Below are 61428 nucleotides of genomic sequence, written 5' to 3'. Positions count from 1 at the left end.
TAATAACAAAAATAAAAAAGGAGAGAGGACAAAAATTAATAGTAGCAAGAGAGGATGGAGTGCAGAAGCACTCAGGAGATAATGTACTACAACGAATATAATATATATCCTTTTTATTGCCTAGTGGTAACCACCCCTGAAAGAAACCACTACAAAAACATATGGCTTAAAAAATAAGAAACAGATGAAAGAAGTATGGAATATAACCAAAAAAAGTAAATGAGAGAAAAACAAGGGAAGAACCAAACAAAATACAGAGCTATCAGAAAGCAATATATACAATGGCAATAGGATTAAACTCACCAATAAAAAGATACAGAGTAGCAGAGTGGATCAAAAAATAAATTCCAATTGTACGTTTCCTTCAAAAAACACATCTAGCCTGACCTGTGGTGGCGCAGTGGGGTAAAGCATCGATCTGGAACAATAAAGTCACCGGTTTGAAACCCTGGGCTTGCCTGGTCAAGGAATATATGGGAGTTGATGCTTCCTGCTCCTCCTTCTCTCTCTCTCTCTCCTCTCTGAAAATTGAATAAAGTCTTAAAACTCACACACACACACACACACATCTAAGCTACAAGGATAAAAACAAATTCAAAGTGAAAGGTTGGAAAATGATTCTCCAAGCAAATGCCATCCAAAGAAAAGCAGGTGTAGCCATACTCATATCTAACAATGCTGACTACAAGACAGCAAAGGTAATCAGAGACAAAGATGGTCATTTCATAATTATAAAGGGGACATTGAATCAAGAAGACATAACACTTCTTAATATCTATGCACCAAATCAAGGAGCACCAAAGTAAGACATCTATTAATTGATCTAAAAATAAAAACTGACAGAAATACAGACATACTTGGAGACTTCAATACACTGCTGACGGCTCTAGTTTTTATTTATCTAAACAGAAAATTATTAAAGAAATATGGGCCTTAAACAAAAACACTAGAACAATTGGATATAAGACATCTACAGGACATTTCATCCCAAAACATCAGACTATACATTTTTCTCCAGTGTACATGGAACATTCTCAAGAATTGGCAATATGCTGGGCCACAAAACTAACATCAACAAATTCAGAAAGAATGAAATTATACCAAGCATATTCTCTGACTATAAAGCTTTGAAACTAGAATTCAACTGCAAAAAAAGTAAACAAATCCACAAAAATGTGAAAATTAAACAACATACTTGTAAAAAATGAATGAATCAAAAACGAAATAAAAACAGAGATCAAAAGATATATACAAACAAAAATGACAATACGTCATATCAGAATCTCTGGGATGAAGCAGAAACAGTAACAAGAGGGAAGTTCATATCACTACAGGCTTTTATGAACAAACAAGAGAGAGCCCAAGTAAACAACTTAACATCACATCTTAAGGAGCTAGAAATAGAACAAAGGCAGCCCAAAACCAGCAGAAGAAAGGAGATAATAAAAATCAGAGCAGAAATAAATGAAATAGAGAACAGAAAGACTATAGAAAAAAAATCAATAAAACAAGAAGCTGGTTCTTTGAAAAGATCAACAAAATTGACAAACCCTTGGCAAGACTCACTAAGGAAAAATGTAAAAGAACTCATATAAACAAAATCCAAACGAAAGAAGAGACATTGCCACAGACATCATAGATATACAAAGAATTATCATAGAATACTATAAAAAACTATATGCCACCAAATTGAACAATCTAAAAGAAATGGTTAAATTCCTAGAACAATATAATCTTTCTAGACTGAGTTATGAAGAAGTAGATAGCCTAACAGACCCATAAGCAGGGAGGAAACAGAAACAACTATAAAAAAACCTCCCCAAAAATAAAAGTCCAGGCCCAGACGGCTATACTAGTGAATTCTAACAAACATTCAAAAAACACTTGGTTCCTATTCTACTAAAGTCTTCCAAAACATCTAAGAAGAAGCAATATTTCCAAACACATTTTATGAGGCCAACATAACCCTCATACCAAAACCTGACAAGGACAACACAAAAAAAGAAAACTACAGACCAATATCTCTAATGAATACAGATGCTAAAATCCTAAACAAAATATTAGCAAATAGAATACAACACATTAAAAAATTAATTCATCATGATCAAGTGGGATTCATCCTAGAATCATAGCATGGTTCAACATACGTAAAACGGTTGCCTGACCTGTGGTGGCGCAGTGGATAAAGTGTCAACCTGGAAACAATGAGGTTGCCAGTTCAAAACCCTGGGCTTGCCTGGTCAAGGCACATATGGGAGTTGATGCTTTCTGCTCCTCCCCCCTTCTCTCTCTCTCCCCTCTCTATAATGAATAAATAAAATCTTAAAAAAAAAAAAAAACATACGTAAAATGGTTAACATAATACACCATATCAACTAAACAAAGAAAAACCATATGATCCTATCAATAGATGCGAAAAAAGCATTTGATAAAATACATTTTATATTTAAAACACTCAACAAAATGGGCATAGAAGTAAAATATCTCAACATAATAAAGGCCATTTATGACAAGCCATCACCTAACATCATATTAATTGGCAAAAAACTAAAGACTTTTCCTCTACAATCAGGAACAAGATAAGGCTACCCATTGTCTCCACTCTTATTCAACATAGAGCTGAAAGTTCTAGCCAGCGCAATCAGACAAGAGAAAGAAATAAAAGGCATTCATATTGGGAAAGGTTTCACCTTGCAGATGATATAATCATGTACATCGAAAACCCCAAAGACTCCACAAAAAGACTATTAGAAACAATAAACCAATATACAGTAAGGTCGTAGAATACAAAATTAATATACAGAAGTCTACTGACTTTCTAAATACCAACAATAAAACATCAGAAAACGAACTAAAAAAAAAAATACCTAGCAATAAATATAACAAAGAATGTAAAGAATCTATATAATGAAAACTACAAAGCATTGTTAAGGGAACTCAAAAAAGATGCAATGAAATGAAAAAATATTCCTTGTTCTTGGATAGGAAGAATAAATACAGTCAAAATGACCATATTACTCAAAGCGATATAACAAATTTAATGCAATTCCCATCAAAATTCCAATGACATTTTTTAAAGAAATGGAACAAAAAATCATCAGGTTTATATGGAACTACAAAAACCCCCGAATAGCCAAAGTAATCCTAAGGAAAAAGAACAAAGCTAGGGGCATTACACTACCTGACTTCAAATTATATTATAAAGTCATGATAATCAAAACAGCATGGTATTGGCAGAAAAAAATAGACACTCAGACCAATAGAACAGAATAGAGCCCAGAAATAAAACCACATATATATGGTCAAATCATCTTTGATAAAGGAGCCAAAACAAACAATAGAGAAAAGAAAGCCTTTTCAATAAATGGTACTGGGAAACTGGAGAGCCACATGCAAAAGAATGAAACTCGACTAGTTTGTCGTCCCCTTGTATCAAAATTAGTTCAAAAAGGATCAAAGACCTAAATATAAGTCCTGAAACAATATATTACATAGAACAAAACATAGGTACTAAACTCATGGACCTTGGCCATAAAGAGCATTTTATGAATTTGACTCCAAAGGCAAGGGAAGTGAAGGCAAAGTTAAATAAATGGGACTACATCAGACTAAGAAGCTTTTTGCACAGCAAAAGAAACTGACAACAAGACAAACAGCCAACTAAATGGGAGATGATATTTTCAAACAACAGCTCAGATAAGGGCCTAATATCCAAAATATACATAGAACTCATAAAACTCAACAACAAATAAACAAACAATCCAGTAAAAAAAATGGGGAGAGGACATGAACAGACACTTCTCCCAGGAAGAAACACAAATGGCCAACAGATATATGAAAAGATGCTCATCTTCACTGCTATTAGAGAAATGCAAATCAAAACTATAATGAGATACCACCTTACACTTGTTAGATTAGCTATTATCAACAAGACAGGTAATAATAACAAGTGCTGAAGAGGCTGTGGAGAAAAAGGAACCCTCATCCACTGTTGGTGGAAATGCAAAGTAGTACAACCATTATGGAAGAAAGTATGGTGGTTCTTCAAAAATTAAGAATAGAACTACCATTTGATCCAGCCATTCCTCTACTGGGTATATACCTTCAAAACTAAAAAACACTGGTACGTAAAGACACATGCAGCCACATGTTCACTGCAGCATTGTTCACAGTGGCCAAAACATATAAGCAACCAAAAAGCCCTTCAATAGATGATTGGATAAAGAAGATGTGGTACATATATACTATGGAATACTACTCAGCCATAAAAGATGACATAGGATCATTTACGACATGGATGGACCTTGATAACATTATAGTGAGTGAAATACGTAAATCAGAAAAAACTAAGAACTATATTATTCCATACATAGGTGGGACACAAAACTGAGACTCAGGGACATGGACAAGAATGCGGTGATTACCAGAGGGAAGGGAAGGGAGGAGAGGAAGGGGTGGGGGGAGGGGAGGGGCATTAAAAAAAAAATAAAAGGTGAAGGAGGACAATTTGACTTTGGGTGATGGGTATAAAACATAATCAAATGTCAAAATGATCTGGAGATTTTTTACTGAATTTATGTATCTAATTGATCAATGTCACCCCATTAACCCATTAAAATTGTCTAAATTAAAAAAGAAAAATTGAAGAATTAAATAAAAAGAAAAATCTATAAGGAGTTCATGACCACCAAACCAGTATTACAAGAAACATTAGAGGAATTTCTTTTAACAAGAAAATAAAGGAATATAAATATAATAAAATGTCAACAAATAGGTTCCTATCAATAATCACTTTAAATGTAAATAGATGAAATGCTGAAATAAAAAGACATAGGGTTGATGAAGGGATAAGAAAACAAGATCCATATATATGCTGTTTCCAAGAGACACACCTTAGATTTAGACATATACAAGTCCCTGGCCAGTTGATTTAGTGTACAGAGCATCGGTCCAACATATGGACGTCTGAGGTTCGATTCCCTATCAGGGCACACAAGAAAAGCAACCATCTACTTCTCTCCCTCAACCTCTCCCATAGCCAATGGCTAGATTGGCAACCCTGGATGCTGAGGATAGCTTGGTTGGTCCAAGCCACAGCCTCAGATGCTAAAAATAGCTCAGCTGATTCACGCTCTGCCCCAGAATGGGTTGGATCCCAGTTGGGGTTCATGCAAGAGTCTGTCTCACTATTGTCCCTCCTCTCACTTAAAAAAAAGAAAGAAGATAAAGAGACACACAGACTAAAAGGAGTAAAAATAAAAACCAAAAGAAAATAGCTGGGGGGGGGGGGAGCAATACTTATATCAGATAAAAATAAGACTTTAAAACAAAGGCTACAATAAGAGAAAAAAAACAATGATGAAGGGATCAACATAACAAGATAACATAATCCTTGTAAACATATACTCCCAACTTAGAGGAGTATATAAATATGTAAAGCAAATATTCATTAACATAAAGGGAGAGATGGACAGTAATACAGTCACAGAAGGAAGTTTAACACCCCATTGACAGCCATCGATAGATCTTCCAGACAGAAAATCAAGGAAATAGCATCATTAAATGACAACTAGACCACTGTAAGTTTGATATTTTCAGAGCTTTTCACCTCAAAGCATAGAATATATATTCAAGTGCACATAGAACACTTACCAGAACATATCACGTTAGCCCACAAAAGAAATCTTAATAAATTTAAGGTTGAAATAACATTTTCCCCAACCACAACTGTTTGAAACTAAAAAACTATTTCAAGAATAAAACTGAAAAATATAAACACATGCATACTAAATGGCATGTTATTAAATAATGGATTAACAATGAAATCAAAAAGGAAATAGAAAGATACTTTGAGACAAATGAAAATGAAAACACAACAACCCAAAATCTCTGGGACAAAGCAAAAGAAGTTCTGAGGAAGAAATCCATCATCATACAGGCCTAAATAGAGAAAAAAGAAAACTCGCAAATAAACAATCTAATCTAATTGTATATAGAAAGGATCTAAAAAAGAAACAACAAAGCCTAAAATAAGAAGAAGAAATAACAATCAGAGTAAAAATAAAACAAGTCTACAAAACCAAAAGATCAATGAAACCAATAGCTAGTTCTTTGAAAAAATAAACAAGATTGATAAACCTTTTACCAGACTCATTAAGAAAAAAAGGACCCAAATAACATCAGAAGGAAATGAAACAACTGACACCAGAGAAATACAAAAATGATTATAAGAAAATACTACAAACAACTACATGCCAATAAATGGGACAATCTGGGAAGAAACAGATTCTAGTTATACCATCTTCCAACACTGAATTAGAAGAGTATCTGAACAGACCTATTACAAACAACAAAATCAAAATAGTAATCAAAGCACTACTAACAAAAAAAAGTCCTGCATCAAAGGGCTTCACAGGTGTATTTTACCAAACATTCGAAGAACTAACACCTATTCTTATCAAACTATTCTAAAAATTTGGAGAGGGGGCCCTGGCCGGTTGGCTCAGCGGTAGAGCGTCGGCCTGGTGTGCGGGGGACCCGGGTTCGATTCCCGGCCAGGGCACATAGGAGAAGCGCCCATTTGCTTCTCCACCCCACCCTCCTTCCTCTCTGTCTCTCTCTTCCCCTCCCGCAGCCAAGGCTCCATTGGAGCAAAGATGGCCTGGGCGCTGGGGATGGCTCCTTGGCCTCTGCCCCAGGTGCTAGAGTGGCTCTGGTCGGGGCAGAGCTTCGCCCCTGGTGGGCGTGCCGGGTGGATCCCGGTCAGGTGCATGCGGGAGTCTGTCTCTCCCCATTTCCAGCTTCAGAAAAATACAAAAAAAAAAAAAAAAAAACTTGGAGGGAAGACTCCCAAGTTCATTTTATGTGGCCACCATTACCTGATTCCAAATCCAGATAAAGAAAATTATAGGCCAATATCCCTGATAAACACAGATGCAAATATCCTCAACAAAATATTAGCAAACCAAATCCAGCAATACATAAAGAAATCACACACCATGATAAAGTGGGGTTTATTCCTGGGCTGTAATATTGGTATAATGTCCCTAAATCAAGATATGATACACCACATAAACAAAATGAAAAATATACACCATATGATCATATAATAGATGCAGAAATATCTGCAAAACCTAGTACAGTACCCACTTATGACAAAAACTCTCAGCAAAAAAGGAATAAAGGGAACATACCTCAACTTAATAAAGGTCATAAATGACAAACTCAAAGCTAACATCATACTCGACAGAGAAATGCTAGGAAAATTTCCATTAAGATCAGGAACGAGACAGAAATGTTCACTTTCACCACTTTTGTTTAACTTAGTACTGGAAATCCTAATTACAGCAATCAGACAAGAAAAAAAAATCAAAGGCATCCAAATTGGAAAGGAAAAAGTAAAACTCATTATTTGCAGATGTCATGATGCTATATATAGTCAACCCCACAGATTCAACAAAAAATTACTAGAATAAATTCAGTAAAGAATACAAAAAGATTCAGAAGTTGGTTGCATTTTAATGAACCCAAATGAACTATCAGAAAAAAAACTAAGAAAACAATCCTACTTAAAATTGCATCAAAAAGACAATGAAATACAAATCAATTTAACTGAGGAGATAAAAAAGCCTGTACTTGAAAAATTCTAAGACACTAAAGAAATTGGAGATAGGAATAAATGGAAGCATATACTGTGCTCATACTTAAGAATTAACATTGGTAAAATGTCCATATTATTCAAATCAATCTATAGCAACACAACTCCTACCAAAATATCAACACTTAAAATACACACACACACACACACACACACACGTGCACGCGCGCGCACACACACACACACACACACAAATGGCATTTCTTTTTTTACAGAACAATCCAAAATTTTATATGGAACCACAGAAGATGCAGAATAGCCACGGCAATCTTGAAAAAGAGCAAAGTTGGAGGTATTACACCACCTGGTATCAAGCTAGGCTACAATAATAAAAAAATATCATGGTTCAGGCATAAAAACAGACACATAGATCAGAACAGAATGATAGCCCAGAAATAAACCCATAACTATAAGGTCAAGTAATAGATGACAAAGGAAATAAGAACATACAATGGAGTAAAGACAGTCTACTCAATAAATGGTGTTGGGAATATTGGACAGACACATGCAAAAAAATAAAAGTAACCCATCTTCTTATACCACATAGAATAATAAACTTAAAATGGATTAAAGATGTAATTGTAAAGCTGAAAACAATAAATTCCTAGAATAAAGCATAGTAAAATCTGACATTTCTCTTAGCATTACCTTTTCTGACATATCCTCAGGCAAGAAAATAAAAAAAAAAACCTAAACAAACGAGACTACATCAAACTAAAAAGCTTTTCCAGAGCAAAGAAGCTATAAACAAGATGAAAAGGCATCTACTCAGTGGGACAACATACTCACCAATGGCACATCTTATAAGGACTTAAAATACAAAATTTATAAAGAACTCATATAACTCAATACCCCTCCAAAAAATATATTTAAAAATGGGCCTAGGACCTGAACAGATACTTCTCCAAAGAGAACATATATATGGCTCATAGACATGAAAAGATGCTTAACGTCACTAATCAGAGAAATGCAAATTAGAACTACGAGATATCATACATGTCAGAATTGCTATTTTCAATAAATCAACCATTGGTGAGAATGTGAAGAAAAGGGAATCCTAGTGCACTGTAGTTGGGAATGCAGATTGGTGAAGCCAGTATGGAAAATAGCTTGGAATTTCCCCCCTAAAATTGAAAATGGAACTGCATTATGACACAGTGATTCTACTTGTGTATACATCTGAAGAAATCCAAAACAGTAATTCAAAAGTATATATATATATTTTTTCATTGCAGTGTTATTTACAATAGCCAAGATACAGAAGCACTCAAGTGTCCATCAACAGACTAGTGGATAAAAAAGTTGTGGAATATATAAATATGTATATAGAGTGGAATGCTACTCAACCATAAAAAATAATACAATCTCACCATTTGCAACAGCTTAATGGACCTACAGAATACTTTGCTAAGTGAAGTAAGTCAGATAAATACAAATACCATATGATTTCACTTTTATGTAGAATCTAAAGAACAAACAAAACGGAAACAGACTCAGATAAAGAAAACAGACTGATGGTTACCAGAGGTAAGGGGGTTTTGGAAACTCAGCAAAAAACATGAAGGCATTGAGAAGTACAGATTGGTAGTTACAAAGCAGTACAGCTGCAGAGGTTTTTCAACTTTGGCCCACACTGCATGTGATCCACCAGAAATTTTGTTTGGGTGTTTGAAAGTTAACCATCCTGACATATGAAGATTCAGGGTGGTTAACTCTTTTGCGGACCTGCACAAAATTTCTGGGAAACTAGCAGCTGAAAAACACGTATTTAATCACTATGCTGTACACTAAAAACAAATACAAAATAATCTTGATTGTAAACTGTAACTAAAAAATAAAATTAGGCCCTGACCAGTTGGCTCAGCAGGAGTGCCAACCCCGCGTGTGGAAATCCCAGGTTCGATTACCCGTCAGCACACACAGGAGAAGCAACCATCTGCTTCTCCAACCCTACCCCCTCCCCTTTTTCTCTTCCCCTCCCACAGCCATGGATTGAATGGTTCAAACAATTTTGCCCCAGGCACTGAGAATAGCTTCATGGCCTCACCTCAGGCACTGAAATAGCTCAGTTGCTGATCAATAGATCAGCTGCAGAGCAATGGAGCAGCAGCCACCCTGTAGGGGGTTTGCCAGGGTGATCCCAGTCAGAGAGCATGTGTGAGTCTGTCACTGCCTCCCTACCTCCCACTTAATTTAAAAATAAATAAAATTACTGGCTGAAAACAGAAAAAGAAGCTAACTAGACACCAAACTTAACACCCAAAATACAAAACACAGGTTAACATCTAATTGGACACTTTAGGAAAACTTTCTTCTTATAGTAAGGAAGCTTGAAATGTTTAAATACCCTTAGAACCTAGCACCTTCATTTTAAATGTTAATTTATATTCTATTTTTTCAAAAAGACAGAAGGTAGCTTCTTCAGAAATATTGAATTATATATATAAATATATGGGTGGAATCTTAGCTCTGAGTTACTGCTTTGCAATCTTGGGCAAGTTATTAGCCTCTCTGGGCCTTACTATCAATAAAAATAGAAGGTGGGATATTATATGAGGATGAAATAAGTCAGTATATGATAGCACTAAGTGCCTTTTTACACTAAGTGCTTAATATGATACAATTTTTTATGATTACTACTATCTTAGAAAAATTATTTAGTATTACCAGTTTAGCCTGACCGCAAGCGGTGGTGCAGTGGATAGAGCATTGGACTGGGATGCAGAAGACCCAAGTTCAAGACCCCAAGGTCACCAGCTTGAGCATGGGCTCATCTGGTTTGAGCAAAGCTCACCAGCTTGGACTCAAGGTCACTGTCTCGAGCAAGGGGTTACTCGGTCGGCTGAAGGCCCACGGTCAAGACACATGAGAAAGCAATAAAGGAACAACTAAGGTGTCGCAACAAAAAACTAATGATTGATGCTTCTCATCTCTCTCCGTTCCTGTCTGTCCCTGTCTATCCCCCCCCCCCTCTGTAAAAAATTTTTAAAAAATTAAAAAATCACCAGTTTAACATTTGGTGATTCCTCTTCACCTTAAAAATTCATCGGAGTTTAAAACTTAAAGAGAAAAAAAAAATCCTGCCTGACCAGGTGGTGGCACAGTGGATAAAGCATCAGACTGGGACGCAAAGGACCCAGGTTCAAAAACCCAAGGTCACCAGCTTGAGCACAGGCTCATCTTGTTTGAGCAAGGCTTACACCAGCTTGAGCCCAAGGTTGCTGGCTTGAGCAAGAGGTCACTCAGTCTGCTGCAGTCCCTCGGTCAAGTCACATATGAGAAAGCAATCAATAAACAATTAAGGTGCTGCAACAAAAAAATTGATGCTTCTCATCTCTCTCCCTTCCTGTCTGTCCCTCTCTCTCTCTGTCTCTGTCACACACACACAAAAAAAGAAAGAAAAATCCTTAGGTATTAACTTGCACTACTTACTGATGAATACAAACAAAATGTCACTGAAATGACTTCTATAACCAACTGCTTTAATTAAAGGCAACGCTAATTTAAAATAAACTGTTAGGCTTTATTTTTCAAATAGGTAATTAAAACTACTAATAGTGAATGCATGGAAAAATATTCTGACAGAAAGAACATAAAAGCAGTAAACTGATAGTTTTAAATATCCTTCAAGGCGTTCTCATGTTCCCCCTTCAGAGCAATAAATACAGATTAAATGTGAAATTGTGTGATTTGGTGCACAGCGCAATTATAAATATAATACTATGAAAACAGAAAAGTAGTCACATATTCAAATAATCCAAGTGTTTAGTCAACCTAAGAAAGGCTAGTAATTCAGGTATAACAGAAGAAACTGAAATGCAAAAAAAAGAAAAGAATCTTTCTTAAACTGTTTTCTTATGTGACACTATTTTATAGGCTTGTTACTACTGGAGGAATTGTTAAAATATGTAACTAACTGTAAGAGTTAAGTTAAATTTAAAAAAGTAAATTAGAAAACATACATAAATCCAGGTACAAAGCAAGTATGACAGAAAACCTGAAATTAAAAAGAAAAATCTTGTACCAAAGTAGATCCTAAAATGTTATCAGGTGAATAAATGCTTAGTCATAATATCAACATAACTCTACAGTGGATCATTAGTTCTTACATTAGAAATAGAAGTAAACTTCTAATATAATTGGCCTATGTCAATCATTCCTGTTAAAATATGCAAAAGTAGGCAAAGGAGGTTCCTACAATTCATAAACACAAATCAGTCTTTTACGTTTAACACATAAGAAAACAAACTTGATCCAGACAAGAAAAAAATACAACACATAAGTCGATCTTTACCAATTTATTTTATACAAAACAGTAGCAATGTAGAATATGGGAATTATCTTCTGCTGCCACACACGCAAGTTGTGAATATTTCAAGCCAATGTTTACAGTTTGGAGGGGAAGGCTAAACAATAGCATCAACCATGCTACTGAACATAAGAATATTTTATTGTAAAAGATTAAAAATTAGATAGCAATGTCTTCATAATATTGCTCTCATCATTGAAGACTAAAGAAAAAGTCACTTAAGAATTTAAAAAAGGAAAGGAAGAAACCAAGAGGCTGCTACAACACTGCCATACAGTTAAACCATCATACTTCAATAATTGCATACTTGATAGCAGCATTATTTTTACTGAACCGTGTGCAACTACACTTATAAACATATCAAAGCAAAATATCATGGCAGTTATCAATCAAAATCCAAAAGAAGAAAGCAAACAAAAAATAACTCTAGGATGAACACACTATAGGTAGATGAACATTTACGAAGAATGAATCAATATCTACATTCTTTGACTGTTCCATTCTGCCCCAATAAAAGTATCAACTCAAACTGTCGACTGTGCATTTTTTGGAGGATTTGAGATTTTCCAGTTCTTATTATACTGCATGCTTGGAACAAAGAGGTCATAATAAATCCTTCTACACAATGAACTTTAAGTAGACAGCTGAAAATAAATTTACTACTTGTAAACACACACACAAAAAAAAAATACAAGATTTTTTTTTATCTTTAAACAATCGGTGCTTCCAAAAGCGCATTATCTTCTGTATCGACCTCTCTCCCCTCGGTCTCTGTCCCGATCACATAATCGTTCTCTTTCTCTTTCTCTATCACGTCCTCTATCTCGCTCTCTGTCTCTTCTGTTATCTCTGGGGCGGTCTCGCTCTCGTTCCCGATCTCTTTCACGGGGTCTACTTCTCCGACCGCTGACAACAGCTTGTGTGCGACGAAGAAAATCATCCACCCTCATATCATAATCATGCTAGAAAAGGTAAGAAATTGCTGAGGTATGTCAAAAATTGAATGGAATTTATGAATCCCTACATTGTATTTATTGCCTTGTAGAAAGAATCTAGAGAAACACACTAATGCACTAATTAGCAGAACATAATTCTGACATTTAGAAATAGGACTTCAAAGTTTTGGACTAAACAGATACCTTCAAGAGAGGAATATACCTATCTCCTTAAAAAATAAATCACGTAGTTTCCTACTGTAACTTAAATGACTTTTCCATCCAATCCCTTTAAATAAGATCTAGACCAAAGTAATCATCTACTGACCTTTGACCACACACCAGGACACATCAGTATTTTTTTTTTCTACACCCTACTAACGTCCTTTGATTCTAAAAATTATATGAACCAATCTACCCTCCTAAAGTGAAAATAGGAATTCTCACATTCCAGATTATCTTTCAAACTATAGCATTGCTGATAGCCAACAATTATGAAATTTGATAGACTTTTAAGAAAATAAGCACTTCAAGTAAAATTGTGTGGTCTCTTCCACACAAAATAATATACAAAAGGCTTGAGGAGAACAAGGGTAAGATGAACAACTGCTTAGCTGAGATGCAAGTTGTTATTGTCACTAATTCTAAACTAATTCCTGCTCTAGCTTTCTGTTGGACCATAATATATAGGTCATTATTACAACACAGTTGCATCTTACTATCATGTCACATAACAAGGATCATGTCTGATTGTTTAATTGTTGGTACCAGAGATCCTTATATACAAATATAGGCACCTGATTTTTTAAAAAGTCACTTTGGACCAAAAAGGGTAGGCAAGTACTATTATTATTACTTCTTTTGTAAATCAATCAAAATTATACCTAATTTTTTTCTTTTGGTCAGACTAGCAAAACCATAATGTATTTTCTGGTATGCGGCAGAATTTTAGTTTGTATATGCCATGAGATGAAAAAGGTTGAAAATCGCTGGGATAAGGAAATAAATGTCAACAGATAAAAAGTACCTGAAAGACAGGTTAGGAAACTAGTGGGCAGACTGACCCTCTAAAAAATATGCATGCTCTTTATCTAAGTGGGAAGATAAAAGGAATGATGTTAACAAATACCAGGAGACAACTTTGCTTTAAAAAATGAAAGTACTATTAGGGGGAAAACAATGATTACCATGTAATAAAGTTAGCCTGACTAATATAATATAAACCAAAAAAACTCAAACTAGAGATTGTCTTTAATTCTTCCTCTTCTGAAGTGATCAAAAAAAGCTTTCGTATAAAATTATTAGAACCAGTAACTACTAAAGTACAATTTACTCTTCTGCATTTCTTAACACAGCTGTCATTTGTTAGCATCATCATAAGAATCAGAGATAGAGGTGAAACAATTCCCCTGGTTACTAATTTTTACAGTTTGGTAGAAACAAATAACTAAATGAGAATAAAGATTTATCTGTTAAGTAACTAAATATACACCATCTCTCCTATGAAAATTAACTGAGTCTGTCAGAATATACAAATACAGTGGTACCTTGAGATATGAATAGACCAACATTCAAATATTTTAATATACAAGCTGCAACTCAGTCCATATTTTTGTTCGAGATCCGAGCAAAATTCCGAGATACGAGTCGTGATTCAGGAAGCTGCCATTACTTGGTGCACAGGTCCAATATCGGCAGTTTGATATGAATTGACTGACTTACGAGCTCAGTTACAGAACGAATTAAATTCGTATCTCAAGGTACCACTGTAGCTTATAAATACCTAATTATAGTAATATCAATCATACAATTATAATTGAAAACATCAGTACAGAAAGAAAAATATCCTCGTATACAACACCCCTAGGACATTACTGAAGAGCTGTATGTAGGTGATGTCTCAACTTATACTTTATCCATGAAAGAAATAGTCTCCTTAAATAATCCAAAGGGATTAGCCGTTTTTAACAAAATGTGGTGAATTACTCCAACAAAAGTCTGCAGTAAGAATACAAAAATCTACCACATACCATAATACGGTAGCCTCCATATTTAAATTATCTACAGAATTCTAAGTAGTTCCCTCACATTTTTGCCTTCTTATGCACTTACTACTCGTTTATCTCTGTATCTTGCTTCATGTGGTACTGGATGATGTCCTGAGTAAGGAGGATGAGCTTGAGGAGGTGGAGCATGATGCTGATAGTAAGGATGATGTGGAGGTTGTTCCATTCCAGGATAAGGAGCCTAAAAAGAAGGGAAAAAAGCCCACTTCCATAAGCATGTACCAAATATCCTTTCTCTTACAAACCACCCATCGCAAACAAAAAATTTTGTGTTAGCCGTCTACTACATTTATTTATTTACTTTTATTTAGGGAGAGGAGGGCAGGCAGAGACAGACTCCCACATGGGCCCTGACTGTGATCCACCCAGCAAGCTCACTAGGGCGACTAGAGGGTGATGCTCTCCCCATCTGAGGTGCTTGCTTTGTTGCAACTGGAGTCATGTTTTGTTTTGTTTTTTAGTGCCTGTGGCAGAGACCATAGAGTCGTCCTCAGCACCTGGGGACAACTTGCTCTAATCAAGCCATGGCTGCAGGGGAAGAGGAGGAGAAGAGACAGAGACAGAAACTAGAGGAGAAAGGGTGGAGAAGATGGGCTCTTCTCCTGTGTGCCCTGACTGGGAATTGAACCTAGCCAGGGTACTACCTACTTTGATGATATAAAGGTCCCTCCCATAACAAATTCTAATTATACATCATTTAAGATTTAACATGTTTAAAATAAAATCACTTAAATACTAATAGAAATAACAAACCTTTACATATTATGAACTAGCATTGTCCTATGCACTTTATGTGTCATTTAATTCTCATAGCAACCCTATGAGATAGGTACTATTCTTCTTATTTTAAAAACGGGAAAACAGAGGTACCAACTGGTTAGGTAACTTGCTTAAGATCACATTGCTAATAAAAGGGTGAAGCTAGGACATAACATGAGGCATTCTGGCTCTTTGTGTTTGTGTGTGATAGAGACAGAGAGAGGGTCAGACAGACAAAAAGGGAGAGATTTAAGAAACATCAATTCTTTGTTGTAGCACCATAGTTGTTCATTGATTGCTTTCTCATAAGTGACCTGACGGGAGCGGGGGGACTAGAGCAGAGCAAGTGACCCTTTGCTCAAGCCAGCAACCTTGGGTTTCAAACCAGTGACCCTGTGCTCAAGCTGGCGAGCCTGCGCTCAAGCTGGCGACCTCGGGGTCTGGAATCTGGGTCCTCCACATCCCAGTCTGATGCTCTATCCACTGTGCCACCGCCTGGTCAGGCAGCATTCTGGCTCTTAACCAGACATTTTAACCATAATGTAAAAATCTATTTTAAAAAATCTTGCTTGACCAGGTGGTGGCACAGTGGATAGTGTCGAACTAGGATATGGAGGACCCAAGGTTCCAGACCCTGAGGTTGCCAGGTGGAGCACAGGTTCGCCAGCTTGAGCACAGGGTCACTGGCTTTAGCCCAAGGCCACTGGTTTGAACAAGGGGTCACTTGGTCTGCTGTAGCCCCCCAGTAAAGCACATATGAGAAAGCAATCAATGAACAACTAAGGTGCCAAAACAAAGAACTGATGCTTCTCATCTCTCTCCCTTCCTGTCTGTCCCTATCTGTCCCTCTCTCTGACTCTGTCACAAAAAAAAATCTCCTGGGACCTAATGAACTTTTAAATTGATTATTAATTAAGTGCCAATCAAAGGTTACTTCCCTTATTAGTGCCAAAATGTTATATTTTTTAATGTCATAGAATCTAAAAGGATAAAAAGCTTCATAATTCATCTATCTGTATATATTACCCTAAGTAAAACAAGTCAATGAAGAGTCTACATTACAGGTAGTTAAACTTTATTTTTTTAAAGGGTAAGAAATAAGAACTAGTTCAATTTCCAAGGTTTTTATTAAAGGAATTAAAGCTTCAGTTAGCCTCAATACTTTAAAATGTGCTCTAAGAAGAATATCCAGTTTTTTTGAAAGAAAATATAAAAAATTAGAAATAGTTTAATTAACCTTATTTGATATAGAGAATTTACTAAACACTTGGATCAGGCACTATGCTAAACTTTTTATGTATTTTATAAGTTTAGCTTCTCAAATATCCTATGAGACTGACAATATTCCATTTCATTTTAAGATATACTGGATAGGTATAATATCCAATGTGTTCACCAATGTATACTCAGAGCAAGCACAATGCCTTGAAGAGAGAGTAGGTACTAAATATTAGTCTAATGAGCCAAAGAATGAATGAATGCCTATACCGAGTTTTACATTCAAGGAAAAAAATTTTTAAATTTGACCACACTCAGAACTGAGATGGTAAGGTATATGAACCTAGGCCAAGTCTGTACCACTAGCCACTACAATAAACCATAATCCGTATTAAGTAACCCTATTATTAACACAAATTATTCATTAGTTTTAAGTCTTAAAAACAACATGCAATTATTTATTATCAAAGATAATATATATATATTAAGTCTTTTAATGGGTAACTGTTAACAATCATGTTCCACACAGGCACTCAAAAAATAAATGTAATTACAAATAAAGTTAAATAACTTGCAAAAATAGAATACAAACCATTCCTTGCCAAGGCGGTGGCGGTCCCATGTTATGAAATTCCCTCACATAATCATTGTAGGACTAAAATAAAAGATAATAATGTCAATAACAAATACAAATCAAATCCAGAACTATAAAATAAATCAGGTCCTGATTTTATGCACATTTAATATATGAAATAAAATGCTTACCCCATTTAAAAACACATCTCGGCGCACTCCTGAAAATCGTCTGTTGGGAATAAGATTTGTGAAACTAAATTCGAGTAATTCATAAACTAGTTCCAAGAATGTAATTCAAAACTAAGCAAGAGTGAGCCCAACTTACCTGTCTACTTCCTGGTATCGTGGGTCCTTTAAATACCCTGTTCAAATATCAAGCATTTTAGTAAATCAAATTTATAGTTTTTATTATGGCATTATAATTAAGCCTTCCTTACCACTCATCTCAATTCTTTCCATAAATATAATGATGCTATTAAGTGGCACTATTATTGAATTATACCATTTACAGATCTCCTTCTTAGATTACATGATAATCTAGAACGTTAATAATTTACTGGTATCACAGAATTATAAACTGCTAGAGACGTTTTCACATACATCCTCTGTATCTACACCCCAATTTTTGGTAGACAGAGAATTTTAAGGGCGGAGGAATTATGTTGAGGACACTGTAATAGAGATGACCTATTACCTGAATATACAGTCTTGCTACAACATTCAGATACATTTTTAAAATGCAAACATAAAGGGAAGAAAAAATTGCAAAAATAAAGATGTATACATTTTAAATGAAAAATATTCTTCCCACATTCTTTTAGAAAGGACTCAGCATACTAAAACGTAAAAAAATTTGAATGGCCATGCTACTAGGGAAACTAAATTTCACCCTCTGCAATATCTATCCCATTTTGGAAAAGAATAAGGCTTATCAAGTCACTTGTTATGTAACAGTGATGTAATGCTCACTAATACTAACTTCTAAATTGCCTAATTTTTATAAATATTTAACTGTTTAAAAAATTTATTTTTGTAAATATAGTTTTCCTTTTTTAAATTTGGTTAAGGGAAGTACAAACAAAAAAGCTGGCTTTTAGTTTAAAAAGTATTTCCTAGTCTTCTTTAAAAACATGAAGTCAAAGATTTTTCTGTAGAAAAATGCAGCATAATTTCAACTTCCAATCAAAGCTATATACCATACCACATGAAATATTGAACATAGGTAATAAAGGGATAAAAAGTATAAAGAATGTAAGATTTTTGTTTTCCCTAACTACACCTAACCTTGTGCATTAATTATAAATTAGCAATTTTAGGTAATTAACAGATTTGTGATAATGAGTCACACTAGAATAGCTTAGTCAACCTTAATAAAGGATGAAATACTAGGTGAGGACTACTGGCAATTTCCTGAAGTTTAAGTAGTTATTGTCCTGGTTTTCTCGTTCTTTAAACTACAGTTACAACAGAAGTTTCTGTGTTGTTGTTGTTTACTAATTTTAAGTCAAATATCTGCAGGATTATAAAATATTAACCTGGTCTCTGGTGAAACTCAGGGGCATAGTCAATCCTTGGTTTCTTTCTGCTGTTATGAATATCATAATCTTCTGGTCGACGCCTACACAAATTAGACATATTAGAAATTAAACCAAAAACTGCTAGGAGAACAAACAGCAAAGCAAGAGTTTCTGACAGAAATAAGTACAGAGAATTACCCATTATTTACTTTAAAATAACACCAGAATTTGTGGTAAGCAAATAATCCTAAAGCTTCTAAATTTTTTCCCCTCAAATTATTATAAATGAATCTTTAAACTGTATTGCTGGAAAAAGGTAGTCTCTGCAATCCTCATGCTATGATGAGACAGTTGGAAAGAGTAATCTGCTCAAAATACATAAATCACATTATAGTGTTCTAAACAAAAGTGAATGAGCCACCTTCGGGCTAACAGAAATATCGACTTTAACAATTAATATACTTTCCCAAATAAAGTCTCCGTTCAGGTGAAAAAGAAAAAAATAATCTACTATCATTATACAATAGGTAATTTTAAACTGCATATATTTAAACTTACTAATGTCATTTTAGGATAAGTCTCAACAAAATTAAGAATTGCTTATTTTTTCTTCTGCTTTGCACAAAATTATACTTTCACATCATCATACAGAAAATTTAATACTTATTAAAAGTGACTTTACAGGAAAGTTTTGCAAATTTTAATACGATAAATAATATAGTTCTGTATTTAATAACATTCAGGAATTAAGGCAATTTCTTTCATAGTGCCTTAAAATAAAACTGGCAAATGGGGCAAAGTTTTAACAGAGTTCATAAAAGGGGTTCAAAGTGTATTCTTTAGAAGGTGAAATTTTACTCTCTGCACAGTATTGCTCTTTACTGTCTTCCATATCTTAATGGTTAATCTAATAAATCATTAAATACACTTCATTATACTTAGCATTTAAGAAAGTCCTACACAAAATTTCAAAAAATAATCCAAGTCTTTTAGGTAGTAAGTATAATTTTTTACCCATAATGTCTAATAAACTCTATCAAAAACTCTGTCAACCTGACATCATTAGTTTCCCAGCTACTTCTCTGAATATCAACTGCTTTCATTAACCTTTGCAACACAAGTTGACACAAACTTTAAGTGCAATAACCCCAAGCCCCACCCCCACAGAATAAAACAGTTGCATCTACATAAATAAGACTAAGAAAATTAAAAGCTGGTTTAAAAAATAAACATACCGCTTTCCTGTAGTTTGGGGAGTGCATTTACGACCGGTATAAAACATGATAGTAACAGTTCATATAGTAGTCCAACTACTGACTTTAAAGCTGTAAGCCACATACATATATGGAGGCCCTGGCAGGCTTGAGAAGGTGTAGTGGTGTAATAAGTATAGTTTGCAGTCCATTGCAAAACTGAGGTAAAAACTTCACTCGTATGTATGGTATTGCACTGGAAACCTCTTAGCTTAAAACTTCAAAAGACATCTTGGTGTTCAGTCCTTTTAGGCCAAAAATAAGGGGGCTCTGCCAGGTTTCCTCCTACCTACTCGACAGTGTCCTTTTTAAGCTCAAAGAAATGGGGACTCTTGTTGGACAATCTGTACCTACCACAGGATGTTTCCGTCAAAAGGAAACTTAACCAAAGGTTTCATCCCATCAACCATACATCCAACAGTCTTTAGCAGAATATTTTAGATTAGCTGTATGCAAATCTATACAGGGGAAGGTGTTGGGTAGAAGGGCTTAAATCAGTCCTTTGCAAAGACTTCTCCAATTCTGTAACAAGTTAAACCCCCTTTTCCTGGAAAATGATGATTAGTTCATAAAGTAGTGATCAATAACCATGGCGATCCTCTAAAAAACACTTTAAGTCCACAGGTACTGCCAGCATCTGGAAAAGTTGTAAACAGACACAGCAACAGCCCTTCTTTTTGGTTTGTTGCCGGGTCTCCCAGGGCCACTTGATTCCCTTTGGAAAGGACCTATTGTTTTCAGAAGCTCAGCAAGATGTATGAATTCACTGGGTACATGTTAGAGAATATGTGGCATTGGGGTTAACACATCACGGTGATAAAATCTGAAACAGTCCCAATAATGCTCCTCTTGAATATCAAAATAACTTAAAATATTTTATCCTCTAAATGAGGCGTCATCTTCTGAAAAAATATTAGTGATCCTTTATAAAAGTCCCATATCTCATAAGGCTTATCCAGAGACACACCTGCAAGAAAAGGCTTTTTACAAAATATTAACATTTTTGCGAATAAAGACTTCCTTCTCTTCCTCCTTTCTAGCCTGTTCTTAGCAACAAAGGCCTACCTCATTTCAATTTTATACATTGTTTTATCAGAATATTAACTAGTCTAAACTGGTTATTACTCTTTAACAAATAATTTTTTCTGCATAAGGAAAGATCCCCATTTTCCTCTTGAAAAATGACTGAGACCAAGGTGACCATGTGAAATCCTCAATGAAGCCACAAACTAGTCCATGCAGCTTGATTTGAGGATTTTCTCTTTCTTCTTTACCGCAGGACAAACTTTTGACGAATCACATTCCTCCATCATGTTATTCTGATACATGTGCCTACTATCAGTCCAAAGAACGTTTCTAACCTTCCCACATCCCGGACTGGTTCTCGACGGGAAGGACGTCCTCTTGATCGGGGCTGAGAATGCATTCTTCTCTTGTGACGCATTTTATGAATGACCTGATACAAGTCAATACTTTCATCGGGGGGAAATAGAAGACAAAGCTGGGTTCCACATTCAAGTTCAATTTCCTAAAATAGAAAAGTATTAAGTTACAAAATAAAAACAAAAGTTTCAATGAACTTGTATTCCCTGATGTATAAGAACAAAAACAGACTGTTTTTGGAGTCTTCCTTCCTAAAGGTGGTAATCACAATAAGGTTCCAATAAACTCTCTTGAAAGGTTTAAACCGTTCAACAACATTTCATGTATTTAATAAGGGTAAAACTAAAAAGCATAGCATGTCCAAAGTTAAATAGATCCATACAAACTGCATGAAATGCTGAGATAATTGCCCTCTGTAAATTATTTCTTTGTACAAAATACAGAAATATCAGAACAAAGCCATCATCTCAATACAGTGGAGAAAAAACATGTATGTTAGTGTGTGCCAACAGCTTTGATAATTATAAACGGCTAAATGCACTAAAATATATTAGATTAACTATGAAAACTTACTACCTATGGGCTTTTAAAAATTTAAGTTTTATTCTCTATTAACATTTATGAGCAATAAACTCTTATTTACTCTGGTTCAAAATTACCTACAGAAACAATGAGGGTCAACAGTTTGGATTTATTTTAAATAACTGCGTACTTTTAATTTCATTTGCAGACTTGAAAATCTGAGTATATACAACTGATCTTTTTATAAAACTTCCTTTTATTCAGAAAACACATGATGTTAATTGGGATTTGTAAAATGTATATAAAGTTCAGAATATCAGTAAAACAATGAAAAAATTTTAAATCAGGCCAATTCTCTTCAAAAACTTTCCCTTCAATTGTATTAATGAAAGTACCACATATATATTTCAACATTGGAGGTCTTATTAATCAGTCATAATCACAGTAATCAGAAACTCCAAATAAAAACATCTTTTCGGCCCTGGCCGGTTGGCTCAGCGGTAGAGCGTCGGCCTGGAGTGTGGGGGACCCGGGTTCGATTCCCGGCCAGGGCACATAGGAGAAGCGCCCATTTGCTTCTCCACCCCCCCCCCCTTCCTCTCTGTCTCTCTCTTCCCCTCCTGCAGCCAAGGCTCCATTGGAGCAAAGATGGCCCGGGCGCTGGGGATGGCTCCTTGGCCTCTGCCCCAGGCGCTAGAGTGGCTCTGTGGATCCCGGTCGGGCGCATGCAGGAGTCTGTCTGACTGTCTCTCCCCGTTTCCAGCTTCAGAAAAATACAAAAAAAAAAAAAAAAAAAAAAAAAAAAGAACATCTTTTCTTAAACCTGCACATAGTCTTTCAGAAATGGTTTAACATGTCCTTCAATAAAAAGACCCAAAAAATGTTGATTAACTGTGGTTTTTAAAGAATCAATGAAACGCTTGACCAAGCAGTGGTGCAGTGAATAGAGTGCTGGACTGGGACGCTGAAGACCCAGGTTCAAAACCCCGAGATTGCTGGCTTGAGCGTGGGCTCGTCTGGCTTGAGCAAGGGGTCACTTGGACTGCTGTAGGCCCCTTGTCAAGGCACATATGAGAAAGCAATCGATGAACTAAAGTGCCACAACAAAGAACTGATGCTTATCATCTCTCTTCCTTCCTGTCTCGTCACTATCTGTCCCTCTCTCTGACTCTTTGTCAAAAAAAAAAAAAAAAATCAACTGAAACAACAAACCTGTCCATCACGTCCAATCTTTACTGGTTTATGTTCATTCCAAGGATTGGTGAGATGAGCCGACTTAGTAAAAGGTAGTTCACGTCTAAATACAAAGTAATATTAATTATGTACATTCTTTTGTGGAATCCTTTCAGTACCTTATACTATCTTCAGTAGCAAAGACCTATGTTAACCATAATTTAAATGTGACTAAAATTGAAAGCCAGTCAGAGAAAGACAAATACTTATATGTGGAATCTAATAAACAAATTAAACGGATAAACAAAATAGAAACAGACATGGATACATGGAACAAACTGACGGATGTCAAAAGGTAGGGGGGTTGGGAACTGGATGAAAGAAGGTCAAGGATTATGCAAAAATATATATATATTATATACATATTATGTTATGTATATAAGGAAAAAAGGCACAGACATCAGGGTGATGATAGCTAGAGGGAAAGGGTTAGGGGTAGGTGGAGGTGAACAAAGGAAAGGGGGGAATGGAGACAAAGATCTGTCTTGGGGCGATGGGCATACGATGCAGTGTGAAGGTGATGTTTTATTAAGTTGTATTCTTGAAACCTATACCCGAAAAAATTCAATTAAAAAAAAAAGATTCACTTAAACTGGCAGAGATTATTTCACAGAGAACAAGCCCCTTTAGAGGTTGTGCTCTTTCCACTTCTCCATTTTGAGTATATTTCTAAAAAGCTAATACAGTGCTTAAGAACATGAGCTTGGAAACCAAAGACAATTTGAAATTTGAATTCCAGCTCTCTCTCTTTCAGTTTCTCTCTTGAGTTACTTCATCTTATAAACAAGGATATCACCATCCACTTCATATTAAAGTAGTTTACAAATGAAATGACATAGAAAATGTTTCTTGATTCTGTATACTCAATACTACTATATTTCTTATAAACTGATAAACAAAGAGCTGAATCTTAACCTAGCATTTAATACCAAGTGAAAATAAATGTCCCTTATTCTTAGTTCAGGGCTACTTTCCTAGATTTCAGTGTCCTCCTTTCAAAAGCAATTAATTATTATTCATCATTCACAGAACATCTCTAATCAAATGTTTACTTATAAATCATAATTATGGCCTCCACCTATACTACAGCACAGTATTCTATAAAATTTTAAACAAACTAACTCCTCTCTAAGACATAGGCAAAATGGTCTCATCAACTTAAAAAAGACATACTGTATTTTTGGTTATCAACCTACCACAGTGCTGAAAGCAAACATAACATATAATATTACTTTTACTTGTCAAGGAGTAATCACAAATTAACAATTTTCAGTAAGATTTTATCTGTGCATGAAATGAGCAATGCCAAATTAAATAAAAGCTTTAAAGAACTATTATATCCGTGATACAAATGAAACTGCTCAGCCAAAGGATATACATCGATATATAAAATAAATAGCTGCTTTTTACTTCTTTCCACAGCTATCAACATTGAAGTAACAATGAGAAGGGCTTGGAGCAAAAGTAAAACAGAGAAGGAAAAGTACAAGTAAGTATCTGGTCCAGTGGACAAGCTATATAACCACTTATTTTAATCTTCCATAAATTTTCTTAAAGATGAATACTGAATGCTAATATTTCATTTAACATTTTTAAACCTTAAGAAAAAATCTGGTATTTATGGAAAAAAAGTATATCTGAAGTTACAGTAATAAGGTGTTATGCTCTGCGGTGGTGTGAATGATGAGAAAAGCAGGTCGTGAGTGATAGACATGCCCACTAGGTGTTACTGAAAGACTAGGATTCTTAGTCTAATACACATCTTACTTCACACATCAAGAATGGCTCAAGAGTGTACAAAATATTAGTGAGATGAATGATTTGAGTTTGTACCTCTTCTGTTGCAAAATACATTTCAAACAACTTGGAAAAGCCAATAAATCAAAGAGGAATATGAAAACAATGATCTATAAATAAAGCCCTTTTAAAATTCAGAAAAAAATTTCCTTAATAATTTAAAAATAAAGTTAATAGAACAATTCATTTTCAAAAAATTTGCTACAACCAATCTAAAACTGGGTGATCACTTTTCCTCCTATTCCTAAGAAAGCGTCATCTCCAAATGTTTTCCAGTGACAGCAATGTTTCTAATCATAAAAGCATACATAGACTAAAAAGGCTTGTCCTTGGGCTTTTAGTTTTATCTATCCAAAAAATAGTAATGTCTATCTCTGTAATAATTAATTGGCATCTTGTTTTCTCCAGATTTTTAATTTTACTGATAATTTAACTGTAACTTAATTACAACTTTAATTCTAAGAATTATGAACTTCGATTTAAAAACCCATTGCCTACATATTGGCATTCATAGTTCCTCACTGTCCCACAGTAAAGATTTAACTCCTTAGATTGGGCACATTACCCTTCATCTTTGTTTTTTGGTCTTCTATTTATTATCTACTTAATGAAACAATGACTTCCTATCCTACCCATATCATTCCACCCTAAAGTTTCTGTTTCCATGTTCTTCCTTGGGCTAGCCTGCCTTCCTGAATACGAACAGCATTTTCCCTTTTTATTTTTATCCAGTTCCACCATCCCCATCAAAATCCAATTCCCTGCCTGACCAGGTGGTGGCACACTGGATAGAGAGCTGACCTGGGATGCTGAAGACCCAGGTTCAAAACTCCCGAGATCGCTGACTTGAGCGTGGGCTATTCTGGCTTGAGCATGAGATCATCAACATGATCCCAAGGTCGCTGGCTTGAGCAAGGAGTCACTGGCTCAGCCAGAGCCCCCTGGTCAAGGCATAAATGAGAAGTAATCAATGAACAACTAAAGTGCTACAACTAAGAGTTGATGCTTCTTATCTCTCTGTCTCTGAGCAAAAAAAAAAAGAAAAGAAAAAAGCTGGTTCTTAAGCCAATATTACAAAACAATAGCAGGGTCCCTTTCAGCAAACTTTTATAATTAATTTTATAGATAATAAATTAGTGTATGCCATTTTAAGTTCACTTAAATAATTAGCTCTACAGTATATCTGTTTAAATAACTAGGCCTAAAATGAAGCTGCCCAGGATACCACGTTAACAAATCGAAATTCTGATAACTTCCGGTGTAGACACACAACCAATTAGGTTATTTCCTATTTGTCTCTTCTTAATTCTTTATCCTATAAAAGATTTCTACCTTCTGCTCCATTTTTCAGTTCTCCACAGGAGACTGTCCATTTTATGCAGCATTCAAGTTTTATTCATGTCAACTAAACCAACTTCTTTAATCATTTTTTAAACAATGTATTATCATGCAGTAAGGACTTAACAGTTGTAATAACTGTGTTTAAAATAAATCTTTTTCTAATAAACATATTTGAACCTTAATTACTCAAGTTTCAAAAGATACCAATGCTAACTAAACTTAGTTTGCTAACTTGTTTAAAACAAAAATACAGGTACACAACTACATTGGTCACTTCCAAAATGTTAGCAAAGTAAGAGTATTTTCCCATTCCACAGTAAATGACATTAAATCATTAAAATTACATAAATACATGCAGATGCATTCCAAACAACTGTCTAGTTCATGATAAATGTACTGCTTTATTACTAATACAAAGTATAAATATAATAAATACATAAAAACTCTTGACTAAACAAACCTATGAACTTCACAACCTACACTGCTCACAAAAATTAGGAGATATTTTGTCGCTTCATATTCATTTTGAAATATCCCGTAATTTTTGTTAGTATATATTAGATTGTAAAGGTAGTAAACAAGTCAAGCTAAGTATACCAATGTTATTTTTATTTTCACGTTAAATTCCATGATCCAAATCAGCCAAGAAATAAAACAAAAAAGAAAAAAACCAGAGAAACTGATAAACAAAAAAAACTATAGATCAGGGGTTGGGAACCTATGGCTCGCGAGCCAGATGTGGCTCTTTTGGTGGCTGCATCTGGCTCGCAGACAAATCTTTAATAAAAAAAATGTTAAAAATATAAAACATTCTCATGTATTACAATCCATTCATTTCCTACCGCTCATGTTCGTGGTTGCGGGTGGCTGGAGCCAATCACAGCTGTCTCTGGGACAACACCAAATTTTTACTGGATAATGCATAACGTACACGGGTCGTTGTATGGCTCTCACGGAATTACATTTTAAAATATGTGGCGTTCACAGCTATCTCAGCCAAAAAGGTTGCCGACCCCTGCTATAGATTTTTAACATTATTCCAAACTGGTAGCCCATTAATTCAAAACATGGCAACTTTAATTGTCCACATTTAAAACTTACCTACAAATCCAGTCAATTTTAAAGACACCTCCCAACATTTTAGCATTCATTCCTGCTGGAAGCACCCAATGTATAGGAGATCCTCCGTGATGTGATTCTGAAGAAAGCCTCGCAAATCCTAAGGTAATCAAATTATAACATAATATAAAAATGCTAACACAGTATAATCAATGCTTTTATATTTCCAAATTATTTTTATTCTTACCTTGAAATTTTCCACTTTCTCTAACAGAAAATATTAAGATAACACTCCTTGCAGATCTGAATGCAAGATTTAATTTCTTCTCATTTACCGGCAGTGTGGACCATACACCCTATACAAATGATGTAAAGATCATACATACTGTAATTAGTATAAATCTTTCATGTTTCAATTATATTTGTAAAAAAAAAAAAAAAAAAAAAGATATTGATACTGTTGTACTTTAAATTCAAGTAAGCCATAATAAAAAAGGTCTTATTTATAAGCTGTCAAAGTAATATAATTTTTTTTAAATTTTATTTATTCATTTTTAGAGAGGAGAGAGGGGAAGAGAGAAAGAAACAGAGAGAGAGAAGGGGGGAGGAGCTGGAAGCATCAACTCCTGTATGTGCCTTGACCAGGCAAGCCCAGGGTTTCAAACCGGAGACCTCAGCATTTCCAGGTCGACGCTTTATCCACTGCGCCACCACAGGTCAGGCAGTAATATAATTTTTTAACAACTCAGGAAGCCCAGATTTTTTAACAATCTCAGTTGGTTGGAGTGTTGTCCTGATATGCCAATGTTGTAGGTTCAATCCCTCCCTGGTAAGGGCACCCACAGGAATCTACCAATGAATGCATAAATAAATGAAACAAATCAATGTTTTACCTTTCATTCTCTCTAAAATCATTAAATAAAAAAGACCTCCGAAAAAATATGGAGAAAATTACCAACCCTAACAAAATCATTAAAACAACCAGAGTAAACACACTTGGGGGTTGAGGGGGCATTCAAATCTTATGGGCTAGAATTCTATATAATAAAAACAATCACCTACAATTATCCATTTACTGTTGGTAAAACATGTTCTTTAAAGGTGAATCACAACATGTACACATTTTTTGTCTTGAAAAACTGTGACTAACAAAATAATTAAAAATTACTGTGTAAGTCAAGTTACTAACATATCTCAGTTTTTTTTCCTTAAGTTTAAATTTTTATGTATCAATAGCTTTACTGAAGAGGCCTGTGTTCTTTACAGAGGGCTAGAATATAATTTCTGAAGCATTTTAAGCAATTATTTCTTCATGAATGACTAAAAGAGAAAATGGTAAGGCAAGGCAAGTGCTCTAATTCAATTAATCTGTTCATACAAACGAGATCACATTTACAAGAAGTGCTTCATTACTTCTGCCTAAACCCACTCCAGTTGAAGAAAAAACTTCTACAAGATAAGGATATAACAGCTGGTGTAACAAATGTATATAATAAAAAGAAAATTATTATTTTACAATATCCTATAATAACTGGGCATATCCTTTTTGTAAAGCCTGGTGTGAGCCATTAAGCTAATTCTTTCCCTTCTACTAAATCCAACTGATTTTACTTCTAAAAATAAACTCTCCATAAAGAAATAAATACTTTCAAAAAGATCTCAAAGTATATAGAACACAAACATCAATATAAGAAACTGGTTAAAGAAACTTCTTAAAAAGTGTTAGCACAAATAATTAGCAACTGAAAATAAAAACAAATATCAACAGACACATCTTTTACAGTACAAATACATATACATTCTTTAATATCAAATATCTGACTAAAATTGTCTTTAAAAAATGTAAAATTCAAATTACTATCAGGTTGGCTAACCAAGCACAAGGCAGACCTTAAACGGCAACTGGGCTCTGAATCTTTAAAGCTTTTATGAAAATGGCCGTTATGCTAACCAGTTTGTCCTTCCCATTTAAAATTTTCAAAATTAGGATAATTTCAACAGAAGTGATGCTAATACCTTAGCTTTGGCAAGAGACACATTCTCATGGTTGTTACTCTTTATGAGAAAAAATCTTGCATCCTGTAGGACATATTTGAGTTTACTCGTTTGATCTGTAAAAAAGAAATCCAAATTGATCAATGAGAAGTCAATATCATATAAAGGAGTATAAATTGTACTAACTGAAATTAGCCCTCCACAACCCAGCTAAACTTTTAAAAATTCATAATCACCCATTCAAACTGTAAAGCTAAGCCACCAAGACATAATAAAGCAAAGCTAAGAACCAGTACTTTGCAATAAGGTAAACCTAATCCAGTGATGTTCCGATATATCAGATCCATACTTAAGTATCAAAATGGTTACAAATTTCATAGATTTCATCTGATTATTCTCGTCAAGATTGGTAAGACTGTTATGCTATTAAAAAATATATACCAGGCATTGTGCCCCCAAACTAGTTATCCTGAGGTATTTGCTACTGTTCTAAATTGCAGTTAGTGAACATGGAGCTCTCTATGTAAAAGATTTTTTTCATTAATATATCAGAACATTACTAAATTAAAACCAACTATTAATGAAGAACCAATAAGGCAAAATAATGACTTTATGCAGCATGCAATGAAAACAATTTCAAATTTAAATGATACCTTTTCGGACAGCACGAACGGAAGATGATAATTTCTCATGCTTCTTTTCTGAACCTGTATTTAGCCAAAGTACATTTGTTCAGATTGAGCCTTTATAGAAATAAGACAAAATTTCTACAGTCTTGTCACATAAAGTTCTTATTCAAGACAAATTCTTCCTGGCGCACCCACACACACAAAAAAATATACTTCTCAATGTGTACGAGTGTTTTCCTTTTTGGGTTGTTTGGATTTTGTTTTTAAATAATGTATATTCAAACAGTTTCCCACTCAGAAAACTAGTCACTGAATCATCATCTTCCAAGAAAAAAAAAAGTGAATCCACGTAAGCAGTAACAGAACAGGATTAAAATAAGAAAAAGCTTAGTTTTCTCTAGAATTATTACACTGAACATGCCATCAACAAGTTCACACTAAACTACAGCCTCCACACATTTTCTACAGCAGATTACATTAGAATCAGTCTTATATGGCTGCAAATAAAGGTAAAATGAGAATACCTGCATATGACTCTGATGCAGAGCTTCCACTTCTATCAAATACAATTGGAGAGATGCCTCTAGCTCTCTTTCTTTCCTTCTTTTTCTCATCTAAAAAAAAATTCAAAAAAAATATTTTAAAAATTTAACAGGTATAGGTAGAAAGAATGTATCATTATGTATCTTTTTTTTGAGAGAGAGAGAGGAACAGGGGAAGAGAGAGGGTAGGAGGAGGGATACTGTAAGAACTGTCAACTTGCAGTGGCTTCACTTTAGTTAATTGTTAATTGATTGCGACCTATGTGCCTTGACCAGGAGGGTGAGGTGCCTAGGGCTTCATGCCAGTGATCTCTCAGCTCAAACCAGCAACCTTGGAATCATGTAAATGATCCCATGCTCAACCGGGTGAGCCAGCACTCAAACCAACAAGCCCACGCTCAAGCTCAAGCTAGCGACCTTAGGGTTTCTAACCAGGGATATCTGTGTCCCAGGTCTACACTATATCTACCATGCCACCAATGGGGGGGGGGGGGGGGTGGTGTGTGTGTGTGTGTGTGTGTGTGTGTGTGTGTGTGCGTGCGCGCGTGTCAGTCAGAGACAGAGAGGGACAAACAGAAAGGGAGAGATGAAAAGCATCAATTCTTCACTGCAGCTCCTAAGTTGTTCATCAATTGCTTTCTCATGTGCCTTGGCCAATGGGGAGTGGGGGGGAGCAGAGCAAGTGACCCCCTGCTCAAGCCAGTGACCTTGGGCTCAAGCTAGCAACCTTGGGATCACGTCTATGACCCACACATAAGCCAGTGACCCCACATTCAAGTTGGTGAGCCCACACTCAAGCCATTATGAGACTGCTCAAGCCTGTGACCTCAGGGTCTGGAATGTGGGTCCTCTGCATCCCAGTCCCGACGCTCTATCCACTGCACCACCACCTGGTCAGGCTGTGTCATGATTTTTGCACAATCCCTAAATGTTAATCATTGCTACTCTCTCCCCTGATCACCCCATTACCTCAGAATGAGGAGTTCCATTTCAAAGACACTGTTCAGAAAGTAAGGACATTTTGTTGCTTCTCCAACCAATTCCAGTAAAATAAAAACACTTGCCTATAACGTGAACTATTTGTCCTATAAATAAAGGAAATCTTGAATAGTTTTCCAAGAGGGGGAAAAAATCTGCAAAGCAAACCCAACCTTTCTTTCAATATAATTTACTTATTCCCTTCTGTGTGCCAGGTTGCACTATTCTAGGTCCTCTTTTTTAAAAGTATACCGTATATCAGCCCTGTGCAGGTAACTCAGTTGGATAAAAGTATCCTGATACTCCAGGATTGAAGGTTAGATCAGTAGTCAGGGCACATATAAAAAACCACCAAAGAATGCATAAATAAGTGGAAAAACAAAAAATGTTTTTTTCTCTCTCTTTCTTCCTTTCCTCTCTCCCTCAAATCAATCAGTAAATAAAAATAAATAAATGTATATATACTATTAGTCTTATCACAATTCCGACTCATTTTATCTTAGATGTCTAAGAGAAAAAAACACTACAATAACTTAATGACACCCTTCTGGTGGCCATTTCTTGCTTTTGTGTCTTCAATTCCACTCTTTTTGACCATTTCCTTCCTGGATTACTGTTTTTAATCTTCAAATCGAAGTTATATATCACCTCCCTTAATCCTCCTAACAAGCTCATGAGATACATAGTTCCATTTGCATTAAAAAAAAAAAGAAAGAAACCTCAATTTACAGAGGTTGGTTAAGTCAACTTGGCCAATGTCCCACAGTTTCTGGGTAGTAGAACCTAGTTTAAAATGCACGTCCTCTAACTTGAAAGTACAAACCCTGCCTGACCTGTGGTAGCACAGTAGAATGCCGAGGTCGCTGGTTCCAAAACCTGGGCTTGCCAGGTTAAAGCACATACAAGAAGCAACAACTGCAAGTTGATGCTTCCCACTCCTCCCCACTGCCTTTCTCTCTTTCTCTCTCCTCTCCCTAAAATCAATAAGCAGAAGAAGGGAGAAGGAGGAAGGAGGAAGGAAGAAGGACGAAGAAAAAACGAAGGAAGAAAGAGGAGGAAGAAACAGAAAGAGGAAGAAAGTACAGACCCTATGTGCTAGTCATATTGGGCTAACAGAAAAGATAGTTTACCACTATTCTTTAAAGGGGATTCTAGGTCTAAGAGGGAAAACTCCAAAGACATCCTAAGTTCATTTTCTTTTAGTTTAAGCATCTTCCCTCTGTAATTTACAAATAACTGCTTCTCCAAATAGATGTAACAAGAAGCTTGTAAATGATGCCAATTTTCCTTAGAGCTGACAGGGAGAGCAAAGACACACATAGTGGAACAATTACAAAGCTAAGACAATTTAAAGCCAGCAACCACAAGGGCAAAATTATTATACCAGCTTTAGAGAAAAGCATTTATTTCCAGGCTTGCTGGCTTTGAACAATGATACCTAACTTTATAAATTGACTGAATCTTTTAGTACAAAATGACTGAGAACCTAAACCAAATAAATGAGGAACAGGGGATTGTGTCAAATCCCAAATCTCTTTCTAAAGGATGTCTGTTTTGCTCACCAACTGCACATTCCTATACACAGTGCCTGGCACATAGTAGGTACTGATTCATTCAATCAATGAATATGACATCCCACATGAAAGAGATTAAAAAAATAAAACCTTGTTAAAAATGTTACATTATTTCTTCCAAAAATCCTACCTTGTTTCTTTGAATTTTTTCTCTGAATATATAGGAGTCTAACCATTATGAATTGATAATTAAGGATGACACATATCTTGTTGCTATTTAAAAATAATACTTTATGGGGGACAAATATATGGTGACAGAAGGAAACTAGTCTTTTGGGCGGTGCATTATAAAGTTGTATTAACCAGTGTTACCCAATAAACTTTTTCTTTGTGACAGAGACAGAGAGAGACTGAGAGAGGGACAGACAGGGAGGGAGAGAGATGAGAAGCATCAATTCTTTATTGTGGCACCTTAGTTGTCCATTGATTTCTCATATGTGCCTTAACCTGGGGGCTACAACAGATCGAGTGACCCCCTTGCTCAAGCCGGAGACCTTGGGCTCAAGCTGGTGAGCCTTGCTCGAACCAGATGAGCCCACGCTTAAGCCAGCACCCTTGGGGTTTCAAACCTGGGTCCTCTGCGTCCCAGTCCAAGGCTCTATCCACTGCACCAACACAGGGTCAGGCCCAATAAATTTAATTTTTAAAAAACATTATGGTTCAAAGTACTCAAGGGACCCCTCACAAAAATAATACAGAAAAAATAGTAAAAACATATAATCCTATCTGCTTCTTCGTAATGTTAAATTTAGCATTACCATGAGAATCTCCAAGCATTTTTCATCTTTTTTTATATAAATAACCATTGCTCTTAAGTTTATGATCCCCTCTCCCATCCATTTTTATTATTCTTAGGTCAAAAGAACAATGAAAGTCATCTAACAAACAAATCTTTAACAACCATCAAAGTGAGTCACTTTTGTTAAAGTTATAAAGTTACTAAAAATTCTGAAAAAAAAAAAACAAGGTAAAGTAAACTGAAACCTAAAATATTAATGGCACAAAAACTAAGCTGAAGAGAGAGACAGAGAGGAAGGAGAGGGGGATGGGTGGAGAAGCAGATGGGCGCTTCTCCTGTGTGCCCTGGCCGGGAATCGAACCTGGGATTTCTGCACGCCAGGCCTACGCTCTACCACTGAGCCAACCGGCCAGGGCCCATTATTTCTTTTACATATTATTATAAAGGGAAACTACTCCATGATAAAAGTATTATTAAATGCATACTAAACTGTGTCTCTAGAACATGTTCCACATATCTCTTTTTAAACTGTATACTATATACTAAGAGAGAGAGAGAGAGAGTGCGTGTGTGTGTGTGTGTGTGTGTGTGTGTGTGTGTGTGTATTTTCTATTAACAGTTTTGGTGTCAAAGTTTTATAAAACTATTGGGTACCATTCAATTTAAAATATCCTATCAACAACAATAACATTAAGTATCTTGCTGCCTGACCTGTGGTGGCACAGTGGATAAAGTGTCGACCTGGAAATGCCGAGGTCGCCGTTTCGAAACCCTGGGCTTGCCTGGTCAAGGCACATATGGGAGTTGATGCTTCCGGCTCCTCCCCCCTTCTCTCTCTCTCTCTCTCTCTCCTTTCTCTCTCTCTCTCTCTCTCTCTCTCTCTCTCTCTTTCTCTCTGTGTCTCTCTCCTCTCTAAAAATGAATAAATAAATAAAATAAAAATTAAAAAAAAAAAGTATCTTGCTAAAGTATCAGCATTATCTAGAAACTTGTTAAAAATGCAGATTTCAGGTCCAACCCTTTTATGTAAGTCTCCCTTGTATGACTTAAACAAGATAAAACATTCAAATCTAAGAAAAAGCTTCTACCATGGATACATTTAAAATTCCTATACTGTTTCTAACCTCATGGGTTTTATATACATTCTCCAAAATAAATGAACATCCATTCATATTGCTATTACAATTTTTGTTCTCTATCATTATAAATTTAAAAAGATACATCTTTTCAGTTTCAAAAAATTTTTGTATTAAACCCAACTATTCATTTATTCAATTTACCTCTTTAACCCTTTACAAAAAACCTGTTTAAATTCCCAAACTTAAAAACTCCAGTGAGCAAATGGCTGAAAGCAATTTGGTTGTCAATCTCTACAAAGTAGCCGGCTATTTTACTCTATCAGCTACACTCTAACAAGAATCTGATTTACGGCCCTGGCCTGTTGGCTCAGTGGTAGAGCATCGGCCCAGCGTGTGGATGTCCAAATTCATTTCCCAGTCAGAACACACAGAGGGATCATCTGCTTCTCTACCCCTCCTTTCCCCCTTCTTTCTTTCTCTCTCTCTCTTCCCCTCCCATAGCCATAGCTCAACTGGTTTGAGCAAGTTGGCCCAGGATGCTGAGGATGGCTCAAGGAGCCTCAGCCTCAGGCACTAAAAACAGCTCAACTGCCGACCAATGGCCTAAAATGGGTAGAGCATCACCCTGTAAGGGACTTGCCAAGTGGATCCTGATGGAGCACATGCAGGAGTCTATCTCCCCTCCTTTCACTTGAAAAAAAAAACACAAAACTGATTTACTAATGTACCTAAAATAATGAAATTATAAAATGAATATGTAATTATCCTATATATCAAAAGAATACAATTTTTCTTGTATTCAATGTTTAATACATTTTGCTTATGTAGCATATCTGGCTGCACCTTTATATAACAGTGACCATAGATCTTTAAGTACCCTAAATTTCCCTTGTTATACCCTCTGAATTTCTCCCCTAGAAGGGATTCCTCAGCCTAGTGACTGAAACCACCAAACATTCTTATACTTACGTCTCAGAAATCAAATAGGGATAAGTAGTAGGACATGTAGTAATAAAGGAATAACCTAAAACAGATCTTAACCAATTCAACTACAAGAATTTTATACACTCTTATTTTCCATCTTGTACCTTTACACACAGCCAAAAAAAAAAAAAAAGAAGAAAAAGAAATAGAGCTGTTTTGATTTTCTATTAGTATATGATGAAAATCCAGACGCATTTAACATGAAGATATAGTAATACCTAGTGCATAGGTGCCAATGAATACATTTCAAGCACATCAGTGTTTAAATTATCTGTTGGTGATATAAAAATCTAAGAATTTATATCATCAAGATGTGAAATAATTTCCTTGTAGAGAAATACTGAACTTATTATGTTCATTTAGAATACACTACAATCAAGCTGGGAAACACTTTTACAAATGTATGTAAATCTTATTCAAATGCATTCATAATACCCAAAGGCTTATAATTAAAAATAAATAAGATCACAAGACAATCTTATTAACATCCTCCATAACTCCTTGAAAATTTTATAATTCAGTTTAAACATTTTCAAGAATAAAACCAATTAAATTTTTTTTTTTAAAAAAAGGACAAATTTTTACATATAAATCATACCTGATCCATCTGTGCCAGAACCAGATCTGACAGATCCATCTGTGAAGGAAACGGATTCAGAATCAGAGTCGCTAGCCTCACTTCGAGTGTCATAATCATTTCCCTCTTCCTTCTGATCTCTCTCATCCTGTTCATATTCTTCTTCTTCCTCCTCCTCTTCCTCCTCCTCTTCTTCCTCTTCCTCCTCCTCCTCCTCTCCATCTTCATCCACCTCTTCATCTTCCTCTGCGTCTTCTTCTACCTCTTCGTCTTCCTCCACGTCTTCCACCCCTTCCTCCTCATTCTCAGTGTTGTTGCCTTGCTCATCAGAAGAACCGCTGCTGCCAGTCTCACGGTCAGAGCCATATTCTTCTGAGTTCACTTCTTCCTTAGAAGACTGGCTGGATCTGCTTGGACGTCTATCCACTTCAAGCCCAATTCTCTGATGTTTAAAAAAGAAAAGGGAATCAGCAGTCATACAACAGACAAGGTCAGAGTGAATAAATAGTTCTAAAGCATCAAAAAGAACTGCTTTGTTTCATATCTGCAATAATTATCACCTCAGAACCATCTGGTGTGGGGGATTTAGCTCTCCTCTCAGGATCCCTTTTCCGCAGACAGGTTTTTTCTGGTTGACTCTTATAAGGTTCTCTGGAGGCACTGCTTGATAAACGAATCTTCCGATCAGCTTCGAGACGCTTGTTTCTTTCAGATCTTTGATAGTCCTCATTTTTATACTCTGTGACTGACTTTCCCTTTGTACTAACTATTCTTTTGTTATTGCTAACTGATGAGCTCAGTGGCTTAGAAAGCAACTGTCTTGAATGAACAGAGGGCTTTTGTCGTTTGATGTCAGTAGATTCCATTCGGTCACTTTTTCTTTTTGATCCTTAAAAACACAATTGAAAATGACAGATAAGTGTTTGGGTAGTCCTTTTATTTCGCCAAAGATTAACAGACATTATATATCAGAGAGAGAAAAAAAAGCCTATTTAAAATATCTTCTGAAGTAATTTTCTTCCAAAGTTAATCATAAAGAAAACGCAGCTTTCAAACCTTAGAATAAATAAATCCATCTATTTGAGATGTTTCACACATTTGAAAAAAAAAGATTACACTTCTTCGTGTGGAATTAGTTCCCACTATTTGTAATTATACTTTTAGTATAATGGCTCATGAAACATATAAAAGCAAAAGTCATTTTCTTAAATAATTAAATCTATATACACTGTTATTTTAACAAAAATAATAGAAATCTTACCCTTTTTCTCGTTTTTATCTTGTTCACTTTCTGGATTATACAGTTCATCATCCTGCTCTGGTACTTCAGTCAAAATATCATCTAAAACATTAAGTTCTCCATCTGAAAGCAAGAAAATTAAAATAGGGATGATCATTAAGCATTTAATTTTGAGCACTATGTTGAGGCTGCAGAAGTATAAGAACATAACCCTAAAGAAGCTTTCATTTCAGGATGAAGACATAAAAATACCGTATTTCCCCATGTAGAAGACGCATAAAATTTGAAGTCTAAAAACTGGGTGCGTCTTATAGTGGTTATAGATTTAACTTGTATTTCCCGCTTTTTCATGCTTGTTTTTGCACTCATTGTAATTTTTTTCTTGCATTTCCAGCTTTTTTGTGCTTGTCTCTGCGTTCAATTTTGCACTTGTTACCAATATATTACGGTAGGTTACATTTTGCCACATTCTGCCCAGAAATGGCTCAAAGAAGATTTCCGTATAGTGCTGAATTCAAGTTAAAAGTGATCCAGTGTGAAAAAGTGAATGGAAATTGTGCTACTGAACCTAAATTCGGTCTTCCTCCAACTGAGATATCAATCCAAGACTGGCTACGGGAAGAAGAAACCCTATTAAAAACATCATGGCAGATGAAGGCCATGAGAGGCAAGTCAGCAAAATGGCCTGATTTAGAGAGGGAATGAAGAGCAAAGGGCAACTGGAATTCCTGTGTCCACAAAGATGGTTCAGCATGAGGCAAGAATTGCTGATGAAAAAGTTACTGATTTCAAAGGAGGACACAATTGGTGCTTCAGGTTCATGAGATGGGATGTACTAGGCATGCGTACACGTACCAGATTTGCACAAAAGATGCCTAAAAGCTATGAGCAGAAGGTCCTTGAATTTCATCATTTTGTCATTCAATGTCAGAAGGCACATCAGTTTGATTTGGGACAGATTACAAAGATGGACAAGTCCCCTTCAATTTGATGTCCCAAGTAACAGAACTGTTGATAAGAAGGGGGTGAAAACTGTAACTGTGAAGACAAGTGGACATTAGAAGAGCCATTATACAGTTGTTCTAGCAAGCCTGTTGTGCCGACAGAACCAAGCTGCCTCCTATGCTGATTTTCAAATGCAAAACAATGACAAAAGAAGACATTTCTCAAGGAGTGATTGTCCAAGTTCATGACAAGGGTTGGATGGATCAGGATGGGATAAAGATCTGGTTTGGGCAAGTTTGGAGAAGCAGACTATGTGGGCTCTTACACAAACCTGCCCTATTATTGGTGCTTGATCAGGGTACACATAACAAAAAACACAAAGGAGATTGAAGCAAAGCAAAAAACAAAACTTGTCATCATACCTGGAGGCTTGACATCCCAGCTCCAACTTTTTGATGTATTAACAAACCCTTCAAAGTTGCCATGAGAGACAAATGGAACCAATGGATGAAGTCTTCCGGGGATAATGTGACACCAGCAGGAAGAGTAAAGAAACCAACTATTGCAGAAGTTTGTACCTGGTTGAAATGATCCTAAGATAATATCAAGATTGAGACCGTTGTCAAGTCATTTAAGAAGTGTGGCATTTCAAATGCCATAGATGGAACTGAGGATGAGGAAATATATGAAGACAGTGATTTGTCATCAAACACAGATAAGGACAAGCTAATGGATGGGAATTTCAACAGTGATAAAGAGTTGTATGAATTTTATGATAAAATTTAAGTTCAATAACTTTATGTAATACATTTTTTTTTCAAATTTTTGGCCCCAAAATTAAGGTGTATCTTATACAGGGGAGCATATTACATATGGGGAACTATGGTAACTTGTATAAAATAATATAAAGGACATGATACAGAGCCCTGCTCTACAAAGCCAGAAGTATACACCCCACAGAATATGGAAGGATATACTGGGGTACAGAAAGCAAATGTCAAAACACCTATATTTGTATCTCAAATTCACTATTAATTTCTAAAATTTATAACTGCCTAGACCGACCTGTGGCAGCACAGTGGATAAAGTGTCAACCTGGAATACTGAGGTCACTGGTTTAAAACCCCCAGTCAAGGGAACATTATGAGAAGCAACTACCACGAGTTGATGCCTCCCATTCCTCCCCCTCTACACACACACACTTTCTCTCTCCTCTCTCTAAAATCAATTTTTTAAAAAATCTTTTAAGATTTGTAACTGCCTAAAATGTGCACAATAAATCAGTATGGAAACATGTGTACACCTCACTAGGGAACAGCCAAAAATGTAATGCCATGAAAACGAAATAGTCCAGTTTGAAGATTAAAGTAATATGGTTAACTGAATATAGCACTTGATCTGAAACATAATTGGGAAAACGAATAAACTCTAAGTCAGCTCTGTAGATCACAGTAAGTATTAATGTTAATTTCCTGATTTTGATGTATGTATTACAGTTAAACAGAAGTCAGTTCTAATTTTTATGATATAGATCAGTGGTAGTCAACTTGGTCCCTACCGCCCACTAGTGGGCATTCCAGCTATCAGGGTGGGCGGTAGCAGAGTAACCAAAGTATAAATAAAAAGATAGATTTAACTATAATAAATTGTTTTGTAAAGATTTATTCTGCCAAACTTAGCGAAAATCCGACAAAGTACTTGATAAGTAATTATTATTATATGCTTTAACTGGCTGTAACTCTGCTTTATAAATTCTATAAAGTTATTTCCCTACTTCATAAATCACCATTACTGTGGAACCAGTGGGTAGTTAGAAAATTTTACTACTAACAGAGATACAAAAGTGGGCGGTAAGTATAAAAAGGTTGAGTATCCCTGATATAGATACTTAAATATTTAGCCGCAAAGAAGCATCATGTCTACAAACTGACCAACAGTTCAGAAATAAAGTGTGTCTACATGCATACATTCACACTTATACACCGTGAGAATGTGAATTAGAAAGACAAACGTGACAAAATGTTAACATTTGTAGAATATGGCTAAAAAGTAAAAAAAATTATTTGTATTATTGTTACGGCTATTATTTTCATCTAATATCAATAAAGTTAAAGAAAAAAAACAGGCCCTGGCCAGTTGGCTCAGTGGTAGAGCATTGGCTCGGTGTATGGATGTCCTGGTTTCAATTCCTAATCAGAACACACAGGAGAAGTACCCATCTACTTCTCCACCCTTCGCCCTCTCACTTCTATCTCTCCCTTCCTGTCCTGCAGCCATGGCTCACTTTGAGCAAGTTGGCTCTGGGTGCTGAAGATGGCTCCATGGCCTACACCTCAGGCACTAAGAAAAGCTTGGTTGCTAAGCAATGGAGCGAAGCCCCAGATGGGCAGAACATCACCCCCTAGTGGGCTTGCTGGGTAGATCCCAGGTGGGGTCCATGTGAAAGTCTGTCTCTCTGAATCCCCTCTTCTCACTGAATAAGAAAAAAAGAAATTGATGTGTTGCACAATAAAAAATGTTTGAGCCCGACCAAGCAGTGGTACAGTGGATAGTGTCGAATTGGGATGCGGAGGACCCAGGTTCAAGACCCCGAGGTTGCCACCTCAAGCAATGAGCTCATCTGGTTTGAGCATGGTTCACCATCTTGGACCCAAGATCGCTGGCTCGAGCAAGGGGTTACTCGGTCTGCTGAAGGCCCGCAGTCAAGGCATATATGAGAAAGCAATCAATGAACAACTAAGGTGTCGCAACGAAAAACTGATGATTGATGCTTCTCATCTCTCTCCCTTCCTGTCTGTCCCTGTCTATCCCTCTCTCTGACTTTGTCTCTGTAAAACAAACAAAAAAAAGTTTGAGGCAGCTGGTATGGACTATAAAAGCGTAAGCTGTTCAGACAAGGAAACTATTGCTATAACTGACACACTATTCAATGATCATAAAAATTCAGAATTGTTTTGTCACACCATTCCCACCCCTACCCTGTCTAAAACGACAAAGTAAATCTTAAGAAATATCTGCAAATATTTACTACTTACTTTACACTGACTTTTTTAAAATAATGAACTAAATCTAATGGTAAAATTTTTCAATACCAAGCATTCCAATATCAAAAATATTTTTTCAAATTTCAGGTGTGGCAAAGAGAAGTATAAAGTTATGCAAACTGATGAGATAGGCCAATTTATGGTTCCAACCAAAGAGCAAAGACCCTCAAAGTTTAGCAAGGGTATTACCCTGTGGTCTTTAAGCAGGTTAGATGAGATTCAAATCCCCCAAAGAGTGCCAGAAATCAGTGACTGAAGAGAAAATTATTAATGTAGGAATAATAAGGAGGAAAGCAAAATTAGGAAGGAAAGAGAAAAGGTAATTGGAGTTAGACACAGTTGCTATTTAACAACAGCTGAAAAGTACATATGCCAGGAATGGCAAGCAATTGCTTTCTTTGGTGGTAAAATGTTTATCTGTACTTTACTATGTATTTTCCTGAAATGAATACATACTACATTAATTTCTAAATTTTTGCTATTTTTAAATGTTTAAAATACAAATAAGCCAATTTCTGTCACCTTCTGAATTTATTAGTTTTCACTAAGAAAATTCCCTCAAGATTAGAATGGTGACAATTTTAGACTTTACATTATAAATAAAAAAAATAAAAAAGTTGATCTAAAAAAGTTTTAAAGATATTTAATAATTCTTATGTAAAACCTCTCTAGTCAGTTTAAAAAAAGGTGAATTCCAACATTTCTTGACAAAATACATTTATAGAAAAAAAAAACTTAAAACTATAACAAAATAGCAGATAAACAGGCTACTTCTTTTCATGAAATCACTAGCTCTTAACTAGAAATATCAACTTAAAAGCTTGAACCTTCAATGAAATTATATACTTCATATGTGATAATTCTAATAGAATTATGAAGTTTATTTTAAATTAACTTAAGTTACAGACATGCCTAAATTATGGTTTCCCTATTACTAAATAGGATTTTTTATTTAAAAGGTTGAAACAAATAAATATTAAGGAAAATCCAGAAACTAGATGGTTTTAGAAAGAAGCTACAAATTCTAAAGACAACATATAGTATATTAATCAATGCTTATTTTTTAACTTTATAACTTTCACATATTCCATAAATATCATATGAAACACATAGTATGTTTTATCGTCCATTCCTTTACAGATCAAGAAATAAAGCTCAAAAGTTCAAGTTAATCAAACATATTTGTCTAGAGACATATGGAATTTAGTCTTCCTAAATCTAGGGTTAAACTGGGTGGGGAACATTAAAAACACCTTTAAGCAAGTGTAAGGGAGAGAAATGCATATTACTAAAAGGTAGTGTGGGCCCTGGCCAGGTAGCTCATTTGGTTAGAGCATAATCCCAATATACCATGGTTGCAGGTTCAATCCCTGGTCAGGGTACATAAAAGAAATAACCAACATTATAGCACCTTAAATTTACTTTAAGATCAACCATAGCATCTTTACTTAATGCTCCAGACATTTTTATCTGTATTACAGCCCATCCTATCAATAAGTTAACTGTGATTTCATTACAAAAATGCCAAACTAAGACTCGCAGGACAAGTTCAGCATCTGGCTTGTTTTTGACCTGCAAGAAAAGAAAGGTTTCCATAAAGGCTAAAAATAAAAAGCATGGCAAAGACCTTATGTAGCTCCCATAAAGCCTAAAATATTACTTATTATCTGGCCCTTTACAAAAAGTTTGCCAACCTTGATAGAAATTAGCATATTTTAAGCCACTTTCTCCCACTACTGAAACCACTTACTTATGTACTGAAAGATAACACAAAGGAGATGAGATTTGAATTTGGAAGAAAACCCAGGTTATCATTTAAGAGGTAGCTATCCTTGGGAAAATTCCAGTCTGAGCTCCAGTTTCCTCATCTCTCCTAACAGGCATTTAGAATAAAAATATCAGTGTTTGGGGTAAGAAACAGGGGCAATTATTTGAATCTCCTGATGAGTTTTTTAAGCTGTAAGCCTTTCCCTATCAATATCAGATTCTAATAAACCTTGCCTACCACAACCTTTTGTTAATAGGGTACGCGATATACAAAATCTGGTCTAAAACACAAAATTTTTCAGTAAGACAAATATGTACAAGTGCAGGTTATCTATTGCTGTATAACATGCTATCCCAAAACTTGGTGTTTTAAAACAATACAGTCACTATTACTTCTTATGGTTCTGGAGCTAAACCTAGGTAGATCGCTCGTATGACGCAGTATGATGGTTTCCAGGACTAGAATCATCTTAAGGCCTGGTCATTCACATGTATGGCTGGCACTTAGACTGGGAAGACTCAAACTAGCTGAGCCTTCTAGGGAATTTCTTTCTGTGGTCACTCTCCACCATAGCAGCTTCAGGATAGGCAGACTACTTACACAGTGGTTTAAGGCTCTAAAGACATACAGCTTGCAACAGAGAAAGGATGAGGCAAAAAAAAGCCAGCAACACTACCACAGGCTTTAATTCACAGGCAGTCACAAAAGACTACCAAGTTCAGAAGAGACCAGAGACTTCATCTATTGTTGGGAGAGGTGTCAAATACTTGGCTGATGTTTGTTCCAAAACTACCATCAGTTTTTTTTAGTTTAAACTTAAGAATTTTAACAATAAATGTAATGTGTATTTTTAAAACCTGAAATCTGGTTATACAAGGTGAGAATTGATAGTAATGGGTTATAAAGCTAACTTAAGCTGCTTCCTCTGACCTCTTCTTTCATTGACTAGAAAAACTGCATAGTGTATTTAATTGATTTTTCAATCTAGAATAAATTAGTCATGAAGGAAGATTATTTTAATATTTTCAGAAGCTACTGCTATTAGAGACCAATCATCACTGACATATTCTTTTTGAAAAAAGTATTTTGAGAAAAACAGCCACAAGTTCTCTATAGTGACTTTAAATTACTTTAATAAATGTTTTAAGTCACCGTCTTGAAATTTAACTTGATTATTCTGAAAAAATATATGTATATGTTAAATTGCTTCATAGTACTTTGACAGAAGCAACCCAACCTAGGAATATTAAGGTAAATGAACAAAGAGCAAATGCCAGGTTAAGAGGTCTATGAACATGCAACTCACGTACTATAGTGTGTCCGTAAAGTCATGGTGCACTTTTGACCGGTCACAGGAAAGCAACAAAAGACGATAGAAATGTGAAATCTGCACCAAATAAAAGGAAATCCCTCCCAGTTTCTGTAGGATGATGTGGCAGCGCATGTGCAGATGATGACGTAACACCATGTATACAGCGGAGCAGCCCACGGCCATGCCAGTCGAGATGTGGACAGTACAGAGGAAAGTTCAGTGTGTTCTGTGGCTCGCTAAATTCGAATCCGTACCCAGCAGTTCTCAACCTGAGGGTTGCGACCCTGGCGGGAGTCGAACGACCAAAACACATGGGTCGCCTAAAGCCATCGGAAAATACATAATGCATATCAGGTATTTATATTCCGAATCATAACTGTAGAAAAATTAGTTATGAAGTAGCCACCAAAATTATTTTTTGGTTTGGGGTCACCGCAACATGAGGAACTGTAGTGTGGGGTCATGGCATTAGAAAGGTTGAAAACCACTGCCGTAACCAAAGTGCAACGTGAATATCGGCACATTTATAACAAAGCGCCACCACATAGGAATAACATTACTCGGTGGGATAAGCAGTTGACGGAAACGGGCAGTTTGGTGGAGAAACCGTGTTCTGGTAGGCCATCAGTCAGTGATGAGTCTGTAGAGGCTCACACATTGTATATATAAAAATAACTCCAATGCAGCTTTTCTGTTACAAAGAACTTCACTATATGTTTTTCTTGGAGGGGGGGTAAGTCTATATAAAGAACTATACAGTCTTAAAAATCATTTTAAAACCTCAAAATGAATTTTTTCACGTCAGTGCAATGAATTAGTTCAAATGAAGCACAGAATGCTTCATTAAACAGAGTATTTCCATTTAAACCTAAAATTCAAATCCAACTAAAAGTTATACACTAACAGACAGTAAGATAAATTTAGCTCTTGAATGCTTTGTTTTTGAAAACTCTAAAGTTATGAAAAAACTAATAGCCCTGGATGATAGCTCAGTTGTTTAAAGCATCACACTAAAGCACAGAAGTCAGGGTACATAAAGGAACAGATCAAAGATTTGTCTGTCTCTCTATCTCTGTCTCTATCTCTCCCTGCCTCTCTCTTAAAAGAAAAAAAAAAATCAATGAAATGAATATTAAAAATATAACATATTTAACAAAAAAATCCACACCCTTTTGTTTTTAAAGCTCTGTTTGATCATTAGGGGCCTAAACTCTCACCTGAAAACCGCTAGCTGGAGCAGTCCTAATAGTCTTCTTTAAAGGTATAGAGAAGGTAAGATATGGGAAAGTCTGGCATTAGAAAATATGAGTATATTGCCTGATAAATCAGTGTATTTGCTAATGCTGCCTCATCATGGACCATGATGGTTGTTTTATTTTTTTACTGTTTACTCACCATCCCCTATTGCAGGGGTCAGAAACCAATGGCTCGCGAGCCAGATGTGGCTCTTTTGATGGCTGCATCTGGCTCGCAGACAAATCTTTATTAAAAACAATAATTAACGTTAAAAATATAAAACATTCTCATGTATTACAATTCATTCACTTCCTACCGCTCATGTTCATGGTTGCAGGTAGCTGGAGCCAATCACAGCTGTCCTCTGGGTCAACACCAAATTTTTTATTGGATAATGCATAACGTACACGGGTCGTTGTATGGCTCTCACGGAATTACATTTTAAAATATGTGGCATTCATGGCTCTCTCAGCCACAAAGGTTCCCGATCCCTGCCCTATTGTATTAAACAAGCACTTTATCTGACTAACTAAAATGCATATAAGCCTGCAACTCCATTTAATAACACTGATGTTAAATAACTGGAATTCAGTTGAAGGTTTAGTTCAATAAATACTGAGGCATAGGAACACAAAACTTCCATTTTAGTACATACGGTTTTTTGTGAAAGAGCAGGAATGTTAAAGGGGATAATGCTATTCAACTCAAGTGGATTAACTACCTTAACAGACTACAAGCACCAGGCTGTCAGATATTCCAAATTTTCAAGAGAATCCCCATATTCATATACTTACAATTATCTGACTTTTAAATGTTGCCTCAAATAAAAACAAAACAAAATGCTGCTAGCTGGAGTCCTCTGTAGAAGTGTAATCATCTGCGAATATTTTGCATTCACAATATATAGTGTGTGTGTGTGTGTGTACTTCATTTAAGCTCACTGGTACAAGCTAGCAAGATCTCAGTTGTCACATAGTATTAGCAAACTGAGTTTTGTGTAAAGGTTCAGATTTGGAGATATAGGAGGTAAAATAAGTAAATAAAAAGAATAAAAAAAAAAAAAGGAATCATTATTTTTAGAGCCTGTTCAGAAACTGACAAAATGTTAGTAGAACCAAGGTTTGAGTTCTATTGTTTGGGAGATTTTCCTTTGAGATAAACATGGGAACTTAAAAAAATCTGGCTTTCAAAGTAATTTAACCTTTAGAAGGTTACGTATTGCTAACAAATTCCAAAATGAAACAACAGAATTAAGATGATTTGACTGATATCTCACAACCCTGAATCCAAATGCAGTACTCTTTCCACTTTAATATTGAAATTTCTGGCCCAGGAAGGCCACAAACTCCAGGGATATCAGTGTAGAAAATTATCTGATACACAGTCCTTTTTTATCCATGCATTCATTCTTTTTTTTTTAAGTGAGAGGCACAGAGGCAGAGAGACAGACTCCCACATACGTCCTGATCACCATCCACCCAGCAACCTCTTCTGGGGTTGATGCTTTTTGCCCTGTTGCTCAGCAACCAAGCTATTTAGCACCTGAGGTGAGGCCATGGAGCCATTCTCAGTGCCTGGGGTCAACTTGCTTGAACCATTGGAGCCATGGATGTGAGTGTGGTGAGAGGGAGAGAGGGAGGGAGGGAAAAAAAGAGAGAGAGAAGAGGAGGAGGAGGGGTGGAGCAGATGGTCGCTTCTCCTGTGTGCCCTGACCAGGAATCAAAACTCGGTACTGTCCCTGACCAGGCGGTAGTGCAGTGGATAGAGCGTCGGACTAGGATGCCGAGGACCCAGGTTCAAGACCCCGAGGTTGCCAACTTGAGCGCAGGCTCATCTGGTTTGAGCAAAAGCTCACCAGTTTGGACCCAAGCTCGCTAGCCCGAGCAAGGGGTTGCTCGGTCTGCTAAAGGCCCACAGTCAAGGCACATGAGAAGGCAATCAATGAACAACTAAGGTGTCACAATGAAAAACTGATGATTGATGCTTCTCATCTCTCTGTTTTGTCTGTCTGTCCCTGTCTATCCCTCTCTCTGACTCTCTCTCTGTCCCTGGGAAAAAATAAATAAATAAATAATACAAAACCCAGGTACTTCCACACTCCGGACGGACACTAAACCGCTGAGTCAAGTGGCCAGTGCCTCATTAATCTATTTTAACCCCAGAAGCTTCTAGGTCAGGAGATACAAAGTACTATTTATTTCAGGGTCCAGCATTTGACTAACACCTGAACAACTTAAATAAAAAATAAAACAAAAAACTGGAAAGTAAGTATATTATAAATATATATACACAACACCAGAGTACATTATACATTTTATTTTAATTCATTTAATATAGTTTTAGTGGTTTGACCATGTAGTAAGTTTCGTGGAACCTCCTCTTCTGTTATATTTGACTTAAGCCTCTGTTACTGTTTTGTCATTCAAAACTTTTAATCCTCTAAATAAAGTGCTTTGGATCTCCCATCCCATTCATATTTTTTGTCTTCCAAAAAGCATAAAATTGAAGTGTCTAAGGAGAACATTTTAAATTTCTTATCCCATTTCTACTATGAGTAAAACAACTATGTTGGAATACCAAATATATATTCAGTCTATATCTCATAGAGCCCTAACTAAAGTAGACCAAGAACAACAATCTAAACCTAAAACTATACTACAGGGAGGGCTATAGTATGTACAGTATATATACATGTGTGTGCACATAACTGTCTGTATATATTTGTATGTATTTGCCTGCAAAGTGTGTACATATATAATTCAAACTCTAAAACTCTCAGCTTTGGGTCAAACTCTAAAACTCTCAGCTTTGGGCGTCAATAGAAAATGTCACATAACTAGTCAGTTATTAATGAATTCCAACCTGTAATGAGTTACAACCATACAGTTACTGTACACCAGGAACCTGGTAAGCAAGACATTCCTGGCCCTCATGGAGTTTCCACTTTGGTAATGTAGAAAATATGTTACTTATTATAAAAGTGGTAATTCATTACCCACATTTTGAATACCATATTTCCTGGTGTATAAGACACACCCTTTCCAGAAAAACCTGGAGTCTAAAAATTGGGTGCATCTTATACAACGGTTGTAGATTTTTTTTACTTGTATTTCCCACTTTTTCGCGCTTGTTTTTGCCCTCATTGTTGAAGACAGTAATTCGTCCTCAGACACAGATGAGGACAAGCTAATGGATGGGAGTTTTGACAGCAATAAGGAGTTGAATAAATTTTATGATGAATAAAAGCAAGTTCAATAACTTTATGTAATATTCTTTTTTTCAAATTTAGGGCCCCAAAATTAAGATGCAGCTTATACATGGGAGCTTCTTATACATAGGGAAATACAGTATATTAAATTTTTATAACTTGTTTGGAGAGAACTTTTTAAGAGGTCAAGAAATAGTTTAGCCTGACCAGGCGGTGGCGCAGTGGGTAGAGCGTCGGACTGGGATGCGGAGAACCCAGGTTCCAGACCCTGAGGTCGCCAGCTTGAGTACGGGCTCATCTGATTTGAGCAAAAGCTCACCAGCTTGGACCCAAGGGGTTACTCGGTCTGCTGAAGGCCCTCGGTCAAGGCACATATGAGAAAGCAATCAATGAACAACTAGTGTCGCAATAAAAAAACTGATGATTGATGCTTCTCATCTCTTTCCATTCCTGTCTTTTTGTCCCTATCTATCCCTCTCTCTGACTCTGTCTCTGTAAAAAAGAAAAGAAATTTATATAAGGTTATTTATAGCATAAAAGATGTGTACTTTCTTGTATAGAAAAACAGCATTTAACACCACCAACACTCCAATTTTTCAGATCTACTTTTTGAGCAAATCACCACAATAATCAAAAGGAACTGCTAATTTTTCCAGTTATATAGACTTCAGTTTCTAAGTCTGAGTAACATAGCTGATGTGCAAAGCCTCTATGACCAAAAACTATTCTGTGAATAGCAAATTTTCTGCAATTTAGATTCATACCATATCAAAATCTTACACCATTTATGAAATTATTTAGAAGAGACCTAAGGTTTGTGACGGGTCTAAGATTCTTATAAGGCTTATCTTTATAACTTCCCAATGATTCATAAAAGGTAACTGAAAACAGTCAGTACTCAGCCTCTCACTTTTTCTTGTTCAAGTATGAGAAGAGTCAAGTATTGATTCTAATTCTGCCTGTTCTTCTAGCTGTGTGCATGATCAAGTGAGACACTGTGGACTTGTTTCCTTGTTTGAAAAAATGGGTTTTCTAGAAATCTTCCCATTCTAGAATTAAATAAGCAATTCCATTAGGTTTGTATTTGAAGTTTTCCTAGTAAACTCAAGATAATCTTGGATCTGAGAAATGAAGATAATAAGCACTTATATCAGTTTTAAAACAGGTAAATTCAATTATGGAAATTGAATTTCATTAAAACTTAACATAAGGCCTTTCAAAAGCTGGAAAATTTATCCTAAGTACTGCTAATAGGTGACATTACTATATTCTTCCCAACTATAGTTACAAAGTTTATACATTTGGACTGCACTTTCATCAATAAATCCATTTGTAAAACAAAATATTTGGCTCTGGCCAGTTGGCTCAGTGGTAGAGCGTCAGCTGGGTGGGTGGATGTTGCAGGTTTGATTCCCTGTCAGAGCACACAGGCAAAGCGACCACCTGCTCCTACACCCCTCCCCCTCTTCTCTTTCCCCCTTCTGCAGCCATAGCTCAATTGTTTCTAATGATTTGGCCCAGCTTGCCTTGGGCACTAAGGCCAGCTGGGAGGAACATCCAACTCAGACACTAAAAGTAGCCCGGTTGTGAGCATGGCCGCAAAGCGACGGGGGTGACCAAGTAGATCCCAGTCAGATTGCATGTGGGAGTCTGTCTACCTCTCCTCCTCTCACTTGGAAAAGAAGAAAAAAAAATTAAAATATTTAAAACATCACCCACTCTCCTTCCTCAATGTACATTACAGTACTGTATTCACTACTGACTTAACTATTCCAAAGGATAGTGATTTCCTGAGAGTACTGAGTTTATCATTTTGTATTTAGTTCATCTCACGACAACTGCCATCCACTCCCACAGCTCACAGATTACACTCTGACACAATCAAATGTTGACTGAATTATTGATTAAAATAACTTGGTTTAACAACTGACTTTATTACTAATTAAAATTAGTTTCCTTTCTGGATTTATCAAAAGAGTAGAGATGGAGATTTTTTTAGAATTCATTTAAGGAAAGTAAATTAAACTACAATCCTATAGCCTAATCATTCAACTGCTTTAAGATAGGAACAATATCTTAAACACATTCCCACCCACCACACTTTCCAAGTTTGTCCCTATCATAAAGCAGTTTATTGAAGCATAAAGACTTCTTTCTCGGGGAAAAATTAAAGAAAAGAACACAGTCCTAAATGCAATTAGCTCTAGAGCCTATTTAAAAAATCCTCACCCCAAATTAATTAAGAACATAAGAAGGGTAAATCTGGGAACTACAGGACAGCTGTCCCCATTTTTGTCAACTATAACCTTCCCAAAACGAAGCATCTAAGCTAGACCACTCTCCAGACATGTACTGATTGATCCAGGATCCACATTAACATCTTCACGGCCTGGGAGGTAGGCATTTCAAGAGACATGGCATACCATTCAGGCACCACGAGTTTCTCCTATATTCCACTGTAATTTTATCCCTCCAACTTTTTTTTTTTTTTGTACTTTTCTGAAGTTGGAAATGGGGAGGCAGAGAGACAGATTCCCGCCATGTGCCCGACCAGGATCCACCCGGCATGCCCACCAGGGGGGCGATGCTCTCTGCCCATCCAGGGCATCGCTCTGTTGCAACCAGAGCCATTCTAGCGCCTGAGGCAGAGGCCACAGAGCCATCCTCAGCTCCCGGGCAAACTTTGCTCCAGTGGAGCGGCTGCGGGAGCGGGGTGGAGAAGCAGATGGGCGCTTCTCCTGTGTGATCTGGCCAGGAATCGAACCTGGGACTCCTGGCACGCCAGGCCGACGCTCTACCACTGAGCCAACCAGCCAGGGCTCATCACTCCAACTTTTTATAAATTACACCCATTTGTCCCTGGTTCTACCGTCTGAAAGCTACGCACAACGTGTTTCAATCAAAATAGTGGCCAACATGTTTTGTCAGGCCTAAATCATATGATAATCTTTGCAAATATTACACACATATTTTCCAAGGTAAGTATTCGAGGAACCAAACTGCCAAGTCTTACCACTCTGCCTATTTAACAGGAACAGCCAGGAGTTACTTGCATGTATTTCTCGAGATGAATAGCCCACCTGCCTATACTTTTTAAATATGTTCACTTAATAGACTATCAGCTTCGACGGTGGCATTAAAGGGTTTTGGAAATTAAGCCTAACAGAAAAGATTGTTCTGAAAATACGCATTACGTCCGCATAATCCTACCAGAACTAAACCTAAGGGCCTGCATCTGAGAACAGGCCTTCTCCCAGCTGCGCCCAGGACAGCTGAAGGGAAAGTGAAGAGGGAATTAGGATGAAAGAAAAAGAGAAAACCCCAGGCCAGAAAAAGTGTTAGGTTACATGGAGATGCAGAACCAAAGGGCAGGCCCGGTCTCTTCCGCTAGGTCCCGGTGTGTCGGTGTGCGGGGCCGGCTCCGCGCGAGGCCGCTAACCTCCCCAACCCCCACCCCGCCGCGGGGACCCACCGCTCCGCCGCCCCGCTCCGCCGCCCCGCTCCCGAGCCCCGCCTCCGCCCTTCACCTTTCCCCGCACTAACCTTTCTCCTCCCGGCTGTCGGCCGCCATTGCTCCTCTCCTACTTCCGCTGCCGCCGCCGCCACCGCCTCGACGCCGCTCGCGCGTGGGCCGCAGCCGCGGCAGCAGTCGCACGGGAACGTCCGTCAGTCCGTCCGCCGGGCTCCGAGCTTCGCACCTTGGCCTCGACCACTCACCTTTCTCGACTCAACCTTTTTCTCCTCGCTTTTCCCCTTTCTCCCTTCTCCCCTTCCCTCCTCGCACTCCAGCCTCCGGAGGCCTAGGCCCAGCCTTCCCGCTGGGGTTTGGGGAAGGGAGGGGTAAAAGGGAGGGAAGGGAAACAGATGGCGACGGCGGGCGGCGCTAAAATGGAGCCTGCTTCCTGTGTGAAACAATCCCGCTCCCGAAATGCCCTGCGCTGTTTACGCTCCGTTCCTCCGTAGCAACGTCACAGTGCGGAGGGAGTGACGGGGAACGTGAGCAACGTCAGCATGTCGCCCCGCCCCCTGCCGCCCGCCGTCCCCACAGTAAGTCTCGGCGGTGATGAGCCCCCTCGACTTGCTTATCCGCCTTCAGAGCCTCTGAGTGCTCTGAGGCGGCTCGGTTCTTCTCACGTGGAACGCCTGCTGGCGGACCTTCCAGCCTCAGCGCGAGGATGCTCCCTTGGCGCTCCGCGGGACTCCTGATTTCCGTTCTGGAAATCCGACACTTGTTTACAAGTGTAGGCCGGTCCCTTTCCTTTGCTGCCACTACTTCCCACTCTGGGCATCGGTGTACTTTCTTAGTTGGTGTCCCAACGCAGGATGCGATCGGCTCACTTGTAACAAAAGCCTACTGGTCTTGTTTTTAATTGGGGAAAGGGATTATATTGTATTTTAATATTGCATTATAGCCTGGCCAGGCGATTCAGGGAAGAAAGCGTCGTTCCCGCGGTGGCAGGTCGGGTCCCCAGTCGAGGCACGTAGGGGAAGCAGTCAATGAGTACACGGGTAAATGGAACCCAGCGGAGCAAGGAGTTGATGACTCTCTCTTACTTCTCCCTCCCCTCAAATCAGTGGGGGAAAAAATTAAATATTACGTTGTAATTCACATAATAAAGTTGGCTTAAACATTTATCAAAGCTTCAAGGTACACAGTTGATTGAAACAGACTACGTACTGAGAAATTGAAATTACAAAAGTGACCAAAAATTACTGAACTATATATACTATGACAAAATATGCAAGGAAACTTTTAAGTTCGTGGTCCAAAAGAATGAAAATGTAATTTTGTTTCACTGCTCCCTGTTTACAAGGGAAAGAAAATTTGAAGGAAAAAATATAACATTGGTATGAAAACAACATGTGATATGTTCAGAGTTCAGAGTGTCTTGATCCTGATGGCCATTGTAACAAGCTGAGACCAAATTGAAGGCCGTGGAAAAACAGGAGTGGAAAATTGTTCAAAGCCATCTTGAGGGGTTTCAAGGAAGAAAAAAAGAAAGAATTCAGTAAATATAAAACCCACCTATGTATCACATCCTTAGGAATCAAGGATTAAACAGGACTGTACTTCTGCCTTTACGGAATTTTTAGTATAATATAGGAAAGAGACAAGTTAACAGGAAATTACTGTGTAAGAATAATAGCTAAAAATTATGTGTTCTTATGTGCAGGTACTGTTCTGAGCACTTGACCTACACAATCTGACTTGATCTTCCAAAAACCCAATTAAATTATATTACTAGCTTTATTTTACATAAAGGTAAGATGACCAATTGTCCTCCATTAGAGAGGACAGTTCTTCTTTTGCAAGTTCCATCCTCCCTTGAAAAGTGTCCTCCTACATGTCCCCCTTTTTGATATTGGAAGACTAATTTGTAAATGTCCGTATTCGATCAATGCAGAGTCTATCCATTGCGTGTGATACCTAAATGAGTACTTTTTTCTTAAAATTATTATGAAAAATTAACAGGCAGGTAAGCATAATTACAATATAAAATATTACAAGGGTTTTTATGCATTTATTATATTATAGTGTATTATTGTTGCAATGAATAAAATGTTGCTTTTATTTATGATATTTTTTTCTTCAATTTATTTTTGTCCTCCTTTTTATTGTAAAATAGTTGGTTACCTTAATAAAGGGAGAGGGAGGCCCTGGCCGGTTGGCTCAGCGGTAGAGCGTCGGCCTAGCGTGCGGAGGACCTGGGTTCGATTCCCGGCCAGGGCACACAGGAGAAGCGCTCATTTGCTTCTCCACCCCTCCGCCGCGCCTTCCTCTCTGTCTCTCTCTTCCCCTCCCGCAGCCAAGGCTCCATTGGAGCAAAGATGGCCCGGGCGCTGGGGATGGCTCTGTGGCCTCTGCCTTAGGCGCTAGAGTGGCTCTGGTCACAACATGGCGACGCCCAGGATGGGCAGAGCATCGCCCCCTGGTGGGCAGAGCATCGCCCCATGGTGGGCGTGCCGGGTGGATCCCGTCGGGCGCATGCGGGAGTCTGTCTGACTGTCTCTCCCTGTTTCCAGCTTCAGAAAAATGCAAAAAAATAAATAAATAAATAAATAAAAATAAAGGGAGAGGGAAGTAATTTAAAACTAAGTGTTCAAGGTCAGAGGTGTAAATACAGTGGATCAAACTCAGATCATTTGGCTCCAGCCAGCCCACCCACTAGATAATACACACTGCCTCATACAGAGTAAGGTCGGGATGTCATAGGAACTCTTAAGGGCATGTCACTAGAGAGGGAGTACAAATAGAGTCAAGGAAAGTTTTCTGAAGAAGGAAAAAATAAAGCCTAGTTGATAACTAAAGGATTATTAGTTTAGGTAAAGGGGAGACAGGATAAAGGTGATGAGCAACATCATTTTCATGTTTAAAAAAAAGTGGGGGTGGTCCTATGTGCCCATGGTTCAGTTCAGGTTGATAGTCAATGGTTAGGTAAGATATGAAGAAACTGAATGAATAAAATTGTTCTGTAATAGTCTACTCATTAATTCAATCAACTTGTATTTATCAAATTTCTATTCAGTCCCAAATATTATTATAGACACGAGTTATTAATATACATACATATGTATATATACATTATATATAATATATGTTATGTAGTATAAATATATATTAGAATATGATTTAAGGAAACATTAAAAATCATGATGAATTCTATGGAAGAAACAAGACCCTAATATGGCAACATGGAGAAGGGAGTGGTTTTTGTGTAGAAAAACTAGTAATGGCTCTCTGTGGAGGTAAAGTTGAGGCTGATACCTAGAAAAAAGTGGAGGTACAAAATCTTCCTGGCAAAGAACGGCGCATACAAAGTCTCTGGGAGATAAAGAGGCCTTGGTGTTGTCAAGGATCTAAGGAGAATGCCAATGAGCTAGAGCCAAGATCGAGAGTGAGAGAGCAAGTGCCTGAGATAATATTTGAGGAATAGGCCTCATCTTAGGAGTAGGAATGTAATCAAGATCCAGCCTAAAACAAAAAAAAGTACAAGATCTCCCTGGCCGGTTTGCTCAGTAGTAGAGCGTCGGCCTGGCGTGCAGGAGTCCCGGGTTCGATTCCCGGCCAGGGCACACAGGAGAAGTGCCCATCTGCTTCTCCACCCCTCCCCCTCTCCTTCCTCTCTGTCTCTCTCTTCCCCTCCCACAGCCAAGGCTCCATGGGAGCAAAGTTGGCCTGGGTGGGCGCTGAATGGCTTCTGCCTCAGGTTGTAACAGAGCAACGCCCCAGATGGGCAGAGCATTGCCCCCTGGTGGGCATGCCGGGTGGATCCCGGTCGGGCGCATGCAGGAATCTGTCTGACTGCCTCCCCGTTTCCAACTTCAGAAAAAAAAAAGTACAAGATCTGCAGAGAGAAAGATTTCGAGGTTAAGGCCACTGGAGAGTAGGAATGGAAAAAATCTTGGGCTTTCCACAGATCCACACTTGTAAAATGTAAAACCAAGCCTACTCAAGTTCAAAGCGATCCGCATTCCTCATAGGAAAAAAATGAAATCTAGAATCTCTGAAACATATTTTCACAATATTCAATATTAATCAGGCCAGGGTTAGGTCATATAGCACAGGTTGCTAACTGGCTCCTACTGACCCTGACCTAAGACTTCCCTTGAACTAGCAGTGTTGTGTGCTTTCATTAAAGTTTAATGCCTTTGATCAGCTCATACCCTTTTCAATGAGTCTTGGCCTTCGCCATCCTTCTCAATTGCCTTACCCCTGGTGAATAGTGATTGAAGTATATATCTAGTAAATGTGTGGATTCAGAAAAAAAGCAGAAAAAAGTAGTTAGATTCTGTTGCCCTGGAAAGGTTATTTCGACTGAGGAACAAAGAAACACAGTCTGGAGTCTGAGAGAATATCATTGTAGAGAAGGCAAATGTACAATATGAACCTAGAGCAGCTTCTCATACCAGAAAGAAGTAATCAAAAAAGCTAGGGTCCTGCCAAAATGACTCAGAAAAGTTGCTAACTAAACTGCCTCCCACTGGACAAATATGAGTTATTTGGATTTGCTATAAAGGTAAAACTACCATTGGATTGAAAAACATCAAATATGATTTATTCTATGAATTTATAATAGTTCAAAATTTTTTCAGACCCTTTTGATGATATTAGGGAACATTTCATTATTTTGAAAAACTGATAAACAAAAAACCATAATTATTTACCTTGTCTTTCAATTAGGATATAATCTCAGGATTACCAAGCAAGTAGTTGATAAAGGGAAGGGTTTTTATTGTTTGGGATTTTTTTAAAATTGATTTTTAGGGAGAGAGAAGCATTCATTCATTCCACTTATTTGTGTATTTATTGGGTGCTTCTCGTATGTGCCCTGACCTGAAATCAAACCCACAACCTTGGCGTTTCAAGATGACGCTCTAACCAACTGAATTGACTGGCCAGGGCCTTGAGAAGCTGCTCTTTGTGAAAGTATTCCAGCTAATGCATGGCCAGGGCATGTAATATAGAACTAGGACATCATCATTTTATATCCACTAATGAAACAAGTAGATCAAAGCAACAGTTATTAACAGCTGCTAATTACTATAACAAAAAGACAACCAGATGTTATGTGCCTCTTGATGGAAGTACATAACGCTATCTACAAAGAAATCTTATCCGAAAATTAAACCTGGATCTCATCAAGACTTGTATTAGTGATTCTCAAGCAAAGGGTGATTATGTCCCCAGGGCATATTTAGAAATGTTTGGAGAAATGTATAGTTGCCACAACAGAGAGAGAACTACTGGCATGTATTGGTTCAAGGCCAGGAATGCTGTTAAACCTCCCACAAAAAAAGCCTCCACCCCTATAACAAAAAATAGTCTAAACCAAATAGCAATGGTGCTTACGCTGGGAAATCACGCTCTGGGGCACAGGCAAAGTACAGGTGACTATGTTGAGCAATGCCACACAAGTATTATTAGCAAAATCCACACAATAGGAAACTATGGAACAAACAAGTAGGTGTCTTTAGAAGTAAATTGCAAGAAAGGAGGAATGAAAGTTGGAGGAGTAAATAATCTATACATTAAAATAAATTTATGAGAAATATAAAAAAAATAAACCAATTGCAGTACATGAATGTTATGTGTTGAATTGTGTCACACAAAATAATGTGTCAAAGTTCTAACCTGCAGTACTTCAGAATGTAACTTTAACTGGGTACAGAGTTATTTCAGATCTAATATTTCAGGTCATAGGGGTTGGGGTGGACCCGTAATCCAGTATGTCTAGTGTTCTTTTTTTTTTTTTTTACTTTATTTATTCAGTTTTAGAGAGGAGAGACAGAGAGGGAGAGAGAGACAGAGAGAGAGAAGGGGGGAGGAGCTGGAAGCATCAACTCCCATATGTGCCTTGACCAGGCAAGCCCAGGGTTTCGAACCGGCGACCTCAGCATTTCCAGGTCGACGCTTTATCCACTACGCCACCACAGGCCAGGCCTGTCTAGTGTTCTTATAGGGGAGAAGGCATACAAGGAAAATACAGCTATGTGACAATGGAGGCAGAGACAAAAGTGATTCAGCCAAGGAACGTGAAGGATAGACAGCAAAAACCACAAGTTGGGCGAGGCAAATTTCTTTCCTATAGGTTTCAGGAGGAAAATGGTACTGTCCACACCTTGATTTCAGACTTCTACCTTTCAGAACTGTAAATCAATAAATTTCTATTGTTTTAAGCCACTCAGTTTCTGATACTTTGTTACAACAGCTTTACAAAACTAATACTATGAACCTTATTTAGATACCAATTTGAATACATGAAAACACACACACAAATAGGCACACACATGCACACTCATACACATATCAGCAAGCTATGAACACTGAGTGAATGTCTGTTTGAAATAATTGCTGTGAATTTTTTCAGTTGTAATATTGTGTTTTAAAAAAGAGTGTTTATAATTTCATTACACTAAAATATTTGCACTTGCAGATAAAATGGTATAAAATTGGGAATTTGTTTCAAAATAAACTGGGAGAGGATAGGAGGATATGGGTGGTGGTTATAGATGAAATAAATTTTGCTCATGAGTTGAAACTGGGTTATACATATATGAATAGACATACTCTCCTCTCTACTTTTATTTTAATATTTAAGATTTTCTTTAAGAATTTTAAAGAAATACAGAGCAAGAGAAAACAGCCAAGAGAATTGTGTGATATAAAAATCACTTTTTTCCTATTCTATATTTATCCTATTAGTACTAAGAAGCAATTGAAAATAAGCTTTAATGTAAATAGAATCATATATTTAGATCTTTGTTATTAAAATAAGATTTCTTTTTTAAAAAGCACAAATGTTTAAAAACACGGTTTTCCTTTCAGTTATGTTGATAAAAGCAAAGAAAAGTTGTCAAGGTTATAAAAGATTGAACTCCAGCCTGACCTGTGGTGGCTCAGTGGATAAAGCGTCAACCTGGAAATGCTGAGGTCACCGGTTCGAAACCCTGGGCTTGCCTGGTCAAGGCATATATGGGAGTTGATGCTTTCAGCTCCTCCCCCCTGTCTCTCTCTCCTCTCTCTCTGTCTCTCTCCCTCTCTCTCTCCTCTCTAAAAATAAATAAATAAAATTTTAAAAAAACCTTTAAAAAAAAAAAGATTGAACTCCAGATTTATTGAACTTTGGTTTATTCAAGTACATAAATGATTGTGTAGTTGTAAGGAGGAACGGCTTGGCAGTCACATAAAGCCTGTATAAAATTCTGGCTCTGCCACTCATTAGCAGGAGGCTTTAGAGAAATTAACCTCTAATCTATTGTACCTTTATAAATGAAGATTTGGAAATTATCTTCAAAAGGTTGCTGTAATGTTTAAAAAGGTTTTTAAAAAAGGCAAGTAAGTGCCCTGGCCGGTTGGCTCAGCGGTAGAGCGTCCGCCTAGCGTGCGGAGGACCCAGGTTCGATTCCCGGCCAGGGCACACAGGAGAAGCGCCCATTTGCTTCTCCATCCCTCCGCCGCGCTTTCCTCTCTGTCTCTCTCTTCCCCTCCCGCAGCCAAGGCTCCATTGGAGCAAAGATGGCCCGGGCGCTGGGGATGGCTCTGTGGCCTCTGCCTCAGGCGCTAGAGTGGCTCTGGTAGCAACATGGCGACGCCCAGGATGGGCAGATTATCGCCCCCTGGTGGGCAGAGCATCGCCCCATGGTGGGCGTGCCGGGTGGATCCCGGTCGGGCGCATGCGGGAGTCTGTCTGACTGTCTCTCCCCGTTTCCAGCTTCAGAAAAATGAAAAAAAAAAAAAAAAGGCAAGTAAGTGTCAATAATCTAGGGCTACTGTTGCTTTTTATTATTTCTGTAGTTAAGGAAGGACAGGATGTTCAACCAATTACCATCGATGAACTTAAACAGAAGATGTAATACTAAAAGACTTGAGACATTTGGCTTAGTTATGGAGGCAGATGATTTCCTGAGTAAAGATGGGTAAGCTAAAAATGTACAGCCAAAGATTGTCTACAGACCTCAGAAATCATCACAATATTGTTTTAAAATATAATACAGCCTGACCTGTGGTGGCGTGGTGGATAAAGCTGAGGTCGCCGGTTCGAAACCCCAGGCTTGCCTGGTCAAGGCACATTTGGGAGTTGATGCTCCTCCCCCTCCTCCTCTCTCTCTCTTATCTCTAAAATGAATAAATAAATAAAAATAAATAAATAAAATATAATACAGCCCACACTCCCCCCAAAATAATATATATATATAAAAGCTTCTGAAGGGGCAAGTTCCTTTAAAACTAATGGTAATGAATTGTGAATTGAGATTAAAAAAATTTAGGTAGCAATGAAAAGAGCCCAGAGGTATCCATGTGCAGAGTAGAACCATGAAAGGATTACCAGATTTCAGCTATTATTAGATTAATATCAGAACAAAGGTATTAGAGGTCATAAAAGAAAGCTAGGGAAAGAGCAATAGTAGAGAACTTTGGAGATCCAGCCTTTCTAGGGAGAGAACTCATTAG

General features: G+C 37.1%; 1 protein-coding gene across 5 annotated transcripts; it reads right to left on the bottom strand.

The window, feature by feature from the left end:
- Positions 1–11940: 11940 nt before the first annotated feature.
- YTHDC1 (YTH N6-methyladenosine RNA binding protein C1) lies at positions 11941–53413 on the bottom strand. Of its 5 annotated transcripts, none has more exons than XM_066384506.1 (17): positions 53019–53412; positions 37984–38085; positions 37283–37611; positions 36744–37164; positions 30774–30863; positions 30274–30327; positions 29642–29736; positions 27873–27981; positions 27668–27785; positions 23408–23492; positions 21652–21818; positions 19056–19138; positions 17846–17882; positions 17710–17773; positions 17537–17599; positions 15014–15148; positions 11941–12928 (listed from the first exon to the last, which is right to left on the bottom strand). In XM_066384506.1, the coding sequence occupies exons 1-17, from the start codon at positions 53044–53046 to the stop codon at positions 12704–12706; spliced, it is 2205 nt and encodes a 734-aa protein (XP_066240603.1). In that variant the 5' UTR covers positions 53047–53412; the 3' UTR covers positions 11941–12703. The 5 variants fall into 5 exon arrangements, with proteins under 5 accessions (XP_066240603.1, XP_066240604.1, XP_066240609.1 ...); XM_066384507.1 differs by having other exon boundaries at positions 17710–17749; XM_066384512.1 differs by lacking the exon at positions 53019–53412 and adding an exon at positions 52823–52930.
- Positions 53414–61428: the final 8015 nt, after the last annotated feature.

This window comes from Saccopteryx leptura, chromosome 5 (assembly GCF_036850995.1).
Source record: "Saccopteryx leptura isolate mSacLep1 chromosome 5, mSacLep1_pri_phased_curated, whole genome shotgun sequence".
Taxonomy (NCBI): domain Eukaryota; kingdom Metazoa; phylum Chordata; class Mammalia; order Chiroptera; family Emballonuridae; genus Saccopteryx; species Saccopteryx leptura.
This window is presented reverse-complemented; position numbering and strand designations above follow the sequence as displayed.

Excerpts from the sequence above, each read along its gene's own strand:
- YTHDC1 (XM_066384506.1), bottom strand. The coding sequence starts at position 53,046 with ATGGCGGCCGACAGCCGGGAGGAGAAAG. Across the intron at positions 38,086-53,018 it reads CGACAGCCGGGAGGAGAAAG|ATGGAGAACTTAATGTTTTA; the intron begins GTTAGTGCGGGG and ends TCTTGCTTTCAG. Across the intron at positions 19,139-21,651 it reads CCAGTCCGGGATGTGGGAAG|GCGTCGACCAGAAGATTATG; the intron begins GTTAGAAACGTT and ends TAATTTGTGTAG.